At 50.8% G+C, this 53,421-nt stretch overlaps 1 protein-coding gene across 1 annotated transcript; it reads right to left on the bottom strand.

Moving 5' to 3' along the window:
• Positions 1-3,210: 3,210 nt before the first annotated feature.
• Positions 3,211-43,660, bottom strand: LOC142274112 (transcription factor 23-like). Its single transcript, XM_075332554.1, has 3 exons — positions 43,458-43,660; positions 21,891-22,169; positions 3,211-3,617 (listed from the first exon to the last, which is right to left on the bottom strand). The coding sequence occupies exons 1-3, from the start codon at positions 43,620-43,622 to the stop codon at positions 3,537-3,539; spliced, it is 525 nt and encodes a 174-aa protein (XP_075188669.1). The 5' UTR covers positions 43,623-43,660; the 3' UTR covers positions 3,211-3,536.
• Between the last annotated feature and the right edge of the window lie 9,761 nt (positions 43,661-53,421).

Below are 53,421 nucleotides of genomic sequence, written 5' to 3'. Positions count from 1 at the left end.
GTGGCTGGATAAATCTGTATGTTGTGAGCTCCCCTAGTGGTGGCTGTATAAATCTGTATGTTGTGATCTCCCTCTAGTGGTGGCTGTATAAATGTGTATGTAGTGAGCTCCCCTAGTGGTGGCTGGATAAATCTGTATGTTGTGAGCTCCCCTAGTGGTGGCTGTATAAATCTGTATGTTGTGAGCTCCCTCTAGTGGTGGCTGTATAAATCTGTAGTGAGCTCCCTCTAGTGGTGGCTGTATAAATCTGTATGTCGTGCGCTCCCTCTAGTGATGGCTGTATAAATCTGTATGTAGTGAGCTCCCTCTAGTGGTGGCTGTATAAATCTGTATGTTGTGAGCTCCCTCTAGTGGTGGCTGTATAAATCTGTATGTAGTGAGCTCCCTCTAGTGGTGGCTGTATATATCTGTATATAGTGAGCGCCCTCTAGTGGTGGCTGTATGAATCTGGAGGAAGTGAGCTCCTCCTAGAGGTGGCTGGATAAATATGGAGAAAGTGAGCTCTTTTCAGAGGTGGCTGGAGGTAGTGAGCTCCTCCTAGTGGTAGCTGGATAAATCTGTATGTAGTGAGCTCCTCCTAGTGGTGGCTGGATAAATCTGGAGGAAGTGAGCTCCTCCTAGTGGTGGCTGGATAAATCTGGAGGTAGTGAGCTCCTCTCAGTGGTGGCTGGAGGTGGTGAGCTCCTCCTAGTGGTGGCTGGAGGTAGTGAGCTCCTCCTAGTGGTGGCTGGTGGTAGTGAGCTCCTCCTAGTGGTGGCTGGATAAATCTGTATGTAGTGAGCTCCTCCTAGTGGTGGCTGGATAAATCTGGAGGAAGTGAGCTCCTCCTAGTGGTGGCTGGATAAATCTGGAGGTAGTGAGCTCCTCTCAGTGGTGGCTGGAGGTGGTGAGCTCCTCCTAGTGGTGGCTGGAAGTAGTGAGCTCCTCCTAGTGGTGGCTGGTGGTAGTGAGCTCCTCCTAGTGGTGGCTGGATAAATTTGGAGGTAGTGAGCTTCTCCTAGTGGTGGCTGGATAAATCTGGAGGTAGTGAGCTCCTTTCAGAGGTGGCAGGAGGTAGTGAGCTCCTCCTAGAGGTGGCTGGAGGTAGTGAGCTCCTTCTAGTGGTGGCTGGAGGTAGTGAGCTCCTTCTAGTGGTGGCTGGAGGTAGTGAGCTCCTTCTAGTGGTGGCTGGAGGTAGTGAGCTCCTTCTTGTGGTGGCTGGAGGTAGTGAGCTCCTCCTAGTGGTGGCTGGTGGTAGTGAGCTCCTCCTAGTGGTGGCTGGATAAATCTGTATGTAGTGAGCTCCTCCTAGTGGTGGCTGGATAAATCTGGAGGAAGTGAGCTCCTCCTAGTGGTGGCTGGATAAATCTGGAGGTAGTGAGCTCCTCTCAGTGGTGGCTGGAGGTGGTGAGCTCCTCCTAGTGGTGGCTGGAGGTAGTGAGCTCCTCCTAGTGGTGGCTGGTGGTAGTGAGCTCCTCCTAGTGGTGGCTGGATAAATCTGTATGTAGTGAGCTCCTCCTAGTGGTGGCTGGATAAATCTGGAGGAAGTGAGCTCCTCCTAGTGGTGGCTGGATAAATCTGGAGGTAGTGAGCTCCTCTCAGTGGTGGCTGGAGGTGGTGAGCTCCTCCTAGTGGTGGCTGGAAGTAGTGAGCTCCTCCTAGTGGTGGCTGGTGGTAGTGAGCTCCTCCTAGTGGTGGCTGGATAAATTTGGAGGTAGTGAGCTTCTCCTAGTGGTGGCTGGATAAATCTGGAGGTAGTGAGCTCCTTTCAGAGGTGGCAGGAGGTAGTGAGCTCCTCCTAGAGGTGGCTGGAGGTAGTGAGCTCCTTCTAGTGGTGGCTGGAGGTAGTGAGCTCCTTCTAGTGGTGGCTGGAGGTAGTGAGCTCCTTCTAGTGGTGGCTGGAGGTAGTGAGCTCCTTCTTGTGGTGGCTGGAGGTAGTGAGCTCCTTCTTGTGGTGGCTGGAGGTAGTGAGCTCCTCCTAGTGGTGGCTGGTGGTAGTGAGCTCCTCCTAGTGGTGGCTGGATAAATCTGTATGTAGTGAGCTCCTCCTAGTGGTGGCTGGATAAATCTGGAGGAAGTGAGCTCCTCCTAGTGGTGGCTGGATAAATCTGGAGGTAGTGAGCTCCTCTCAGTGGTGGCTGGAGGTGGTGAGCTCCTCCTAGTGGTGGCTGGAGGTAGTGAGCTCCTCCTAGTGGTGGCTGGTGGTAGTGAGCTCCTCCTAGTGGTGGCTGGATAAATTTGGAGGTAGTGAGCTTCTCCTAGTGGTGGTTGGATAAATCTGGAGGTAGTGAGCTCCTTTCAGAGGTGGCAGGAGGTAGTGAGCTCCTCCTAGAGGTGGCTGGAGGTAGTGAGCTCCTTCTAGTGGTGGCTGGAGGTAGTGAGCTCCTTCTAGTGGTGGCTGGAGGTAGTGAGCTCCTTCTAGTGGTGGCTGGAGGTAGTGAGCTCCTTCTAGTGGTGGCTGGAGGTAGTGAGCTCCTTCTAGTGGTGGCTGGAGGTAGTGAGCTCCTTCTAGTGGTGGCTGGAGGTAGTGAGCTCCTCCTAGTGGTGTCTGAAGGTAGTGAGCTCCTCCTAGTGGTGGATGAAGGTAGTGAGCTCCTCCTAGAGGTGGCTGGAGGTAGTGAGCTCCTTCTAGTGGTGGCTGGAGGTAGTGAGCTCCTCCTAGTGGTGGCTGGACGTAGTGAGCTCCTCCTAGTGGTGTCTGGAGGTAGTGAGCTCCTCCTAGTGGTGTCTGGAGGTAGTGAGCTCCTCCTAGTGGTAGCTGAAGGTAGTGAGCGTCTCCTAGTGGTGGCTGAAGGTAGTGAGCTCCTCCTAGTGGTGGCTGGATAAATTTGGAGGTATTGAGCTCCTCCTAGAGCTCTGCCTAGTAGTAGCTGGAGAAATGTGGGTGTTTTGAGCTCCCCTTAATGGAGGCCTTAGAAATTTGAGGCCGGAGAAATCTGGGGTGTTGTGAGCGCCACCTAATGGTGGCCCGAGCAATCTCTGTAGTGAGCTCCCTCTAGTCGGGGCAGCTAACTACCAGCAAAATTAAATTTATCAGGAAATGGCACTCCCTAGAATATGGTGGAGCTGCTGGAAGGCACAGGTCATCTATCAATAATCGCAGTGAGGGTGAGACTATTCTTGGGTGTGGGGTGTTATGATTTTTGCACATGCCTCTGTAGGAACTGAATCAAGTATTAATTAGTGGAACTCTTAGACGCTGCAGCCTGAAATATATTGAATGTGTAGAGTATTTACACGGATACTGACAGTATACAGCTGTACAGAGCGCACGGATACCGGGAGTAGAGCGGTGATATGGCCTCAAGCGAGAGAAAACCCCGCATTGCTTTCTGACATGCCACTGAGCATCCGAAAAGTAGGACCTCCTGCAATCATCAATCTGTCCTCACTTTATAATGGCGGAATACTCCTTAAACAAAACAAAGAATGCAACGTTAGTGTTCACGGGTGGAGTTGTCCTTTAAGGCTAGAGCGATAAGCGGTGTAACAGGGACGACTTGTGAGGGACACTCAGTCTCGTCTTGAGTTCAGGCTGGCTGGAGATCCTCGGCTTCTTAGTTCTCTGTGGCTGCAGATCCACCAGACACCTCATACTCCAGGGCTTCAGCGTACAGCCGAGACCTCATCGGCCACTTCTAGAGGATAAAGGGGACAAGTATGACAATCATGAGACTATGTACCCACTAGTGGACATCACAAGTAGGAAGACCCTGAAATCATATGCCTGCTAGTGGACATCACAAGTGTGAAGATCCTGAGATAATGTGCCTTCTAGTGGACATTACAAGTGTCAATGTCAAGCTCCTGAGATAATGTGCCTCCTAGTGGACATCACAAGTAGGAGATCCTGAAGTAATGTGCCTCATAGTGGACATCACAAATAGGAAGATCCTGAAGTAATGTGCCTGCTAATGGACATCACAAATAGGAAGATCCTAAGATCATGTGCCTGCTAGTGGACATCTCAAGTAGGAAGACCCTGAAATCATGTGCCTGCTAGTGGACATCACAAGTAGGAAGATCCTGAAATAATGTGCCTCCTAGTGGACATCACACGTGTGAAGATCCTGAGATAATGTGCCTCCTAGTGCACATCACAAGTGTGAAGCTCCTGAGATAATGTGCTTCATAGTTGACATCAAAAGTAGGAGATCCTGAAGTAATGTGCCTCATAGTGGACATCACAAGTAGGAAGATCCTGAGATCATGTGCCTCCTAGCGGACATCACAAAATAGGAAGATCCTGAGATAATGTGCCTCCTAGTGGACATCACAAAATAGGAAGATTCTGAGGTAATGTGCCTCATAGTGGACTTCACCAGTAGGAAGATCCTGAGGTAATGCGCCTCCTAGAGGACATCACAAGTAGGAAGATCCTGAGATCATGTGCCTCCTAGAGGTCATACCAGTAGGAAGATTCTAAGGTAAGGTGCCTTCTAGAGGTCATCACAAGTAGTAAGATCCTGAGATAATGTGCCTCCTAGTGGATTTCACCAGTAGGAAGATCCTGAGATCATGTGCCTCCTAGTGGACTTTCACCAGTAGAAAGATCCTGAGATAATGTGCCTCCTAGTGGACATCACAAATAGGAAGATCCTGAGATAATGTGCTTGCTAGTGGACATCACCAGTAGGAAGATCCTGAGATAATGTGCCTCCTAGTAGACTTCACCAGTAGGAAGATCCTGAGATAATGTGCCTCCTAGTAGACTTCACCAGTAGGAAGATCCTGAGATAATGTGCCTCCTAGTAGACTTCAACAGTAGGAAGATCCTGAGATAATGTGCCTCCTAGTAGACTTCACCAGTAGGAAGATCCTGAGGTAATGCGCCTCCTAGTAGACTTCACCAGTAGGAAGATCCTGAGATAATGTGCCTCCTAGAGGACAACACCAGTAGGAAGATCCTGAGATAATGTGCCTCCTAGAGGACATCACCAGTAGGAAGATCCTGAGATAATGTGCCTCCTAGTGGACTTCACCAATAGGAAGATCCTGAGGTAAGGTGCTTTCTAGTGGACTTCATCAGTAGGAAGATCCTGAGATAATGTGCCTCCTAGAGGACATCACATGTTGGAAGATCCTGAGATAATCTGAAATCGGATTGTGATGGTATTTGAGTGTTGGCCAGTTTTTCCACCGACCCTTAGAATTAGAGATGAGCGAACCGGCCGTGGTTCGGCTCGAGTTCGGTTCGCCGAACGGAGGTCTCGTTCGAGTTCGGTTCGTCGAACGTTCGACGAACCAAACTCGAACCTATAGGATATAATGGGAGGCAATCACAAACACATAAAAATGCATTATAAATGTACACATACAGTTAATAAACATTGCCATAACACTTACCGGTCCCCGCGATCCCTCCTGCACTTTGTCTCCTGCCGCTATTCCATCCAATGATCGCTGAATCCTCCCGGTGACCGGCACTGCCAGCAGTGATGCAGGACCTATCGTGACGTCAAAATAGCCATGTGACCAGTCACGTGGCTATTATCTCATTGGCTACAGACTGGTGACATGACTATGACGCGTCATGTAGGACCTGCGAGTGCATCTCTCCGGTACATGGTGCACATTTGTGTATCGCCGTGTACCGGCGACATGCTCTAGCACACGGTCGACTCCCCGTTCCGTTAGGGACCGGCTGACACAGCCGGTCATTAACGGAGATCACCGTTGCCATAGCAACGCAGTTAGCGGTGACGTCACCGCTAACCGCGGCTCCGGGAGCACCGTTGCTATGATAATGCGTCTGTCAGCGTTACTGCTGTTACCGCTAGCAGCACTGATCTCTCACGGAGTGAAGGCTCCACGGGAAGCAGCGTCTTCCCCCATGCAGCAGTGATGGAGCAGAGCTGCATTTGTTGAACGAGAAAGACAGAAGACCATGGATCGTGGAGGCCTGACAGGGGGTAATAAAGATGGAGTCTCTAACGTGTCTGTGTATTTATTTCTATTAAAGTATTTTTTCTCTGTGTGGTGTCTTTTTTTTAACCCTTTATTGGAGATTCTTAATGGCCGGGTCAAACGTGCCTGACATTAAGAATCTCTGGCTTAATACTGGCTAGTAAAACAAAGCCAGTATTAACTCATGATTACCCAACAAGCCACCCAGCTCCAGGGCTGTTGGAAGAGTCGGATACAGCGCCAGATGATGGCGCTTCTATGAGAGCGCCATTTTCTGGGATGGCTGCGGACTGAAATTCACAGCAGAGGCGCCCAGAAACCTCGGGCTAACCTGTGCTGCGGATTCCAATCCCCAGCTGCCTAGTTGTACCTGGCTGGACACAAAAATGGGGCGAAGCCCACGTCATTTGTTTTTTAATTATTTCATGAAATAAGTGAAATAATTAAAAAAAACGGGCTTCCCTATATTTTTGGTTCCCAGCCAGGTACAAATAGGCAACTGGGGGTTGGAGGCAGCCCGTGGCTGCCTGCTGTACCTGGCTAGCATACAAAAATATGGCGAAGCCCACGTCATTTTTTTGGTGGGCAAAAAACTTCTGCATACAGTCCTGGATGGAGTATGCTGAGCCTTGTAGTTCTGCAGCTGCTGTCTGCTCTTCTCCATACAGACAGACAGCAGCTGCAGAACTACAAGGCTCAGCATACTCCATCCAGGACTGTATGCAGAAGTTTTTTGCCCCCTGAAAAAATTATGTGGGCTTCGCCATATTTTTGTATGCTAGCCAGGTACAGCAGGCAGGTACGGCTGCCCCCAATCCCCAGTTGCCTATTTGTACCCGGCTGGGAACCAAAAATAAAGGGAAGCCCTTTTCTTATTATTTCATGAATTTCATGAAATAATTAGAAAACAAATGACGTAGGCTTCAGCCCATTTTTGTGTCCAGCCAGGTACAACTAGGCAGCTGGGGATTGGAATCCGCAGCACAGGTTGGCCTGAGCTTTCTGGGCCCCACTGCTGAGAATTGCAGTCTGCAGCCGCCTCAGAAAATGGCATTTTCATAGAAGCGCCATCTTCTGGCGCTGTATCCAACTCTTCCAGCACCTGCCTGCTATACCTGGCTAGCATACAAAAATATGGCGAAGCTCACGTCCTTTTTTTTTTGTAGTTTTTTGGCAAAAAAAATAAAAAATGCTTCCCTGGATTTTCCATTGCCAGTGAAGGTAACACCAAGCAGTGGGGGTTAGCAGCCAGTAGCTGCTTGGATTACCCTTAGCTAGCAATACAAAAAATGCAGCGGGAGCCCATTATATATTTTTTTTAATTATTTATTTAAATTATTATTTAAATAAAGTAGGGTCCCTCACAAATTGGATCACCAGCCAAGGTAAAGCGGACAGCTGTGGTCTGGTATTCTCAGGGTGGGAAGGTCCATAGTTATTGGGCCTTCACAGCCTAAAAATAGCAGGCCGCAGGCACCCCAGACGTGGCGCATCCACTAGATGCGCCAATCCTGGCGCTTCACCCCAGCTCATCCCGTGCCCTGGTGCAGTGGCAAACGGGGTAATAAATCGGGTTGATACTAGCTGTAAAGTCACCTGAGATCAAGCCCAGCAGTTTGTGATGTCATGGCGTCTATTAGATACCCAACATCATAAACTGTCAGTACTAACAAAAAAAAAATCGACAAAAGAAATTTATTTGAAAAAACAATCCCCAAAACATTTCCTCTTTCACCAATTTATTGTAAGAAAAAAAATAAAGGGGTCCCACGACGACTCTGGACCGTCTAGAATATGGGGGGAGACACTCAGGGAACGTATCCCCCATTTTCTAGGAGTGCGGACCCTTCATGTGAGGAGTGTGGGTGCAATGAATCTGCACTCACTCTCCCCGGGTCCACAGCAGCAGAGTCCATGTCGTAATGGTTGCTACCAAAGCTGCAATGCCCTGCTCATGAGGTAAGGGCATGCCTAATCAGGAGAACTATTCTACATTTCCAAATATTGGTATTTGCTGATATTATTGCTATTCCACCTACTATATATTGGGGATAGGATCTTGGAGATGGAATACCCCTTTAAGTCCAGTTATCCAGCTGAATGAATACTTAACAACAGAGCTCGCTATTTACATGTGTTTTCTTGTGGCGTATAACGGACTCTCATGTTTGGTAGTCGTTCAGCAGGGAAACTATAAAAGCAAATCCCTCCATTTGGAAATGTAGTATATAGCTCTCCTGATCAACTATGTTCCTTACCTCATGAGCAGGGCATTGCAGTAATAATAATAATTTATTCATTTATATAGCGTTATTAATTCCATAGCGCTGTATGTATTTGGAGTGTGGGAGGAAACCGGAGTACCCGGAGGAAAGCTACGCAAACACGGGGAGAACATACAAACTCCTTGCAGATGGTGTCCTTGGTGAGAATTGAACCCAGGACCTCAGCGCTGCAAGACTGCAGTGCTAACCACTGAGCCACCATGCCGCCCATTTAGCTTACAGATGCATAACCACCACTCACTGTGTCTGAACACAGGAAGCTGAGCTGACAGCCGCTCTGTGCATGCGGCAGCGTCTATTGTGAAGGAGAGGGCCGTGGGGGGATCAACACTGCACAGGTACCGTGGGACACCGGGGAACACCGGTGGGGTTATAGGGGGTGACCTGGCAGGGCCTGGGGAGGAGTTTTCTGTCACATGTGTCATGGCACATGCGACAGAAATCAGAGGAGTAGGGTGAATGCGGCCGGCGCGCTGCTGTGCGCGCGGCCATCTTGGATTTCTGGGAGGGCATCAGGGGGGGCACTTTGGCGACACCGGGGGACCGGAGGGGACCGGGGAGGAGATTTATCATGTTTGTTCATGCCAGATGGGAGATAAATAATTTTTTACCGGCGCTGTCATTTACTGTAACGTGATCATCGGTGTACGGTGTATACCTGTGATCACGTGAGCGGGGACCGGAAAAAACGTCCTGAATCATGATCTCCAGGGTCTCAGCTAGCCCTGAAACCCCGGAGATTTTCTGACGCCGGGGGGCGTTATTCACTTATTTCTGCCTGCTGTTTATAAACGGCAGATAATAAGGCTACATTAACACGACCGATCCATTTTTGCGGTCTGCAAAAAAACAGCCCGTTTTTTTTCACGGGTGCATCCGTGTGGCATCTGTTTCCGTTCCGTAGACGGTCCGTATGTCATCTGTTTGTCATCCGTGTGCCTTCCGTTTTTTTTGTGTACTGCAAAAAAACTGAAGGCGGGTAAATGCATAAATTTACCCAGGATCCATAGCTTCAACCTACATGAGGCGGTCACATGTTCACTCCAGTGCCATTTTCTACTGCTTTTCACAGTGTCGCGGGCGGAGGAGGGGACGCTGCGCTCTCCCACTGCTCGGGTCCGGCTGCCGCTGCTGCTGCGGCCTGCTGCTGCTCGGTGGCTCAAGCGATGGGCCGGATCCCAGGGACTCTAGCGGCGCTCCTCGCCCGTGAGTGAAAGGGGTTTGGTTGTGGGGATTGTTTATTGTCCGTGACGCCACCCACGGTTGTGGTGATTAGGTGGACACCACCGCTGCTCTGGCTGGGGATCCCGGGAGTGGTGGTATGGAGCAGCCAGTTGTTGATTTGCCCCTCCGTGGGTAGGGGATTGGTCGTCCCGGGGCCCAGTGATGGGGTTGGGATGGTGGACAGGCGGGTTATGGGGTCTGTGGAGGCACAGGGGCGCAGGGGCAGCACAGTGCCGCACAGCACGGAGGTACTCACTCAGCCAGTAAACACGACACAGTTCTCGGTAAACAAACGGCTGGTTGGACGGGTCCCTCGAACGGTTGCGGTGCTGATGTTCCCTGCAGTTGACGGTGACGGTCTCTTCCCTGCACCTATGTGTAGTCTGTTGGTAGCGATGGATTCCCACCGGTAACCCGCTCCCCAGCCTGTATATGGGCCGGAGGAGCCCCACTCTTGCCCGCAGGCGCTGGCCCTGGGAAACTGGTGCCTTGGCGGTGGCGGTGTCTCCCCTTAACGGTCGGACTGTTGCCTTCAATCGGGACTTGGTTGTTGGGAGACAGTCGTCCCCTTCACTGACGGATTTGGCAAATTATGGCGACTCCTAGCCTTGCCGGGATCCGAAAGGCCCCTGCCCTGGTGCTGACTGTTCTTTGTATACCGCTCCGGTACCGCCGGGTCACCACCCGTCCACGGTCCTTTCGGCAACCTCCGAGCAATCTCTCCTGCAGACGGTCACCGCCGTCTGCCAACCTTGCTGTCTCAGTCCGGGGCACACACCCGGACCAACTTCAGGCTTCTTGCTGTCACTTTCTTCACTTTCTCTACTTTTCCTCCTTCCACTTCACTGTTCACTCCTCACACTTTCAACACTCAAACTAATCTGCCTGGTTTTCCCGCCTCCAGGGCTGTGAACTCCTCGGTAGGCGGAGCCAACCACCTGGCCCACCCCCTGGTGTTGACACCAGCCCCTGGAGGAAGGCAACAAGGATGTTAGTTTTGACTTCGGTGTACCTGCAGGGAATGTGGTGTGCATGTTGTGTTGTGACCTGTGACCCCTGGCTTGCCCAGGGCGTCACATTCCCCCTTAGCAAAACGCAGACCGTCCTCGGGCTGCCCATCCAACACCGGTTTTATTTTCCTTTTTGTTTTTCTGTGAAAAGATCAAAAACGGTAAAATATTTACAATTAAAATAACATCTTCCCACATCGGGAGGTACTCTTACTTAAACGTTACGGTAATAAACGGTTAACGGTTATGGTTTCCGCTCTATCACCCAAGCAACCTGGCCCTGATGCTGCCCCTAAAGCCCAGGCAGCACCCCTTGACCCCAGTCCTGCACCAAGTCACCCGAGCGGGATCTGTCCTTCCCCTCCAGAGGGTAGCCACCGGTCCCTGTGGTGGCTGGGCCCCAGCCGGCTCTACTGCGGGCCCTCCCTCCAACCTGCCTCTCCGGAGGCGGCAACTGCGGAAACGGTACCGGAAACATAACTTATTTACATGCCACTAACGTTTGTGGTTGCCCTGCAAGTTCACGGGCTTGTCCATGAGTAGTTCTTCATGCAACTTTTTAAACGGTCCCCACGGGGACAACGGTGCTGGCAACGGCCGGTTTTCCAAATCAAACTTCAGATCAGGTGACTTTCACGGTAATCATTTGTCATCATTTTCAAAACTTCAAACAAACACAGTGGTGGTCCCAACGGGGACGGTGCAACGGTGCTCTGCTGCCATTACTCAGTGTCTTCGGCTTCATCTGAGGGAGGGGGTGCAGCACTCACACGGGCCTCCTGGCTGCCCCTCAACTTCGCATCTAGGGCAAACCACCCCCTCTCTCCACAGTGCCGGGTGTACTGAACTATGTCGCCCGGCATAAGGTTACGACCGGGGTGCTCCTCGGGCAGGTGAGCATTCACATCCCGCCGGGCTATAAACACTTCGACCTCCAGGCCCGGTTCATAAATAAATCCATAGCCCCGGCGGACATCAAACCGCCTCACCTGTCCTTCATACAGCGGGCCCCGGACACGGAAAGTCGTCTGACGGAGGTTCTCCTTCTCCCGGATTGCACGGGCCACCAACTCCACCTTCTTCCTTTCCCTTTCACCGATCTCCAGGCCCAGCGGTACCGGCTCCCTGTCCCAATACGGCGCTGCTGCGAGCTCCGGCGCGCGGTTCGGGCCCCGCGGGACATTTTGGACGCTGCCCACTGTCAGGGATCTGGGCGGCAGGTCCCGCGGCATCTTGGCCTTGGGCGCCGCCTTGCAGCAGCAACCCGGCGCTACCTCAGCCGAGGTGTAGGGGATGGGCACAGGGGCTTTCCGCTGCTGGGCCTTTGGCACAGAGCGGGCTGTCGGCTCTGGCTCGGGGGACTTCTTGGGGGACGCCTCCGACTCGGGCTTCGGGACCTTCCACGGCAACATCTCCGGGCGGCTACTGGCTCCGGCTGCAGGTCGGCCCGCTGGGGCGGGCATGCTGGGTATCGCTACCGGTTGCGGTGGCAGCAGGCCTAGTGGCGGGGTCACGGCTTCCGGGACGGGTGGCGAGGGAGGCAGCAGGGGGAGAGGGTCTGGACCGGGTCCCGCAGCCGCGATGACTGGCCCTTCAAGGTCATCGGGGCGTGGGTCACTCACCCTCCCTTCCTCAGCTTCCTCCTCGCGTCTCCGCACGGCCGCTATGACATCCGCCATGTCGGTCTCCCACTCCTCCATGATGAACTGCATCTTGACCTGCAGCCTCTGGTAGAGCTGCGCGGTCCGGATCTCCACCCACGCCGCGGTTCCCGGCGCGGGGGCTACGGTGCTTCTAGACGGCATCCACATGTTGCTGGCGGCCTCTCCCAGGAACAAGATCGTGGCAGGGTCCTGGTGTCCCTGCTGTTATAGCTGCGTTCACATGCAGCCAGCCGCCATTCCGTCCCCCTTAGCTTCTTTTCGGCCCCTCCTCTATCGGGGCGGGGTTTTGGCCTTCGCGCCTCTGCTACTCGAGGAGACGCTCGAGCGGGAACTTTTCGCGCCAAAGATGGTGGCTTTTGAAATTTTTCGGCCGGACACCTCCGGCGGTAACAAGGCGCACCTCTACCAGACGGCAGAGCGGTAAGATCCTGTTCGTGACGCCAAGTTGTCGCGGGCGGAGGAGGGGACGCCACGCTCTCCCACTGCTCGGGTCCGGCTGCCGCTGCTGCCGCGGCCTGCTGCTGCTCGGTGGCTCGAGCGATGGGCCGGATCCCGGGGACTCTAGCGGCGCTCCTCGCCCGTGAGTGAAAGGGGTTTGGTTGTGGGGATTGTTTATTATCCGTGACGCCACCCACGGTTGTGGTGATTAGGTGGACACCACCGCTGCTCTGGCTGGGGATCCCGGGAGTGGTGGTATGGAGCAGCCAGTTGTTGATTTGCCCCTCCGTGGGTAGGGGATTGGTGGTTCTGGGGCCCAGTGATGGGGTTGGGATGGTGGACAGGCGGGTTATGGGGCCTGTGGAGGCACAGGGGCGCAGGGGCAGCACGGTGCCGCACGGCACGGAGGTACTCACTCAGCCAGTAAACACGACACAGTTCTCGGTAAACAAACGGCTGGTTGGACGGGTCCCTCGGACAGTTGCGGTGCTGATGTTCCCTGCAGTTGACGGTGACGGTCTCTTCCCTGCACCTATGTGTAGTCTGTTGGTAGCGATGGATTCCCACCGGTAACCCGCTCCCCAGCCTGGATATGGGCCGGAGGAGCCCCACTCTTGCCCGCAGGTGCTGGCCCTGGGAAACTGGTGCCTTGGCGGTGGCGGTGTCTCCCCTTAACGGTCGGACTGTTGCCTTCAATCAGGACTTGGTTGTTGGGAGACAGTCGTCCCCTTCACTGACGGATTTGGCAAATTATGGCAACTCCTAGCCTTGCCGGGATCCGAAAGGCCCCTGCCCTGGTGCTGACTGTTCTTTGTATACCGCTCCGGTACCGCCGGGTCACCACCCGTCCACGGTCCTTTCGGCAACCTCCGAGCAATCTCTCCTGCAGACGGTCACTGCCGTCTGCCAGCCTTGCTGTCTCATCAGTCCGGGGCACACACCCGGACCAACTTCAGGCTTCTTGCTGTCACTTTCTTCACTTTCTCTACTTTTCCTCCTTCCACTTCACTGTTCACTCCTCACACTTTCAACTCTCAAGCTAATCTGCCTGGTTTTCCCGCCTCCAGGGCTGTGAACTCCTCGGTGGGCGGAGCCAACCGCCTGGCCCACCCCCTGGTGTGGACACCAGCCCCTGGAGGAAGGCAACAAGGATTTTAGTTTTGACTTCGGTGTACCTGCAGGGAATGTGGGGTGCATGTTGTGTTGTGACCTGTGACCCCTGGCTTGCCCAGGGCGTCACAACAGCGTAGAGCGCTCTGGTGATTTTCCTGTGCTTGTACACTTCATATCAGTCTTTTCTGTCATTATAATGGCAGAAAGACACATCATGTCCCACTCTCTTGCATTTTGTAATTTTGCACCCTTTGGTGCCTTTCATGTGGCACTAAGGGGTGCTTAGCTTTGTATTTAGCCAAAAAAAATGAAAAAAAAAATGACGTAGGGTTCCCCCTATTTTTGTAGCCAGCTAGGGTAAAGCAGATGGCTGCAGCCTGCAGACCACAGCTGGCAGCCTCACCTTGGCTGGTAATTTAAAACTAAGGGCACCCCACGCTGTTCTTTTAAATTAAACAAATAATTAAAAAAAAAAACACGTAAGGGTCCCCCAAAATTGGATCACCAGCCAAGGTAAAGCAGACAGCTGTGGTCTGATATTCTCAGACTAGGGAGGTCCATGGTTATTGGACTCTCCCCAGTCTAAAAATAGCAGGCCGCAGCTGCCCCAGAAGTGGCGCATCCATTAGATGCGCCAATCCTGGTGCTTCGCCCCAGCTCATCCCGCGCCATGGTGCGGTGGCAAACGGGGTAATATATGGGGTTAATACCAGATGTGTAATGTCACCTGGCATCAAGCCCTGGGGTTGGTGAGGTCAGGCGTCTATCAGATACCCGACATCACCAACCCAGGCAGTAATAAAAAAAATAGACGACAAACACATTTTTATTTGAAAAAACACTCCCCAAAACATTCCCTCTTTAACCAATTTATTAGAAAGAAAAACAAATCCAGGTCTGGTGTAATCCAAGGGGTTGCCATGACGATCCACACTGTCCCAGTCAATGAAGAGCAGGATGTTCCCCATTGGCTGGGAGAGCAGTGCAGTGACCTGAGCTAACATCAATGGGTCAGCCCAGGTCACTGCAGGGCATGACAAGTGCTGCTGTCAGCGAGGTACATTACCTGCGCTGATCTCCAGCACACTGACAGCCCCTGTCACTGAGGTCAATGACCGCCGCCTTCACACCAAGTATCGCGAGAGGTCCGTGACGTCACCGCTAGTCAGTCTCGGGTCGGAAGCGAGAGAAGGTGATGTGACAAGCGGCGGCCATGGAGGACAGTGACAGCGCTGAGGTCGGGATGGCGGGACTTCATCACCGCAGGTAAGCCGAGCGGGACCATGTGTGCAGAGTGCAGTGTGCAGAGTGTGTGTGTGTGTGTGTGTCTGTGTGTGTGTGTGTGTGTGTGTGTGTACGTGTGTACATGCCGTGGGCAGGAGGGGGTGGAGCGAGCTGAGCGGGGAAGTGTGGGCTTCCTGCACGTAACTAGGATAAACATCGGGTTACTAACCAAAGCGCTTTGCTTGGATACCCGATGTTTATCTTGGTTACCAGCTTCTGGCAGGCTGCCAGCGATGGCTCCTGCACACTGTAGCTGTAAAAAGCCCTGCTTTTTGCTGCTAGAACCGTTCTCGAACGTATCTAGAACTATCGAGCTTTAGCAAAAAGCTCGAGTTCTAGTTCGATCTAGAACAGCCCCCAAAATCACTCAAGCCGCGAACTGGAGAACCACGAACCGCGAACCGCGCTCAACTCTACTTAGCATCTCCAGCATTGCATTAGAGCAGTCATTAAAGGGGTTGTCCATCCTTGGGCTAGAAGGCTGCAATGACTATGTGACTGCATACGTGTGACTACTCTCATCGTGCGCTGTGAGGATTCTCCATTGCCCGGAGCGGGCGGCCATGTGACTGCAGCTATGTGATTTTTCATGCATGCGGTCATGTACCGGCTACATTGGTGCGGCCTCACTCAACACCAGTGTATTTACGAGGCCGAATACAGTCAAGGAATTAGGCCAGAATTATGCAAATCGCATACTGCTGTCAGATGACCGGCCGCTCCCAGCACCGGAGGATCCGCACAGCGCACAATGCAAGGATTCACACGCCTGCAGTCACATAGAGTAACTCCAGACTTGTAGCCTAAGGCTGGACAACCATATTAACTTCCTCCTTATAATAATGAGATGACCCTAGAGGCCCTGTTCTCTAATGATAATGATGGGACTGTTGACCCCACCCTCGAAAGATGAGATGAGTCTTCTGACCCTGTCCTCTAATGATAATGAGATGACTCAGCTGACCCTATCCTATAATGATAATGAGATGACTCTGCTGACCCTATCCTCTAATGATAATGAGATGTCTCTGCTGACCCTGCCCTCTAATGATAATGAGATGACTCAGCTGACCCTATCCTCTAATGATGAGATGACTCAGCTGACCCTATCCTCTAATGATAATGAGATTACTCTGCTGACCCTATCCTCTAATGATAATGAGATGACTCAACTGACCCTATCCTCTAATGATAATGAGATGACTCAGCTGACCCTATCCTCTAATGATAATGAGATTACTCTGCTGACCCTATCCTCTAATGATAATGAGGTGACTTTGCTGACCCTATCCTCTAATGATAATGAGATGTCTCTGCTGACCCTGCCCTCTAATGATAATGAGATGACTCAGCTGACCCTATCCTCTAATGATAATGAGATGACTCAGCTGACCCTATCCTCTAATGATAATGAGATTACTCTGCTGACCCTATCCTCTAATGATAATGAGATGACTCTGCTGACCCTATCCTCTAATGATAATGAGATGACTCAGCTGACCCTATCCTCTAATGATAATGAGATGACTCAGCTGACCCTATCCTCTAATGATAATGAGATGACTCAGCTGACCCTATCCTCTAATGATAATGAGATGACTCTGCTGACCATATCCTCTAATGATAATGAGATGACTCTGCTGACCCTATCCTCTAATGATAATGAGATGACTCTGCTGACCCTATCCTCTAATGATAATGAGATGTCTCTGCTGACCCTGCCCTCTAATGATAATGAGATGACTCTGCTGACCCTATCCTCTAATGATAATGAGATGTCTCTGCTGACCCTGCCCTCTAATGATAATGAGATGACTCTGCTGACCATATCCTCTAATGATAATGAGATGACTCAGCTGACCCTATCCTCTAATGATAATGAGATGACTCAGCTGACCCTATCCTCTAATGATAATGAGATGACTCTGCTGACCCTATCCTCTAATGATAATGAGATGACTCTGCTGACCCTATCCTCTAATGATAATGAGATGTCTCTGCTGACCCTATCCTCTAATGATAATGAGATGTCTCTGCTGACCCTGCCCTCTAATGATAATGAGATGACTCAGCTGACCCTAACCTCTAATGATAATGAGATGACTCAGCTGACCCTATCATCTAATGATAATGAGATTACTCTGCTGACCCTATCCTCTAATGATAATGAGATGACTCAGCTGACCCTATCCTCTAATGATAATGAGATGACTCAGCTGACCCTATCCTCTAATGATAATGAGATTACTCTGCTGACCCTATCCTCTAATGATAATGAGGTGACTTTGCTGACCCTATCCTCTAATGATAATGAGATGTCTCTGCTGACCCTGCCCTCTAATGATAATGAGATGACTCAGCTGACCCTATCCTCTAATGATAATGAGATGACTCAGCTGACCCTATCCTCTAATGATAATGAGATTACTTTGCTGACCCTATCCTCTAATGATAATGAGATGACTCAGCTGACCCTATCCTCTAATGATAATGAGATGACTCAGCTGACCCTATCCTCTAATGATAATGAGATTACTCTGCTGACCCTATCCTCTAATGATAATGAGATGACTCAGCTGACCCTATCCTCTAATGATAATGAGATGACTCTGCTGACCCTATCCTCTAATGATAATGAGGTGACTTTGCTGACCCTATCCTCTAATGATAATGAGATGACTCTGCTGACCATATCCTCTAATGATAATGAGATGAGTATGATGACCTCATCCTCTAATGATGATAATGAGATGACTCTGCTGACCCCCAACCCTCTAATGACAATGAGATGATTCAGCTGACACTGTCCTCTAAGTTGACTCTGCTGACCATGTCTTCTAATATTCTAATAATGAAATGACTCTGCTGACCTCCACCTCTAATGACAATGAGGTGACTCTAACACCCTGTCTTTTAATAATGAGATGACTGCTGACTCCATCCTCTAATGATGAGATGACTCTGCTGACCCCATGTTCCAATGACGATGACTCTACTAGTCATGTTCTTTAATGATATGACTGTTCTGACCCTGTCCTTTAATGATAAAGAAATGAGTGAGGTGACTGCTTACTTTGCCCTCTAATGATAATGAGATGACTCTGCTGACCCTATCCTCTAATGATCAGATGACTGATGACCCTATCCTCAAATGATAATGAGATGACTCTGCTGACCCTATCCTCTAATTATAATGAGGATAATGAGTTGACTCTGCTGACCCTATCCTCTAATGATTAGATGACTGCTGACCCTGTCTTCTAATAATGACTGCTGACTCTATCCTCTATTGATAATGAGATGACTCTGCTGACCCTATCCTCTAATAATAATGAGAAGACTGCTGACCCTATCCTCTAATAATAATGAGAAGACTGCTGACCCTATCCTCTAATGATAATGAGATGACTGCTGACCCTATCCTCTAATGATGAGATGACTCTGCTGACCCTATCCTCTAATGATGAGATGACTCTGCTGACCCTATCCTCTAATGATAATGAGATGACTGTGATGTCTGTGAATATGATTGTCCTCAGACGGCAGGTTAATGAGACCTTTTTTTGTTGTTATGATGCAGAAGACTATGACGTCTATGGGACCTCAGATCAGTAGAATGGAAATTCCAAAATATTCGAAAATGTATAATTGCCCCAGCCCCTTATACCCCTGTGTGTAATCCCAGCCGCAATGATCTGTAAAGTACACTGCGTCATGAGCACATTGTAGCTGGGTTTTCAGTATGGGAATGTGCGCACTGCTCTATTCTGGGATCTGTAGTCCCCCGGTGACTGTGTGCTCTATTCTGGGATCTGTAGTCCCCCGGTGACTGCGCTGCTCTATTCTGGGATCTGTAGTCCCCCGGTGACTGCGCTGCTCTATTCTGGGATCTGTAGTCCCCCGGTGACTGTGCTGCTCTATTCTGGGATCTGTAGTTCCCCCGGTGACTGTGCTGCTCTATTCTGGGATCTGTAGTTCCCCGGTGACTGTGCTTTTCTATTCTGGGATTTGTAGTCCCCCGGTGACTGTGCTGCTCTATTCTGGGATCTGTAGTTCCCCGGTGACTGTGCTGCTCTATTCTGGGATCAGTAGTTCCCCGGTGACTGTGCTGCTCTATTCTGGGATCAGTAGTCCCCCGGTGACTGTGCTGCTCTATTCTGAGATCTGTAGTCCCCCGGTGACTGTGCTGCTCTATTCTGGGATCTGTAGTTCCCCCGGTGACTGTGCTGCTCTATTCTGGGATTTGTAGTCCCCCGGTGACTGTGCTGCTCTATTCTGGGATCTGTAGTTCCCCCGGTGACTGTGCTGCTCTATTCTGGGATCAGTAGTCCCCCGGTGACTGTGCTGCTCTATTCTGAGATCTGTAGTCCCCCGGTGACTGTGCTGCTCTATTCTGGGATCTGTAGTTCCCCCGGTGACTGTGCTGCTCTATTCTGGGATCTGTAGTCCCCCGGTGACTGTGCTGCTCTATTCTGGGATCTGTAGTCCCCCGGTGACTGTGTGCTCTATTCTGGGATCAGTAGTCCCCCGGTGACTGTGCTGCTCTATTCTGGGATCTGTAGTCCCCCGGTGACTGTGCTGCTCTATTCTGGGATCTGTAGTTCCCCCGGTGACTGCGCTGCTCTATTCTGGGATCAGTAGTTCCCCGGTGACTGTGCTGCTCTATTCTGGGATCTGTAGTTCCCCGGTGACTGTGCTGCTCTATTCTGGGATCTGTAGTTCCCCGGTGACTGTGCGGCTCTATTCTGGGATCTGTAGTCCCCCGGTGACTGTGCTGCTCTATTCTGGGATCTGTAGTCCCCCGGTGACTGTGCTGCTCTATTCTGGGATCTGTAGTCCCCCGGTGACTGTGCTGCTCTATTCTGGGATCTGTAGTTCCCCGGTGACTGTGCGGCTCTATTCTGGGATCTGTAGTTCACCGGTGACTGTGCTGCTCTATTCTGGGATCTGTAGTCCCCCGGTGACTGTGCTGCTCTATTCTGGGATCTGTAGTTCCCCCGGTGACTGTGCTGCTCTATTCTGGGATCTGTAGTCCCCCGGTGACTGTGCTGCTCTATTCTGGGATCAGTAGTCCCCCGGTGACTGCGCTGCTCTATTCTGGGATCTGTAGTCCCCCGGTGACTGTGTGCTCTATTCTGGGATCTGTAGTCCCCCGGTGACTGTGCTGCTCTATTCTGGGATCAGTAGTTCCCCCGGTGACTGCGCTGCTCTATTCTGGGATCTGTAGTCCCCCGGAGACTGTGCTGCTCTATTCTGGGATCAGTAGTTCCCCGGTGACTGTGCTGCTCTATTCTGGGATCTGTAGTCCCCCGGTGACTGTGCTGCTCTATTCTGGGATCTGTAGTCCCCCGGTGACTGTGCTGCTCTATTCTGGGATCTGTAGTCCCCCGGTGACTGTGCTGCTCTATTCTGGGATCTGTAGTTCCCCCGGTGACTGTGCTGCTCTATTCTGGGATCTGTAGTCCCCCGGTGACTGTGTGCTCTATTCTGGGATCTGTAGTCCCCCGGTGACTGTGCTGCTCTATTCTGGGATCTGTAGTCCCCCGGTGACTGCGCTGCTCTATTCTGGGATCTGTAGTTCCCCCGGTGACTGTGCTGCTCTATTCTGGGATCTGTAGTCCCCCGGTGACTGTGCTGCTCTATTCTGGGATCAGTAGTCCCCCGGTGACTGCGCTGCTCTATTCTGGGATCTGTAGTCCCCCGGTGACTGTGCTGCTCTATTCTGGGATCAGTAGTCCCCCGGTGACTGTGCTGCTCTATTCTGGGATCAGTAGTTCCCCCGGTGACTGCGCTGCTCTATTCTGGGATCTGTAGTCCCCCGGAGACTGTGTGCTCTATTCTGGGATCAGTAGTTCCCCGGTGACTGTGCTGCTCTAGTCTGGGATCTGTAGTTCCCCGGTGACTGTGCTGCTCTATTCTGGGATCAGTAGTTCCCCGGTGACTGTGCTGCTCTATTCTGGGATCTGTAGTCCCCCGGTGACTGTGCTGCTCTATTCTGGGATCTGTAGTTCCCCCGGTGACTGTGCTGCTCTATTCTGGGATCTGTAGTCCCCCGGTGACTGTGCTGCTCTATTCTGGGATCTGTAGTCCCCCGGTGACTGTGCTGCTCTATTCTGGGATCTGTAGTCCCCTGGTGACTGTGCTGCTCTATTCTGGGATCTGTAGTTCCCCGGTGACTGCGCTGCTCTATTCTGGGATCAGTAGTTCCCCGGTGACTGTGCTGCTCTATTCTGGGATCAGTAGTTCCCCCGGTGACTGTGCTGCTCTATTCTGGGATCAGTAGTCCCCCGGTGACTGTGCTGCTCTATTCTGGGATCTGTAGTCCCCCGGTGACTGTGCTGCTCTATTCTGGGATCTGTAGTCCCCCGGTGACTGTGCTGCTCTATTCTGGGATCTGTAGTCCCCCGGTGACTGTGCTGCTCTATTCTGGGATCTGTAGTCCCCCGGTGACTGTGCTGCTCTATTCTGGGATCTGTAGTCCCCCGGTGACTGTGCTGCTCTATTCTGGGATCTGTAGTCCCCCGGTGACTGTGCTGCTCTATTCTGGGATCTGTAGTTCCCCGGTGACTGTGCTGCTCTATTCTGGGATCTGTAGTCCCCTGGTGACTGCGCTGCTCTATTCTGGGATCTGTAGTTCCCCGGTGACTGTGCTGCTCTATTCTGGGATCTGTAGTCCCCCGGTGACTGCGCTGCTCTATTCTGGGATCTGTAGTCCCCCGGTGACTGTGCTGCTCTATTCTGGGATCTGTAGTCCCCCGGTGACTGTGCTGCTCTATTCTGGGATCTGTAGTCCCCCGGTGACTGCGCTGCTCTATTCTGGGATCTGTAGTCCCCCGGTGACTGTGCTGCTCTATTCTGGGATTTGTAGTCCCCCGGTGACTGCGCTGCTCTATTCTGGGATTTGTAGTCCCCCGGTGACTATGTTGCACAGGAGCTGAGTGTCCCCGGCATTGTGCCACAGCACCCTAGGTCTCTCCTCCTGTTACCTTCACAGGGTGCAGGTACCCCGGGCCCCGCGCAGTCTGGGGGCCCACAGGCGGGCGTCTCTCCTGGTGCAGGGTGTGGGTGAGGTGGGCGATGTAACTGGTGGCCAATACAAGGACGTCCAACTTGGATAATTTAGTGCCAGGGGGAACCGAGGGCAGCGCAGCTTGTAGGGACAAGAAGGCTTGTCGTAGGGTCCGGACGCGGTTCCTCTCTCGAGCATTGTTCTCCGGGGATTGTTTCCCTGGAATTAATTGGTTGCTTTTGTGAACATTTGGAATCTGCAAAAGACAAAGGTTATTATTGAGACGGTGCGGGGGAAGGGAGAGGGCATGAGGGGCCACGTGGGCATGAGGGGCCACGTGGGCATAAGGGGCCACAATATGAACATGGGACAAGGAAGGAGAATGCCGCTCTCCAGGACGTACGTTTCTGCTGTCAACCATTAGAAGGTCCACGAGCCAATCAACAACTTCTGTGGTCCAAGGGCTCATACGTGGAGCTTTGTGGTCAACATTTGGTCAGGTGGACGGAGACATCCCAGTACGGGGCGGGCGCACTTACTTTTACATTTATTCAGAGAGTAAAGTGGCAATTTGCTCATAAGTGATTTATCTGTTTTCTCTTTCCAACCTTATTAAAGTTCAGAAACGAGTGAATGTGATAAATTCAGGGGGCTTGCATATGTTACAGCACTGTATACAGAGAATATCAAAAGTCTACACACCCCTGTTAAAATCCCAGGTAAAAATATCCTATCAAGAAGAATTAACGTCTCCCATAGTCTGTGCAAATCCACTGAGAAACAAACTGAAGTCATTTTAAGGTGGAAAATGAAAATAAAGAATTAAAGCTATGTGGTTGCATAAGTATTAACACCCTCTTATAATTGGGAATGGGGTTGTGCTTAGAATTAGCCAATGACATTTACCATCATGTTACACAGTAGTCAGTGCTTGGCCGCCGTAATTTATAGATAGTCTAGGAGGATTTTCCAGACTTATTTTTTGCCGTGTTTTACAACACAATCTGTGGTCCATAAACAGCTGACAACGCAGCAAAGGGATCTCGTTGTGGAAAGTTATTAGTCAGGAGAAGGGGGAAAACATTTACCAGGCATTAGATCTACCATGGACACTGTGAAGACATCATCAAGAAAGGGCTCTCAAAATTCATGAAAATTTGGCCCAAGAGGCCACAGTAACATTAAAGGACATCCAAGCGGTTAAGAAAAAAACATCAGGCACTCACCAGCTTTGCTTGTGCAGGTTTCTTATTTTATTCGTGCAGGTTACATGTGCATGGGGTGGAGGGGAGGGAGCGGACGCTATACACGTCCAACGACGACGACGGCCGTTTCGCACCTGTCTGGTGCTTCAGCTGGTCTGGGTTGATCTGACATCACGTCCGTTATAACCACGTTAAACATGTGGTTGATGTCAGAAGTGATTAAAACAAGTTTAAAATCAAACTATAGTATTACTACTGAATGGAGTGTCAGTAAACATTTACAACATATAAGGACATATAATAACATTTCATATACAAAAATGGAATATTATCCTAGGAACACACTCAATTCATTTTTGTCATTTAGTCCTAATGGACCTAAAGCATTAAACTTCATAATATATTCTGCCTCTTTTCTGAGCAAAATTTTGTGCGTGTCCCCTCCTCTGGCCGGGGTTTTAACCAAATCAATACCTGCAAATGACAATACATTGGGGTCGGCATTGTGGGCTTCTTTTATATGATTAATTAATCTTGTTGCACCTACTCCACTAGAAATGGAGTTTTTGTGCTCCCTAAACCTCACAAATAAATTTGTTCCACCTATATCTCCTGGAAATAATATTGATTTATTCCAGGAGGTTGTATTAAGAGACATAAGAGCTTTAAAATATCCCACTTTAAAGAATAACCTGTTTAGTTCAGAAAGAACAGCGCTAGAGAAAATTAAATCCTTTAAAAATGTCACGATACGGAAGGCGGACAAAGGTGGTGCCACAGTGCTTATGACCACCGATTATTACTTGGCAGAATCAAAAAAACACTTAGATAACTGCACAGTATATCAGAAATTAAAGGGTAACCCTACGGGAAAAATAAAAGAAAAACTTCCCAGCTTTTTGAATAGACAGACATCAATTGGCCTTATAACAAACAATAGAGCTTGGAAACAGAAACTTGGAATAGACAGCATTACAGATATGCTGAGAGAGCTTGGTGAAGATGCCCATTTAATAAATTTTATTGAAGAGGCTTTAATATTGGTCTTAAAACATAATACCTTTAAATTTGGGCACACTTGGTATCAACAAAATAGTGGGGTAGCAATGGGGACCCCGGTAGCATGTACCTTTGCGAATTTGTTTCTTGCACATGTCGCGGGCGGGGAGGAGGGTGTCGGCACACTACGCTCACCCCTTCTGCTCGGGTCCGGCGGCCGCTGCTCAGTGGTGGCTCGAGCTGTAGGCCGGATCTCGGGGGTTTCTCGAGCGGCACTCCTCGCCCGTGAGTGAAAGGGGTTTGTTGGGTGTGGGGATTGTTTATAGTCCGTGACGGCACCCACGGTTGTGGTGATTTCACCACCGCTGCTCAATACGGGAATCCCGGGGATGGTGATGCGGAGCAGCCAGGTGTTGTGTTGCCCCTCCGTGGGTAGGGGTTGGTGATCCCGGGGCCCGGTGATGGCTTGGGAGGTGCAGGGCCTGGTGGGCGCAGGGACGCGGGGGCAGCGCTGTGCCTTGCGGCACTGTGGTACTCACTCAGCCTGAGACGTTGACACAGTTTTTACGGTAAACCAAACGGCTGGTAAGACGGTCCCACGGACGGCTGCACTTGCTCTCCCAGTAGGTGACGGTGATGTCCCTTTTCCTAGCACCTTGGTGTACTTGTTGGTTGCGATGGGTCCCCACCGGTAACCCGCTCCCCGGCTTCAAGCTGGGCCGGAGGAGCTCTACTCTTTGCCCGCAGGCGCTGGCCCTAAGAAACTGGTGCCTTGGCGGTGGCGGTGTCTCTCTTACACTGGCTGGGCTGTTGCCTTCAATCGGGACTTGGTTGTTGGGGGATCTACGTCCCCTTCACTGACGGATTCGGCAAATTACGGCGACTCCAAGCCTTGCCGGGGTCCGAGAGGCCCCTGCCCTGGTGCTGACTGTCCTTCGGAACACTGCTCCAGACCACCGGGCACACAGCCTACGGGGTCCTTCCAGGAACTTCCAAACGGTCCCCCTTCAGACAGTCACCGCCATTGCTGACCTTGCTGACCTGCCCTGCACTTAGCTGGACTCTTCAGGCTTTGCACACTCCTTCTGTTCTGTCACCACTCTTGCTTTCCTCCTTTACTACTTTTCTTTCCTTCACTTTCACTTATTTGTTTGCTCAAGCTGGTCCCTGAGCTGACTTCACTCTTGCCCTGCCTGGGCTAATCTCGCTGTTTGCTCTTTCATGTCCCTCACTGGACTGCCTGGTTTCTCCCGCCTCCAGAGCTGTGATCTCCTCGGTGGGCGGAGCCAACCGCCTGGCCCACCCCCTGGTGTGAATCATCAGTCTCTGGAGGAAGGCAACAAGGATTTTTGGTTAGCTTAGATGTTCCTACCTGGGATGTAGGGTGTGGTGGTGTGTGACCTGTGTCCCCTGGCTTGCCCAGGGCGACACATTCCCCCTTAGCAAAATGCAGACCGTCCGCGGGCTGCCGTCCAACACCGGATTTATTTTTCTGTAAAAGATAACATAATAATATAACATATTTACATTTTTAATAACTCTTCCCAAAACGGGAGGCACATTTCTTTAACGTTGCAAACGGTTTACGGTTACGGTTTCCGCTCTCTCCCACCCAAGCAACCTGGCCCTGATGCTGCCCCTAAAACCCAGGCAGCACCCCTTGACCCACAGTCCAGCACACGGTACCCGAGCGGGATCTGTCCTTCCCTCCAGAGGGTGGCCACCGGTTCCTTTGGTGGCTGGGCCCCAGCCTGCTCTGCTGAGGGCCCTCCCTCCAACCTGCCTCTCCGGAGGCGGCATTGCGGAAAACGGTAACTGCAAACAACATATTTACAAGCCACTTAACGTTTGTGGGTGCCCTGCAAGTTCACGGGCTTGTCCATGGATAGTTCCCATGCAAAATAACTTTTTAAACGGTCCCCACAGGGACAACGGTGCCGGCTCCGGCCGGTTCAATTACAAGCAAATCAGGTAACTTCTTCGGTAATTTCACTTATCATTCTTTCAACTTTTCAACAAACAAACAAGCTGTTGGTCCCAACGGGGACGGTGCTGCGGGCATGCGCTGCCCTACTCCGGTTATCTCCAGGCCCAGCGGTACCGGCTCCCTATCCCAATACGGCGCTGCCGCCAGCACCGGCGCACGGGTCGGGCCCCGCGGGACATCCTGGACGTTGCCCACTGTCAGGAATATGGGCGGCATGTCCCGCGGTGTCTTGGCCTTGGGCGCTGCCTTGCAACAACAACCCGGCGCTACCTCAGCCGAGGTGTGGGGGATGGGCATAGGGGCTTTCCGCTGCTGGGCCTTCAGCTCGGAGCGGGTCATCGGCTCCGGCTCGGGGGGTTTTTCAGGGGATGCCTCCGGTTCCACTTTCGGCGTCTTCCACGGTAACACCTCCGGTGTGCCGCGGGCTCCGGCTACAGGTCGGCCCGCTTGGGCGGGGACGCTGGGTACTGCTACCGGTTGCGGTGGTAGCAGGCCTAGTGGCGGGGTCACGGCCTCCGGGACGGGTGGCGAGGGAGGCAACGGGGGGAGAGGGCTTGGACCGGGCCCCACAGCCGCGATGACCGGCCCTTCAAGGGCATCGGGACGTGGGTCACTCACCCTCCCTTTCTCCGCTTCCTCCTCGCGTCTCCGCACGGTGGCTATAACGTCCGCCATGTCGACCTCCCACTCCTCCATGAGGAGCTGCATCCTGACCTGCAGCCTTTGGTAGAGCTGCGCGGTTCGGATTTCCACCCACGCCGCGGTTCCAGGCGCGGGGGCTACGGTGTCGCGGGACGGCATCCACATGATGGCTTCTTTTTCTTTCCAGGAACGGTATGTCTGCAGAGTCCTGGCGTCCCTGCTTTTATAGCTGCAGCTACATGCGTCTAGCCGCCATCGCGTCCCCCTTAGCTCTTTCCGGCCCCTCCTCTCTCGGGGCGGGGTTTTAGCCTTCGCGCCTCTACTGCTCGAGAAGACGCTCGAGCGGGAACTTTTCGCGCCAAAGATGGCGGCTTCTGAAATTTTTCTGCCGGATACCTCCGGCGGTAACAAGGCGCACCTCTACCAGATGGCAGAGCGGTAAGATCCTGTTCGTGACGCCAAGTTGTCGCGGGCGGGGAGGAGGGTGTCAGCACACTACGCTCACCCCTTCTGCTCGGGTCCAGCGGCCGCTGCTCAATGGTGGATCGAGCTGTAGGCCGGATCCCGGGGGTTTCTCGAGCGGCACTCCTCGCTCGTGAGTGAAAGGGGTTTGTTGGGTGTGGGGATTGTTTATAGTCCGTGACGCCACCCACGGTTGTGGTGATTTCACCACCGCTGCTCAATACGGGGATCCCGGGGATGGTGATGCGGAGCAGCCAGGTGTTGTGTTGCCCTCCGTGGGTAGGGGTTGGTGATCCCGGGGCCCGGTGACGGCTTGGGAGGTGCAGGGCCTGGTGGGCGCAGGGACGCGGGGGAAGCGCTGTGCCTTGCGGCACTGTGGTACTCACTCAGCCTGAGACATTGACACAGTTTTTACGGTAAACCAGACGGCTGGTAAGACGGTCCTACGGACGGCTGCACTTGCTCTCCCGGTAGATGACGGTGATGTCCCTTTTCCTAGCACCTTGGTGTACTTGTTGGTTGCGATGGGTCCCCACCGGTAACCCGCTCCCCGGCTTCAAGCTGGACCGGAGGAGCTCTACTCTTTGCCCGCAGGCGCTGGCCCTAAGAAACTGGTGCCTTGGCGGTGGCGGTGTCTCTCTTACACTGGCTGGACTGTTGCCTTCAATCGGGACTTGGTTGTTGGGGGATCTACGTCCCCTTCACTGACGGATTCGGCAAATTACGGCGACTCCAAGCCTTGCCGGGGTCCGAGAGGCCCCTGCCCTGGTGCTGACTGTCCTTCGGAACACTTCTCCAGACCACCGGGCACACAGCCAACGGGGTCCTTCCAGGAACTTCCAAACGGTCCCCCTTCAGACAGTCACCGCCGTTGCTGACCTTGCTGACCTGCCCTGCACTTAGCTGGACTCTTCAGGCTTTGCACACTCCTTCTGTTCTGTCACCACTCTTGCTTTCCTCCTTTACTACTTTTCTTTCCTTCACTTTCACTTAGTTGTTTGCTCAAGCTCGTCCCTGAGCTGACTTCACTCTTGCCCTGCCTGGGCTAATCTCGCTGTTTGCTCTTTCATGTCCCTCACTGGACTGCCTGGTTTCTCCCGCCTCCAGAGCTGTAATCTCCTCGGTGGGCGGAGCCAACCGCCTGGCCCACCCCCTGGTGTGAATCATCAGTCTCTGGAGGAAGGCAACAAGGATTTTTGGTTAGCTTAGATGTTCTTACCTGGGATGTAGGGTGTGGTGGTGTGTGACCTGTGTCCCCTGGCTTGCCCAGGGCGACACACACACCTTGAAGATCGCTTAATTTATAGTCCTAACAATCCTTATATCAAACACATAAAAAAATACATGCGATTTGTGGACGATGTCCTTATTATTTGGGATGGGGATAGGGAACAGTTTAATTCCTTTGTGACATATTTGAATTCAGAGAATAATTGCAATATGTTGTTTTACATATTTTTTTGGTGACAAAAGTATAGAATTCCTTGATGTTAAATTAATAGCCCATGAAGGGTTAATTTCAAGGGAGCTCTATAGGAACTACGGTAAACACATTATTGCATTACAAGAGTGCCCATCCTGAACATGTACTGAAATCGGTTCCTTTCAGTCAGTTTTTAAGACTGAACAGGATTACCAATAACCCTGACGCATTACAGATTCAGACAATAGATCTTAAACAGCGCTTTATAGAAAGAGGCTATCCTTTAAATCTGATTAATTCTATGCAGAAACAAGCAGAGGAAAAAATACAACTTGAAAAAAGATCCCATGTTAGAAACTATAATGAATCCCACCCTAAAAAACAATTAAATCGCTTTGTATTTAATTTTAAATTTGGTCCCATGGACCGTATGATAAAATCGGTTATAAATAAAAACTGGCATATAATCGAAGGGATTAATGAGCTTAGAGATATGGCCATAAATAAACCTCTAGTGACACACAGGAGGTGCAGGAATATTGGGGACATTTTGATTAAGAAGCGCTATATGCCGCCCATGACCTGGTTACACCACGCTGGCCCTGCAGGTAATTTCAGATGCGGCAATTGCTCATTTTGCCAGTTTCATATAACGGGCAGAGCATTTGAAATAGGTGGTCATTCACATTTGGTTAAAAATCTGATTACCTGCAGGACCAAAATGGTAGTATACGTAATATTCTGTCCATGCCAATATTTTTATATCGGCAAAACCATACGGCAATTATTTGTGAGGTTTAGGGAGCACAAAAACTCCATTTCTAGTGGAGTAGGTGCAACAAGATTAATTAATCATATAAAAGAAGCCCACAATGCTGACCCCAATGTATTGTCATTTGCAGGTATTGATTTGGTTAAAACCCCGGCCAGAGGAGGGGACACGCACAAAATTTTGCTCAGAAAAGAGGCAGAATATATTATGAAGTTTAATGCTTTAGGTCCATTAGGACTAAATGACAAAAATGAATTGAGTGTGTTCCTAGGATAATATTCCATTTTTGTATATGAAATGTTATTATATGTCCTTATATGTTGTAAATGTTTACTGACACTCCATTCAGTAGTAATACTATAGTTTGATTTTAAACTTGTTTTAATCACTTCTGACATCAACCACATGTTTAACGTGGTTATAACGGACGTGATGTCAGATCAACCCAGACCAGCTGAAGCACCAGACAGGTGCGAAACGGCCGTCGTCGTCGTTGGACGTGTATAGCGTCTGCTCCCTCCCCTCCACCCCATGCACATGTAACCTGCACGAATAAAATAAGAAACCTGCACAAGCAAAGCTGGTGAGTGCCTGATGTTTTTTTCTTAACCGCTTGGATGTTCATTAACTTTGTCACATCAATGGCACCGCAGAGCATGTGCGTTTTTTCAGTCTAAAATAGGACGATTTTTGCAAATATTTGGTGTGGAGCAGTGCCCTGATCATTCTCCTCATACATAAAGTAACATTAAAGGAGCTGCAGGAATTTCTGCCCAGTACTCATGTAGTGCATGACTCAATCCTCTGTATTCCTCACATGGACAGCCTGTGGAGTAGGGTGAGAACACTGAAGTGCTTTCTTACAAAAAAAATATCCAAGCCTAACTATTTTTGCCTAAACCTCCATCAATTGCCAAAAACATTTGGGAAAACGTGTTATGTCTGATGAGACCAAAGTGGATCTTTGTGGCTATAATTCCAAAAAGGAGCAAAAACCAAACTGCGTATTACCCGAAGATCACCATCCCCACAGTGAGGCCCGGTGGAAGCTGCACTGTGCTATGCAGATCTTTTTCAGCAGCTGAATCTGAGGCATTTGTCAAGTGGGAGAGAATTATGACCAGTTATTATGGACCCATCATACTGTGTATAGGGGAATTGTGGGCCCATCATACTGTGCATGAGGGAGATGTAGGGCCATCATACTGTGTAGGGGGAAGCTGTGGACCCATCATACTGTGTATAGTGGAGTTGTAGGGACATTATACTGTGTATAGAGGAGCTGTGGGGGCATCACACTGTATATAGGGAGCTGTGGGCCCATCATACTGTGTATAAGGGAGCTGTGGGCCCATCATACTGTGTATAGGGGAGGTGTGGGCCCATCATACTGTGTATAGAGGAGCTGTGGACCCATCATACTGTGTATAGGGGAGCTGTGGGCCCATCATACTGTGTATAGAGGAGCTGTAGACCCACAATACTGTGTATAAAGGAGGTGTGGGCCCATCATATTGTGTATAGGGGAGCTGTGGGCCCATCATACTGTGTATAGGGGAGCTATGGGCCCATCATACTGTGTATAGGGGAGCTGTGGACCCATCATACTGTGTATAGAGGAGCTGTGGGCCCATCATACTGTGTATAGGGGAGCCGTGGGCCCAGCATACTGTGTATAGGGGAGCTGTGGGCCCATCATACTGTGTATAGGGGAGCTGTGGGCCCATCATACTGTGTATAGGGGAGCTGTGGGCCCATCATACTGTGTATAGGGGAGCTGTGGGCCTATCATACTGTGTATAGAGGAGCTGTGGGCCCAGCATACTGTGTATAGGGGAGCTGTGGGCCCATCATACTGTGTATAGAGGAGCTGTGGGCCCATCATACTGTGTATAGAGGAGCTGTGGGCCCATCATACTGTGTATAGAGGAGCTGTGGGCCCATCATACTGTGTATAGGGGAGGTGTGGGCCCATTATACTGTGTATAGGGGAGCTGTGGGCCCATCATACTGTGTATAGGGAGCTGTGGGCCTATCATACTGTGTATAGAGGAGCTGTGGACCCATCATTCTGTGTATAGGGAGGTGTGGGCCCATCATACTGTGTATAGAGGAGCTGTGGGCCCATCATACTGTGTATAGGGGAGCTGTGGGCCCATCATACTGTGTATAGTGGAGCTGTGGGCCTATCATACTGTGTATAGAGGAGCTGTGGACCCATCATTCTGTGTATAGGGGAGCTGTGGACCCATCATACTGTGTATAGAGGAGCTGTGGGCCCATCATACTGTGTATAGGGGAGCTGTGGACCCATCATACTGTGTATAGGGAGCTGTGGGCGCATCATACTGTGTATAGAGGAGCTGTGGGCCCATCATACTGTGTATAGAGGAGCTGTGGACCCATCATACTGTGTATAGAGGAGCTGTGGGCCCATCATACTGTGTATAGGGGAGCTGTGGGCCCATCATACTGTGTATAGGGGAGCTGTGGGCCTATCATACTGTGTATAGAGGAGCTGTGGGCCCAGCATACTGTGTATAGGGGAGCTGTGGGCCCATCATACTGTGTATAGAGGAGCTGTGGGCCCATCATACTGTGTATAGAGGAGCTGTGGGCCCATCATACTGTGTATAGAGGAGCTGTGGGCCCATCATACTGTGTATAGGGGAGGTGTGGGCCCATTATACTGTGTATAGGGGAGCTGTGGGCCCATCATACTGTGTATAGGGAGCTGTGGGCCTATCATACTGTGTATAGAGGAGCTGTGGACCCATCATTCTGTGTATAGGGAGGTGTGGGCCCATCATACTGTGTATAGAGGAGCTGTGGGCCCATCATACTGTGTATAGGGGAGCTGTGGGCCCATCATACTGTGTATAGTGGAGCTGTGGGCCTATCATACTGTGTATAGAGGAGCTGTGGACCCATCATTCTGTGTATAGGGGAGCTGTGGACCCATCATACTGTGTATAGAGGAGCTGTGGGCCCATCATACTGTGTATAGGGGAGCTGTGGACCCATCATACTGTGTATAGGGAGCTGTGGGCGCATCATACTGTGTATAGAGGAGCTGTGGGCGCATCATACTGTGTATAGAGGAGCTGTGGACCCATCATACTGTGTATAGAGGAGCTGTGGGCCCATCATACTGTGTATAGGGGAGCTGTGGGCCCATCATACTGTGTATAGAGGAGCTGTGGGCCCATCATACTGTGTATAGAGGAGCTGTGGACCCATCATACTGTGTATAGAGGAGCTGTGGACCCATCATACTGTGTATAGAGGAGCTGTGGGCCCATCATACTGTGTATAGGGGAGCTGTGGGCCCATCATACTGTGTATAGAGGAGCTGTGGGCCCATCATACTGTGTATAGGGGAGCTGTGGACCCATCATACTGTGTATAGGGGAGCTGTGGGCCCATCATACTGTGTATAGGGGAGCTGTGGGCCCATCATACTGTGTATAGAGGAGCTGTGGGCCCATCATACTGTGTATAGAGGAGCTGTGGACCCATCATACTGTGTATAGAGGAGCTGTGGGCCCATCATACTGTGTATAGAGGAGCTGTGGGCCCATCATACTGTGTATAGGGGAGGTGTGGGCCCATCATACTGTGTATAGGGGAGGTGTGGGCCCATCATACTGTGTATAGGGAGCTGTGGGCGCATCATACTGTGTATAGAGGAGCTGTGGACCCATCATACTGTGTATAGAGGAGCTGTGGGCCCATCATACTGTGTATAGAGGAGCTGTGGGCCATCATACTGTGTATAGGGGAGCTGTGGGCCCATCATACTGTGTATAGAGGAGCTGTGGGCCCATCATACTGTGTATAGGGGAGCTGTGGACCCATCATACTGTGTATAGGGAGGTGTGGGCTCATCATACTGTGTATAGAGGGGCTGTGGGCCCATCATACTGTGTATAGAGGAGCTGTGGGCCCATCATACTGTGTATAGAGGAGCTGTGGGCCCATCATACTGTGTATAGAGGAGCTATGGACCCATCATACTGTGTATAGGGGAGGTGTGGGCCCATTATACTGTGTATAGGGGAGGTGTGGGCCCATCATACTGTGTATAGGGAGCTGTGGGCCCATCATACTGTGTATAGGGGAGCTGTGGACCCATCATACTGTGTATAGAGGAGCTGTGGGCCCATCATACTGTGTATAGAGGAGCTGTGGGTCCATCATACTGTGTATAGGGGATCTGTGGACCCATCATACTGTGTATAGAGGAGCTGTGGGCCCATCATACTGTGTATAGGGGAGCTGTGGGCCCATCATACTGTGTATAGGGGAGCTGTGGGCCCATCATACAGTGTATAGAGGAGCTGTGGGCCCATTATACTGTGTATAGAGGAGCTGTGGGCCCATCATACTGTGCATAGGGGAGCTGTAGACCCATCATACTGTGTATAGGGGAGCTGTGGGCCCATCATACTGTGTATAGGGGAGCTGTGGGCCCATCATACTGTGTATAGGGGAGGTGTGGGCCCATCATACTGTGTATAGGGGAGCTGTGGGGGCATTATACTGTGTATAGAGGAGATGTGGGCCCATCATACAGTGTATAGAGGAGCTGTGGGCCCATTATACTGTGTATAGAGGAGCTGTGGGCCCATCATACTGTGCATAAAGGAGCTGTAGACCCATCATACTGTGTATAGGGGAGGTGTGGGCCCATCATACTGTGTATAGGGGAGCTATGGGCCCATCATATTGTGTATATGTCGCGGGAGGAGGAGGGGACGCTGCGCTCTCCCACTGCTCGGGTCCGGCTGCCACTGCTGTGGCCTGCTGCTGCTCGGTGGCTCGAGCGATGGGCCGGATCCCGGGGACTCGAGCGGCGCTCCTCGCCCGTGAGTGAAAGGGGGTTTGGTTGTTGGGATAGTTTATTGTCCGTGACGCCACCCACGGTTGTGGTGATTGTAGGGACACCACCACTGCTCTGTATGGGAATCCCGGGAGCGGTGACAGGGAGCAGCAAAGTTGTTAGTTCTCCACTCCGTGGATAGGGGGTTGGTTGTCCCGGGTCCCAGTGATGGGGTTCGGATGGTGGACAGGCGGGTTATGGGGCCTGTGGAGGTGCAGGAACGCAGGGGTAGCGCTGTGACGCACGGCACGGAGGTACTCACTTAGCCCAAGGATGATGACACAGTTCACGGTAAACAAACGGCTGGTTGGACGGGTCCCTCGGACGGCTACGGTGCTGATGTTCCCTGCAGTTAGCGGTGATGGTCTCTTCCCTGCACCTAAGTACGGTTCTTTGGTAACGATGGATTTCCACTGGTAACCCGCTCCCCAGCTTGGATATGAGCCGGAGGAGCCCCTCTCTTGCCCGCAGGCGCTGGCCCTGGGAAACTGGTGCCTTGGCGGTGGTGGTGTCTCCCCTTCACGGTCGGACTGTTGCCTTCAATCGGGACTTTGCTGCTGGGAGACCCAGAGGTCCCCTTCACTGACGGATTTGGCAAATTATGGCGACTCCTAGCCTTGCCGGGATCCGAAAGGCCCCTGCCACTGGTGCTGGCTTCTCTTTGTATACCGCTCCGGTACCGCCGGGCCACCACCCGTCCACGGTCCTTTCGGCAACCTCCAAGTAGCCTCTCCTGCAGACGGTCACCGCCGTCTGCCAACCTTGCTGTCTCAGTCCGGGGCACACACCCGGACTAACTTCAGGCTTCTTGCTGTCACTTTTCTCTTTCTCTACTTTCCCTCCTTCTACTTCACTGTTTACTCCTTCACCTCCCTAGCTTAACTGTCTGGTTTTCCCGCCTCCAGGGCTGTGAACTCCTCGGTGGGCGGAGCCAACCGCCTGGCCCACCCCCTGGTGTGGACGTCAGCCCCTGGAGGAAGGCAACAAGGATTTGTGTTTTGACCTTGGTGTTCCTGCAGGGAATGTGGGGTGTGTGGTGTTGTGACCTGTGACCCCTGGCTTGCCCAGGGCGTCACATATAGGTGAGGTGTGGGCCCATCATACTGTGTATAGGGGAGGTGTGGGCCCATCATACTGTGTATAGGGGAGGTGTGGGCCCATCATAATGTGTATAGGGAGCTGTGGGCCCATCATACTGTGGCACCCCTGTAGTTGGGCGCTACAGGGGAATACAGCACCTTAACATCAAGGTGCAGTGCCCTTTGGTCACAGGTGTAAGAGAGAGGAAATGCAGAGTCTTATATTAGATTGAGTAACATTGACTCAGCAGCCCCTACCTTCATATTCCTGGGACTGTTTATAAAGTAGGTCCATAGGGGGTGGAGCCTAGCTGAGTGTGAGACGCAACGTGGTTGCCAGGACGACTGGGTGACAGTTAGTCAGTTAACAGTCAGTCAGTAAGGAGTGACAAGAAGAGATGAGAGTAAATTAATGACAGAAAGAAGGGCTAGAAATAACATAGGCCCGACGTCCTGAGTGAGGGTACCCCAAAAGAAAAGAAAGACACTGGAAAAGGGGTAACCCAGTCGGAAGGGGGACGCTTTAGGTCTGGCGAGAGCCGGCTGAAGAGTTCAGCTCGACACCGGTATAACGGGACCGAGGAGGTTTGTCAGGTTTATCCCCAAACCATTGACCGTTAACCTGGGATCTTAAATAAGAGGAGTCCCGGTACCCATCAAGAGTCTGACTACGAACCCCAAGCCGAGTTCACCACGCTGTTGCGGGAAAGATAAAGAAATCGTGCAGCATCAGACCCCTGGGAAAACCAGTGACGAGACTAACGAGTGGGTTAAAGAGGGAGTCACAGAGCCCTCAGAGCAGAGACCAAGAAAGAGACAAAGAAAGGTTACCTCAGAGAGAGACTCTGTCATCAAATCTCCTCCGAAACCTGTGACCATTGGCCTTCTGGTAACCGAACTGTTCTGCTGTGAACTGTGCAAAACAAACCAGATGCTAGTAAAAAGGACGTGTTTAAGCTGATGTGGACTCGGTGTGTCGTCTCTCCGCCGTTCTACAGGACCCTTCAGAGAAGAAGGCAGCCATCACCGCTCAGTCGCTTCCCTCCTGGTCAGCGACCCGCCGCCCTGAGGTAAGAAATCTCCACCTGTGGGGAGCTGAGAGATCTTAAGCTGCCGTCACCATCGCCTCAGAGGTCGGCCGCGGGCAGCGCTGGTGTATCCCGCTTACCAGACACCACAGACAAAAAATTGTTTTAATAAAACAAATATGAAAAAAAGTGTGTTTTATTTAATACATTTTCGACACATGTTTATTAAATAAAACACACTTTTTTCATATTTGTTTTATTAAAACAATTTTTTGCAATACAATTTTAAATTATTGTTTACACTCTTTTCTTTTTTTCTTTTCGGGTTGAGTAAAATTTAACCCTTTCACACTCCACTCTTACCCCTTTCTCATTTTTTATTTTCTTTTACTCATTTTTTCTACTCCTTCCTGCTTTTTTCCACGTGACGCCCAGTCACCGGCCGGCTGACGTCATCTGTGTATACGTGGAGCCTCTCTTCAGTAGTATATATATGTATCCCCTGACAGCAATATGTATTATGCTGTTCTTTTCCTTGTCCTGATGAAGAAGGCGGACATGCCTTTGAAACGCGTTGACCTGTCCTAAATAAAGAAAAGAATCCATCACATCGTTTGGCTTCGTGGTTTTTAGCGCAGCGTTGAACCCGACTTTTCTATCCACCAGTATATTTCTTCATACTGTGTATAGGGAGCTGTGGGCCCATCATACAGTGTATAGAGGAGCTGTGGAGCCATCATACTGTGTATAAAGGAGCTGTGGGCCCATCATACAGTGTATAGAGGAGCTGTGGGCCCATCATACTGTGTATAAAGGAGCTGTGGGCCCATCATACTGTGTATAGAGGAGCTGTGGGCCCATCATACTGTGTATAAAGGAGCTGTGGAGCCATCATACTGTGTATAAAGGAGCTGTGGGCCCATCATACAGTGTATAGAGGAGCTGTGGAGCCATCATACTGTGTATAGAGGAGCTGTGGGCCCATCATACTGTGTATAGAGGAGCTGTGGAGCCATCATACTGTGTATAAAGGAGCTGTGGGCCCATCATACAGTGTATAGAGGAGCTGTGGAGCCATCATACTGTGTATAGAGGAGCTGTGGGCCCATCATACTGTAACGAGGCGAGCAGCTCTGACTGTTTTGTGATTAAAATGGACATGGAGACTGACATTACACAGGATGGTGCTGCCACCTTCTGGACAAGTGCTGAAACTGCTCGAGAGGTGGACGCTGTAAAATCTGATCCCCTCCCTCAGGCACTTGTTGTACAGGAAGTAAAAGTGCGGGGAAAAAGACACTGAGCTACTGGAGCTGTACCTGAGCAGACCTGCCTTGGACTGCCCTCATCGCTGAAGTGTGAGGGATTGTCAGAACTGCTGCAGATGGGATACTGGACTCAAGGGACCTCCGAACCGTCTCCTTCCTCCGTACCAAGAGACTGTAAGCTAGTCCTCTGTTGAGAGGGCTGAAGATCTTCCCACTTCTCTCCCTTGGAGTCGCCGCCGTTTACCCGGAGTCCAGGCCTGCTACGTGGGAGCCCTCCCTCCTTGTGTTTTGGACTGGTAATATAACCTATAGGGCAAGTCAGGGACAGAATTCTTGTTTATCATTGCTGGTTTTTTTTGTGTTCTGTGCCGCGCGTCTGAAGCTAAAGACCCGGATAGCAAACCCTGGTTATGTGTGCTGCTAAGCCAGCGGCGCGTGTCATTGAGATGTTTACCAGTAAAGAAATGTACCCTTGCATAAAATCTGAGCGTGGGGATTTTGTTGGCGCAGATTATGGGAACTCAGCCGCGGTCTTACCCGAGGTCACTTCAATACTGTGTATAGGGGAGCTGTGGGCCCATCATACTGTGTATACAGGAGCTGTGGTCCCATCATACTGTGTATAGGGGAGCTGTGGGCCCATCATACTGTCTATAGGGAGTTGTGGGCCCATCATACTGTGTATAGGGGAGCTGTGGGCCCATCATACTGTGTATAGAGGAGCTGTGGGCCCATCATACTGTGTATAGGGGAGGTGTGGGCTCATCATACTGTGTATAGATGAGCTGTGGGCCCATCATACTGTGTATAGGGGAGCTGTTAAGCCATCATACTGTGTATAGGGGAGCTGTCGGGCAATAAGAGCACTGCGGTTTTTGTGCTAAACACAACAGATTAAGTAACATGAGGAAATACGACAGCAGCAGCTCAGCATTAGGGCCCCAGCAGAGTGAGGAGTTTGTGCAGGTAGGAAATAGATGGGGATGGTGCTGGAATGTGAGGTCAAATGTGTCTTTCCTGTAAACTCTGCAGATAATTTATGGCTGGAGACGTTGCTGTGTTGGTCTGGGTCAGATGGAAAAGATGGGAAAATGAACAACTTCATTAGAAAGAAATTCAGTTGTAAGGTATATTATACATCACCAGAAGCACCGTCAGTACAGAAATACATCATCAGAACCACCATCAGTACATGAATAAATCACCAGAACCACCATCAGTACATGAATACATCACCAGAACCACCATTAGTACATGAATACATCACCAGAACCACCATCAGTACATGAATACATCACCAAAAGTGTTATCAGTACATGAGTACATTGCCAAGCTTAGTACAGCGATCAATTGCAATGTCTGGTAAGCCCCATATGCAATTGTATAACATATACCTATAGTATGGCCATAAAAATGATGAGGAGAAACTGGTATTTGTTGTTACTAGCCATGATCAGACTGAGGACCATACAGGAACCTCAGTATTGATGAGACGTATTCAGTATCACAAATAGACATTTATATCCAGGGACCTTATAGATGACGTCTCTGATCAGAATCGTTCTCTTTCTTTTCTTCTTCATCTTGTCCCGACACCATGATGACTTTCCACATCCGCAGCTCATCTCTGCAGACTTCCATCCTCTCCTCTTCTGCAGCACATCCCAACATGATGACCTTAAAAATAACATGCTGCTTATAATGCTCCTGAATAAATAAAACTCTGCCCTATGCTGTGCCCCTAAATAAGTAATTGCCCCTTACTGTTTTCCCTGCACAAAATATGACCCTCACACTGTCCCTCTTCTAGTACCTGCCCTCCATACTGCCCTCTCCCATAAAATATTGCCTCCACAATATCCACCCTTATAAGCTATAACCATCACACTATCCTCCTCCCTTATTAACTATAATCACCAGGGTATCCCACCATGCTGCCACTTTTCCATACTGGGCCTCCTTTTCTGCACTGTCCCTTTCACAGTAGATCCCTAGCCTAAATATTGTATTTCTCCTCACATTCCCCCTCTGTATTTTTCCCCTACTTGCTGTGCTATCACTCACCCCTCCATATACAGCCCCGACACTATTCAGTGTCCATCACCTCACTGGTTTTCCCCCACACTGTCTCCTCACACTTTTACCCCCATATTGTCTCCTCACACTTTTACCCCCATATTGTCTCCTCACACTTTTACCCCCATAGTGTCTCCTCACACTTTTACCCCCATATTGTCTCCTCACACTTTTACCCCCATATTGTCTCCTCACACTTTTACCCTCATATTGCCTCCTCACACTTTTACCTCCATATTGTCTCCTCACACTTTTACCCCCATATTGTCTCCTCACACTTTTTCCCCCATATTGTCTCCTCACACTTTTACCCCCATATTGTCTCCTCACACTTTTACCCTCATATTGTCTCCTCACACTTTGTTCCCATTCTGTTCCCTCACACTTTACCTTTCAGGCAGTCCCCTTATACTCCTCCTCACATACTGTCTCCTAATACTTTCCCCTTATATACTCTCTCCTCATACTCTCTTCCCCCCATACTGTTTCCTCTGACCTCCATACTGTACCTTTACACTCTTCCACCCATACTGTCCCTCACAAATTCCCTGCCCACCATATTGTCCCCTTACATTTTTCTTCTACATCTCACGTTTTTCCCACATCTTGAGCTCAATAAGAGCGATTACCCTATCACTAACCATCCTGCTTTATGGTTCAGAAGTGAAGTCAGTAGCATAGTCAGGGGATCATGTGAACTGATTATACTGATGATGTTATTCTGACCCTGGAAGTGCCGGAAAGACACTGTGCAATTGGGAGCAGGCATTTTCCATGTTCTCTGAGCCTGCTGTCAGTTTGATAACTAGCTCATAAAAGGGTTTAGTATCATTCCTGGTGTGCATCAAAATGCTGCCGTATGGGACAAATCTCTGCACTGTGACATTATGCATCCCAACAGTGCCCCCTACTGGATGCCCCTGAGGCAAATACTCTGCTTGCTTCCCCCTGTAACATCTGTGCTGCCTTCTTGTTATGCTGGTGTGTAGGATATGATTGGATAGGGACCACTAAGCTGGCCAGCACCCTGAGGTAACCTCAACCTAGAGGTACACTCGATGGTAGTGAGGTCTGATCCACCAGCATGTCCCTATCTCTTGTCCATAGCCCTGACCTAACGCCCTCAACACCCACCACCCAAGGCACGGGCCAGGACAGTAGTCACAAAAACCGCACCGACAAACAGGGAGGACAACAAAAATCATGTGCACCAAAAACAAACAATAATCAGGACTATAAGAAGGTGCACAGAAGGTAAATGGGGTAAGGAGAAAGTTAACTGAACAACAGGATAACTTCCACACCAAGCAACTGAAGACAGCAGCAAACACCTTCTATACGCTCCAGACCAAGCTCCAGAATGAATTCTGAATAATCGGCGCCCTCTGCAGGGAGCAGAGGGTATTTATTCAGGTTGGTAGTTGTTATTATGACCCTGTTGCTAATCTCCAAGGGAGACGACCGTGACACTTCTGCTCCGGCCGCTAGGCCTGGTGACGATTCATTAAATCAAGTCTATTTTATTCCTGGGACTTGTGGTTCTGTCCAGTCTGGAAGCGATGGAGCTAATCTGTTGTCTTGGTTTCTGTCAGCACTGGCTGGGGCTGTTCTATATAAACCCCAGAGAGCCAGCTCCCTGATGCCAGTCAGTAGATCTTCTATCCTGGATTGTGCCTCTGTCCTGTGTTTGACCTGTTTATTGTCTCCGGCTTTACATGTGACTGCCCGCTTGTTTGATTCTGTCCCTGACGTGACCTCCTGGATCTGACCCGGCTTTCTGACCAACCCTCCCTAGCCCCACTGAACAGCAGCTGACTCTGTGGCCCAGCCCACGGACCTCTGTTTAAGTCCAGATCCCTGTACAGGGGTTAAAGGGTGAAGGCCATGGCACCTGCTGGGTTCTGGGAATTGGAGTAGCCTGCACCAAGCCTGTTTATGGTAGCCATATTGGAGCTGCCAGGTGACTACTAGCTGTGCGCATGTGACACCTCCATAAATACATCGCTGACAATCTATTGTGACGCCCCTGGACTATCAGGTCATCACAGGGTACTGCACAAGCTGCCCTTCCGTGTAGTATCCACCTCTCTCTTGGTTCTGGGTCCCTATCTAAATGGTGTTGCCTCCAACAGCAAATCAAATCCTAGATACACCCTGCACCACACCCACCAGGCACACCAGTAGACGGCTTGAGTGGAATAGAGTTGCCCACTTGTGGGGTCAGGAGGGGGAAGGGAGGAGTGTAGTCAGTCAGTGAGTAGAGGGAGAGTTGGGAAGTAGCCCTTGAGCTGTGAGGAGCTCAGAGGAAGTCGGGAGCGGTGGCTCCTGAAGGAACTGTCTAGGTTGCAGACAGTGGTCTGGGCCTAGAGGAGTCGGACCCCCGGTCGCAGGGGATTGTGGCGAGGTGCCTGGAACTGTCGAGGAGGACGGCCGGCAGCCTAGCACTATCACTGGTCCAGGACCGAAGGCATGACGGGGTACACGGACCCTAGGTCGGGGAGTAGCTTCAGGCAACCCAACAATTCACCTGAGGAGAACAGAGCCTTTATGATCTGTTCCCACCCGCTCCAAAATCGGGGCACTAGCGCAACGAGGGGGATATGACTTTCCAGTCCAAAACGGTCCAGAAAATCCCAAGCGTGAGCCCTGAGAGCAGGCTCCCATACTTAGCCATAGTAGGGAGCGGGGCCCAGCTAGTTCCAAGCTACCGGGCCACTAAGTTGAAGTCAAACTAAGTGCCAGGAGGCAGGTCACAGATCACCAGGCAACACCATTGGGGACGGGACCCGGACGAGCTCCCCTCAGCGGCAGAGGTACCCAGAGACTTGTTTTACCCGGTTGTCAGCGTCTGCTTATGAACTTAGTGAGTATGAGAGAGACCCCTGCACCCCACGGCACCCCTCACCGAGTCCCGGGGCATCCTCCCTACCCGTGGAGGGCTACGACACCTTGCTGCCCCACTTCATCACCCTGGGTACTCCCAGCGGCAGTGGCGGTACTCCCCTACTTACCATACACCACGGGTGGTGTCACGAACTATACATCAACTCCCCTGTAAATACCCCCTTTCATTTGAGTGGCCGCACGACCCCCGGGTCCGGAGACCCTCGAGCCACCTCGAACCCGGATCCCGAGCAGCTCAGCTGCTTCCACGGGGGTGGGACACTATAACTGTACTGTAATCACTGCATAGGTATCTACCACTATATAGTCACCATATGGCGGTAACATTGGCGTTCATTTCTTTTCAGTAATAGCGCGGTCATCTGTGGAGATTCCCCTGTACCCACAATTAGGGGGCACCACCATAATTGTAAACATTGTCGCCTGGTTAGGGGCCCACTCAGATGTTTTGCCCCCCCGAACTGAACCCCATCCTACGACTCTGATTCCTACTCAAAAAGACTTCAACAAATATTAGTATAAGGGTGTACAGATTTATGCAACTACATTATTTCTCTTTTTCCACCCGAAAAGGTTTATTTCTTAATAGATTTGTTCAGATTATTTGTGACGTTAAAGGGGGAAAAGTTCTGACATGACTTTTCTTGTTAGGATTATGTTACATGACAAAAACCTGGCAGTTTACAAGGGGCGTGTAGACTTATCAAACTTATGTGATACATATATACTGTATATAGATAACAGGGGAAAGTACAGGAAACACATATACTGAGTAAGACAATCTTATCTCTGCTCCGTGTGTGGAGACCCTACTCACAGCCTTGGTGCCCCTCCGGCTTGGGCCCCCCCACGTGACGGGCAGCTGCTCTCCGCCTCCCTGCAGCGCCTCTTCCTTAGCTCTACCTTCTGCAGTGGTGACCGGTCCCGGGACATGGACTTGCCACCCGGTCAGCGCCATCTCTCTTGGTTCCGTCCGCTCCATGGCCCGTCTTAGCTAAGACTGGAGCTTCATCGTCTTCCATTCACTCCTCTGCCAAGAGTGTCCTTCTGATGAAATGAGAGGAATCTGGGGGGGTTGATGTGGACGAGACGCTGCATCCCCCGAGCAGACCAGATAATGAGGGGATCACAGTGTAATATTCGGCTCATTATCTGCACCAGACGTGTAATGTGGGGAGTGAGGGCTTGTTTGGATTTTGGTCTTATCTAATTTCCACCTCATGATGGCCTCCTCCAACGCGTGCAGGAAAGCTGGTCTCCCGGTAACCGTGTCCGCTGTGACACGTGGGGGTCAATAAGAGGAGAGTGGTCACAACCGCAGTTAAAGCTGAACTCTTATTTCGGGTAACTTTTCAGAAAAAGCTGCCGTGTGTGTACAGGAGGGATAACGCTACTTCTAGCCTTGATATGACTTATGGCCTTCATTGTTCACCAGTTTTCCCACTGCCGGGTCTATGCCTAATTTTCAGGCTTATTCTTGGGGTGATGAGCTGTTGGTTTGGTGCCAGACATAGCATTTACCTTGATGGCCAAAAAGTTCAATTTTGGTCTCATCTGACCACAGTACCTTCCTCTAAACATTTGGGGAGTCTCCCACATGTCTTTTGGCAAAATCAAAACAAACCTTCCAATATTTGGCTGCAAATAAAGGCTTTTTTTCTGGCCACTCTTCCATAAAGGCCAACTCTATGGAGGGTACGACTTATTGTGGTCATATGGACAGATACTCCAGTCTCTGCTTGGGAACTCTGCAGCTCCTTCAGGGTCACCTTTTGGTCTCTATGTTACCTCTATAATTAATGTCCTCTTTGCCCAGGCCCTTGGTCTGCATGGTTTTGTTTGGAGATCTCCTTGGTCTCCAGGGTGTTGTTTGGAAATCTCCTTGGTCTCTATGGTGTTATTTGGAGTATTTGGAGATCTCCTTGGTCTACATGGTGTTGTTTGGCGATCTCCTTGGTCTACATGGTGTTGTTTGGCGATCTCCTTGGTCTACATGGTGTTGTTTGGCGATCTCCTTGGTCTACATGTTGTTGTTTGGCGATCTCCTTGGTCTACATGGTGTTGTTTGGCGATCTCCTTGGTCTACATGGTGTTGTTTGGCGATCTCCTTGGTCTACATGGTGTTGTTTGGAGATCTCCTTGGTCTGCATGGTGTTGTTTGGAGATCACCTTGGTCTGCATGGTGTTGTTTGGAGATCTCCTTGGTCTGCCTGGTGTTGTTTGGAGATGTCCTTGGTCTTCATGGTGTCATTTGGAGATCTCCTTTTGGTCTTCATGGTGTTGCTTGGAGATCTCCTTTGTCTTTATGGTGTCATTTGGAAATCCCCTTGGTCTTAATGGTGTGGTTTGGAGATCTCCTTGGTCTTCATGGTGTCGTTTGGACATCTCCTTGGTCTTCATAGTTTTGTTTGGAGATTTGCTCGGACTTCATGGTATTGTTTGGAGACCTCTTTGGTTTTCATAGTGCTGCTTGGAGATCTCCTCAGTGTTCATGGTGTTGTTTGGTTAGTGGAGCCTCTTGCTTAACCCCTTCACGACCGGCCGATTTTTCGCTTTAGTTTTTTTTTCGCCATTCTTTTTCTGAGAGACGTAACTTTTTTATTTTTCAGTCAATATGGTCATGTGAGGGCTCATTTTTTGCGGAACGAGCTGTACTTTTAATTGAAAGTATCAGTTTTACCATATAGTGTACTGGAAAACGGCAAAAAAATTCCAAATGCAGAAAAATTTGCAATAAAGTGCGATAGCACTATTGTTTTTGAGATATTTTATTCACTGTGTTCACTATATGGTAAAACTGATGTGTGGGTGTGATGCCTCAGGTCAGTGCGAGTTCGTAGACACCAAACATGTATAGGTTTACTTTTATATAAGGGGTTAAAAAAAATCGGAAGTTTGTCCGAAAAAAGTGGCGCACGTTTTACGCCTTATTCCGTGACCCATAGCGTTCTCATTTTTCGGGATCTATGGCTCAGTGACGGCTTATTTTTTGCGTCTCGACCTGACGTTTTTAACGTTACCATTTTTGCGCAGATACTACGTTTTGATCGCCTCTTATTGCATTTTGCACAAAAGTTGTGGCGACAAAAAAAACGTCGTTTTGGCGTTTGGAATTTTTTTGCCGCTACGCCGTATACTGATCAGATTAATTGATTTTATATTTTGATAGATCGGGCATTTCTGAACGCGGAGATACCAAATGTGTGTATATTTTTTATTTTTTTAACCCTTTAATTTTCAATGAGGCGAATGTGGGTGATTTGAACTTTTAGGTTTTTTTGTTTTTTTTTAATTTTTTTAAAACTTTTTTTAACTTTTTTTTTTATTTTACTAGTCCCCCTAGGGGGCTATTGCGGTCAGCAATCCGATCACTCTGCACTATCTGCTGATCACAGCTACACAGCTGTAAACAGCAGATACGCTCACTTTCTTTTTCACTGTGCCGCGGGCACAGCGAAAGTGAAAGCAATTCATGTGTAGTATAGGAGTCATCACATGACCCTGTGCTACCATGACAACTACTGGAAGTCACGTGTTCGCGTCACGTGACTTCCGGTATCGGGTGGTAAGTAAAAGTTTACCGCGATCGCGCTTATAATGGCGTTGTCACATATTGACAGCGCCATTTAAGGGGTTAAACGGCACGAGCAGATAACGATTCTGCTCGTGCCTAGCAGGCACACATCTCAGCTGTGAAAATCAGCTGAGATGTGCGCCGATCGCAGCATGCTGCCGCCGGCAGACCGCGGGCAGTAACGGTATGACCGCTAGGATATAATTTTACGGCCCGCGGTCGTTAAGGGGTTAATGGTATTTAATTTAGCCTCTGTGGTCTTTCAGAGAAAGTGTGTATAGGCTATGTGCACACACTGCGTTTTTTTGACGCTGCATTTTTGTGTGTTTTTTAGCGCTAAAAACGCACAGAAACACAGCGTCTTTAAGAAACGCATGAAAAAAACCGCATGTGTTTTTACCGCGTTTTTGGCTGCGTTTTTGCTCACTGCGTTTTTTTTATCAGTGAACCTTGCCATTAAAGATTGTTGGAAAAAAAAAAAGGTCTGATGTCATTTCCTTATTCTATATGTTCTTCATTCTCCTCTAGTGTATGCAGGAGAGCAGACAGCTGCAGAACTACAAGGCTCAGCATCCTCCATCCAGGACTGTATGCTGGAGGGAGAGTCAGGGGGAGCAGACCTACAAGGCTCAGCATACTCCATCCACTAGTGGATGCAGGAGAGCAGACAGCAGCTGCAGAACTACAAGGCTCAACATCCTCCATCCAATAGTGTATGCAGGAGGGCAGACAGCAGCTGTCGAGCTACAAGGCTCACCATCCTCCTTCCAGGACTGTATGCAGGATTTCTTTGCCCCCCCCAAACAAAAAAAATGACGTGGGCTTCGCCATATTTTTGTATGCTAGCCGGGTACAGCAGGCAGGTACGGGTTGCCCCCAACCCCCAGCTGCCTATTTGTACCCGGCTGGGAACCAAAAATATAGGGAAGCCCTTTTTTTTTTATTTCATGAATTTCATGAAATAATTAAAAAAAAATGACGTGGGCTTCGCCCAATTTTTGAGTACAGCCAGGTACAACTAGGCAGCTGGGGATTGGAATCCACAGTGCAGGGTGCCCAAGCTTTCTGGGCACCCCCGCTGCGAATTGCAGTCTGCAGCCACCCCAGAAAATGGCGCTTTCATAGAAGCGCCATCTTCTGGCGCTGTATCCAACTCTTCCAGCTGCCCTGTTGACGGGTGGCTCGCTGGGTAATAATGGGGTTGGGCTAGCTGTATATTATCAGCTGGCCCTAAGCCCGAAATTTATGGTGTCACGCCAATATTAGACATGGCCACCATGAATTTCTAGTAAAGATATAAAAAAAAAACACAACACACAGAAAAATATTTTTATTAGAAATAAAACACAACACAATTAGTGACTCCATCTTTATTGAAATAAAGAACGCCCCTCCGCAGTATTCCTGGGTCAGGGTCCCGCGCCGTCCAATCCGGATCCAATATCATCTGATCGGTTTGCTGGAAGGCAAAGCGATCAGATGATGTGTCAGGTTTATGGATGTGAATCACATCACACATCAGCTGATTGTATAAAAGCCGTTTATACAATCAGCTGATGCATCAGTGCAAAAAAAAAAATACTCACTTATGTGCTGATTACCGGCCGCTCCTGGAGCGGAGTCTGATCCTGTCCAATCGGTGCAGGAGCTGCCGGTAATCAGGGATGAAGTCTGCTGACGGCATCAGCTGACAGGTTAAGCCGGCCGGGTGCCGGCGTCACCGCGAGAGTTATGACCGCATCAGGTGATCAGCGCCAGGTCCTGCAGATATCGGAGGTGTCCCGGCCGTCTTCACACAGCCGGAGCGGCGGTACCGGGAGAGGAGCTGGGAGCGGACATGGCACCGGGAGTCTGCAGACAAATGAGTATGACATTTTTTTTTCTACTGTTTACTTTTGTTTTCGCAGCTGCCTCCACCTCCCGCCCGGACATGACGCCGCACGGGAGCTGACATACACAGGACTGGAGGTGGAAGCGGCGGTGACGGTACCGGGAGGATTCACGCTTCTGTGTTTACTGACAGAAGGAATCCTCTTCCTGTACATGTCACTTTACTACCCACCCCTTGCGTTTATAGCTGCGTTTTTAGTCATAGAAACGCACTAAAACGCAGCTATATTTGCAATTTACCTTTTTCATTGTGTTTTTGAACATCTCATTGAACTCAATGGGTGGAAAACGCAAAAATAATTGACATGCTGCGTTTTTGTGGGCACCACAAAAACGCAGCTAAAAAAAAAGGCTGTGTGCAGACAGCAAAAATGAGAACTCATAGACTTTGCTGGGGAAGCGAAATCATGCAGTTTTCTGAGCAAAAACGCACCCGAAAAACGCGCAAAAACGCCGCGAAAAACGCACTGTGTGAACTTACCGTGACAGACTTACCTTACTTACTGACAGACCCCGGAACACTTATTTAGCTTGCACACAGGTGGACTTCCTTCCTACACCAGAAATGTTTAGGGGCTTCACAGCAAAAGGGATGAATATATATGTACATTTGTATTTTATTTTAGCGCATACATTTCATTTTTGCCTATATTTTTCTCATTATTTTGTGCTGATACCTCACACACAAATCAGATTATAAAAATATTTAAACACGGGTTGTAATTTAACAAAAGGACATTGCACCATGTGCAGAATTATTAGGGAAGTTGTATTTTTGAGGATTTTTTTTATTATTGATCACAACTATGCTCTCAATCAGCCCAAAATACTCATAAATACAAAGCTTAATATTTTGGCAGTTGGAGGGGTTTTTAGATTTGGCTATCTTAGGAGGATATCTGTTTGTGCAGGTGACTATTACTGTGCAGAATTATTAGGCAACTTAATAAAAACCAAATCTATTCCCATCTCACTTGTTTATTTTCACCAGGTAAACCAATATAACTGCACAAAGTTTAGAAATAAACATTTCTGACATGCAAAAACAAAACCCAAAAAATGAGTGCCCAATATCGCCCCCTTTCTTCCTGATGACACTCAGCAGCCACCATCCATAGATTCTGTCATTGCTTGATCTGTTTACCATCAACATTGTGTGCAGCAGACACCACAGCCTCCAGACACTGCTCCCAGAGGTGGACTGTTTTCCTTCCCTGTAGATCTCACATTTTATTTTGGACCACAGGTTCTCTATGGGGTTGAGATCAGGTGAACAAGGGGGCCATGTTATTATTTTATCATCTTTTAGACCTTTACTGGCTAGCCACGCTGTGGAGTAGTTGGATGCATGTGATGGAGCATTGTCCTGCATGACAATCATGTTTTTATTGAACGATAGCGACTTCTTCCTGTACCACTGCTTGAAGAAGTTGTCTTCCAGAAACTGGCAGTAGGTCTGGGAGTTGAGCTTCACTCCATCCTCAACCCGAAAAGGTCCCACAAGTTGATTTTTGATGATCCCAGCCCATACCAGTACCCACCTCCACCTTGCTGGCGTCTGAGTCGGAGTGGAGCTCTCCGCCCTTTAATGATCCAGCCTCGGGCCCATCCATCTGCCCATCAAGAGTCACTCTCATTTCATCAGTCCATAAAACCTTTGAAAAATCAGTCTTAAGATATTTTTTGGCCCAGTCTTGAAGTTTATCTTATGTTTCTTGGTCAGAGGTGGTGGTTTTCAGCCTTCCTTACCTTGGCCATGTCCCTGAGTGTGGTACACCTTGTGCTTTCTGATACTCCAGTAACGTTGCAGCTCTGAAATATGGACAAACTGGTGGCAAATGGCTTCTTGGCGGCTTCACGCTTGATTTTCCTCAATTCATGGGCACTTATTTTGCGCCTTTTTTGCCCAACACGCTTCTTGCGACCCTGTTGGCTATTTGCCATGAAACACTTATGTGACGCCCTGGACCCCAAGGGTCACAGAATAACAACACACACACACACCCTCCCCTGGTAGGGAACACCCGTCAAACAAAAACCCTTGTTGCCCCCTCCAGGGTCTGATGTCCACACCAGGTGGGGCGGAGCCAGGCGGTTGGCCCCACCCACCGAGGAGTTCACAGGCCTGGAGGCGGGAAAAGTAGAGAGTTGAGTTGCAGTTTAGTTTTGAAGTGGAGTGGAGTGGAGTTGGAGTTGAGGAGTGAAGTAGTGACTGTGTGTGTCTGGGTCAGAGCCCAGGCACCATCAGCAAGGTCGGCAGACGGTGGTGGCTGTCTGCAGGAGTTAGTGGACGTCTGCGGAATCGTAGGACCGGGGTTGGGCGGTGGCCCGCCGGTACCGAACCGGGGAGCGGATTGAAGCTAAGCACCAAGGCAGGATACTCAGACCCCGACTAGGCTCGGAAGCCGCCGTAAAGGTCAAATTCTCTGATTGCGGTCTGGACTTCAGGGGTTCATTCCCACCCAAGTCCCGTCAGAAGGCAACAGCCCAACCCGTCTGGATAAGAGCCACCGCCAACGGCCAGAAATCCAAGGGCCAGCGCCTGCGGGCAAAACGGGCTCTCCCAACACGTACAAGCCGGGGAGTGGACCACCCGTGGGAATCCATAGGGGTCAAACACTTACACACAGGTGAAGGGAAAGACAGCCGCCATCAACCCGTCCGGGGAGAGTGAAGACACCGCAGCCGACTGCGGGCCCCGTCCATCCAGCCGTTTGGTTTAACAGAGACTCTGTTATTGACTACCTGAGTGAGTACACCAGTGCCATCCGGCACAGCGCTGAACCGTATCGCTGCCCCGCTGCATCCCCGCATTGGCACCTGCACCTAGCCCCTACCCACCAACATCTATCCAATCAAACACCTCTCCCCCAACCGGGGCCCCGGGACCAACCGCCCCTACCCACGGAGGGGCCAACACCTCAGCTGCTCCCTGCCATCGCTCCCGGAAACCCCCCATCATCAGCAGCAGTGGTGCCCACCATCACCACAACCCCGTGGGTGGCGTCACAACCGACATCCCACCACCAAACCTTCCCCTTTCACTCGTGGGCGAGGAGGCGCTGCTCGAGCCCCGGGTCCAGCCCCGTGCTCGAGCCACCGAGGAGCAGAAGCACCGGACCCGAACGCCAGAGATTCCCCCAGGTGAGTGGTGTTCCCAAAAAAACCCTCTCCACCCGCGACAACTTGGCGTCACAAACAGGATCCTACCCATCTACTTACCAGTAGAAGTGCGCCTTGCAGTCCCCGCTGGCGGTGTCCGGCCGAAAATTTTGAAATTCCGCCATCTTGGGCGCGAAAATTTCCCGCTCGAGCCGTCTTCCCCAAGCAGGGAAGGCGCGAAAGTGAGGCCCCGCCCCCTGAAGAGGAAAGTGCCGAAGAGAACCAAGGGGAGAGGCAGATGGAAAAATGTCGGCGTTCCCGGACGGGAGTGCAGGGGCTCCCGCCGCTGGAGCGGCGGGGCTCGAAAGAAGCAGGGGAGGCGTAGCCTTTGAAGATTGCGGCCCGGGCGAGCTCCCCATCGGGACCGCTGCTTGGCTGGAGCAGGAGCTGGGCCGGTTCTGTATGAAGGTCGGGGCACAGAGCCTGCAGCAGCTGCTGGAATGGAAGGCAGAGGTACGCAGGATGGTTGCCGTGGTGTGGGCTCGCGAGCAAGGGGCCGCCCCGACCGTGCAGCGCCGCGATCAAGCCACACAGGCCCCCGAGTCGGCCCTGATAGAGTGGGAGCCGGGACCCGGCCACGCTGCAGCAGGTGAGACCGAGATGATGCAGCTGATGGAGGAAGGGGTCCCGAGTACGCTGCCTCAGCCACCGTTCCCGGTAACGGCCTACAGTCCCGGAACCCGCTGCACCTGGATGGGGAACCCGATTGATTGTCTGACCGTCGGCCAGTCCGGGTTGCTGCGGTGGTAGCCGCACTCTAACCTGATGAGCAGAAGTCCCTGTTGGGACCCACAGTTTGGTAGCCCGTTGGCTATGAAGAATTTGGCCCCTGTTGGGACCTTAAGTTATATGCCAGCCGTAAATACCCATACCCACATGAGAAACTACTCATGAACAAGGCCGAGAACTTGCAGGCCACCAACGAACTAGTGGGTTTGTAAATAATTGTGGGCAGGAGTCCTGTTGACCGCCTCCGGAGAGGCAGGTTGGAGGAGGGACCCGCAGCGGAGCAGGCTGGGGTCCGGTCACCACCAGGACTGGTGACCATCCTCCGGGGTCAGGGGTTCCCCTGGACGTGGGGCCCCCTGAATGACAGTCGGGTGCGAGACACCGTACCCGTTCCCGCTTAGGCAACCTGAACCAGTTTTTATTTTCCTGACTGGGGAAAAGGGGTGCTGCCCACTTCTTAGGGGCAGCATCAAGGTTTAGGTTCTTTGGGTGGGGAAGCGGAAGAAATGGGACCTGTCCGTTATTATTAAAAATGTTTTATTGTTCATGTTTGAAACGTTTAAGTGACATGCCTCCCGAAAGGGAAGATTTGAAATGCATACCATTTTGTTTTTATATTTTTCAGAAAAATAAAACTGCTGATGGACGGGCAGCCCGCGGATGGTCTGCGTTTTACCAAGGGGGAGTGTGACGCCCTGGACCTCAGGGGTCACAGAATAACAACACACACACACCCTCCCCTGGTAGGGAACACCTGTCAAACAAAAACCCTTGTTGCCCCCTCCAGGGTCTGATGTCCACACCAGGTGGGGCGGAGCCAGGTGGTTGGCCCCACCCACCGAGGAGTTCACAGGCCTGGAGGCGGGAAAAGTAGAGAGTTGAGTTGCAGTTTAGTTTTGAAGTGGAGTGGAGTGGAGTTGGAGTTGAGAAGTGAAGTAGTGTCTGTGTGTGTCTGGGTCAGAGCCCAGGCACCATCAGCAAGGTCGGCAGATGGTGGTGGCCATCTGCAGGAGTTAGTGGACATCTGTGGAACCGTAGGACCGGGGTCGGGCGGTGGCCCGCCGGTACCGAACCGGGGAGCGGATTGAAGCTAAGCACCAAGGCAGGATACTCAGACCCCGACTAGGCTCGGAAGCCGCCGTAAAGGTCAAATTCTCTGATTGCGGTCTGGACTTCAGGGGTTCATTCCCACCCAAGTCCCGTCAGAAGGCAACAGCCCAACCCGTCTGGATAAGAGCCACCGCCAACGGCCAGAGATCCAAGGGCCAGCGCCTGCGGACAAAACGGGCTCCCCCGACACGTACAAGCCGGGGAGCGGACCACCCGTGGGAATCCATAGGTGTCAAACACTTACACATAGGTGCAGGGAAAGACAGCTGCCATCAACCCATCCGGGGAGAGTGAAGACGCCACAGCCGACTGCGAG

The sequence above is a fragment of the Anomaloglossus baeobatrachus genome, unplaced genomic scaffold, assembly GCF_048569485.1.
Source record: "Anomaloglossus baeobatrachus isolate aAnoBae1 unplaced genomic scaffold, aAnoBae1.hap1 Scaffold_370, whole genome shotgun sequence".
In the NCBI taxonomy this organism is placed as follows: domain Eukaryota; kingdom Metazoa; phylum Chordata; class Amphibia; order Anura; family Aromobatidae; genus Anomaloglossus; species Anomaloglossus baeobatrachus.
Note: the sequence above shows the minus strand (reverse complement) of the source record. Positions and strands in the feature narration are given on the sequence as shown.

What these genes read in the sequence shown, in the direction of transcription:
- LOC142274112 (XM_075332554.1), bottom strand. Translation starts at nt 43,622, where the DNA reads ATGGAGCGGACGGAACCAAGAGAGATGGCGCTGACCGGGTGGCAAGTC. An exon ending in GCCGGAGGGGCACCAAGGCT is followed by an intron (nt 22,170 to 43,457) that starts GTGAGTAGGGTC and finishes TGTCTTTTGCAG; the next exon opens with ATTCCAAATGTTCACAAAAG. An exon ending in GGTACCTGCACCCTGTGAAG is followed by an intron (nt 3,618 to 21,890) that starts GTAACAGGAGGA and finishes TTTATCCTCTAG; the next exon opens with AAGTGGCCGATGAGGTCTCG.